This window comes from Typopeltis vanoorti, chromosome 6 (assembly GCF_054136105.1).
Source record: "Typopeltis vanoorti isolate ZY-2024b chromosome 6, IOZ_Tvanoo_1.0, whole genome shotgun sequence".
In the NCBI taxonomy this organism is placed as follows: domain Eukaryota; kingdom Metazoa; phylum Arthropoda; class Arachnida; order Uropygi; family Thelyphonidae; genus Typopeltis; species Typopeltis vanoorti.
In genome coordinates, this window is record NC_143554.1 from 3,284,797 (window position 1) to 3,356,885 (window position 72,089).

General features: G+C 34.7%; 1 protein-coding gene across 3 annotated transcripts; it reads right to left on the minus strand.

The window, feature by feature from the left end:
* Positions 1-3,159: 3,159 nt before the first annotated feature.
* On the minus strand, positions 3,160-57,153 carry SkpA (S-phase kinase associated protein 1 SKP1-related A). Of its 3 annotated transcripts, XM_090394646.1 has the most exons (4): positions 56,937-57,153; positions 29,378-29,435; positions 9,508-9,543; positions 3,160-5,160 (listed from the first exon to the last, which is right to left on the minus strand). In XM_090394646.1, exon 4 carries the CDS (start codon positions 5,091-5,093, stop codon positions 4,605-4,607), a length of 489 nt encoding a protein of 162 aa, XP_090250772.1. In that variant the 5' UTR covers positions 5,094-5,160; positions 9,508-9,543; positions 29,378-29,435; positions 56,937-57,153; the 3' UTR covers positions 3,160-4,604. The 3 variants fall into 3 exon arrangements, with proteins under 3 accessions (XP_090250772.1, XP_090250771.1, XP_090250773.1); XM_090394645.1 differs by lacking the exon at positions 9,508-9,543 and having other exon boundaries at positions 56,937-57,151; XM_090394647.1 differs by lacking the exons at positions 9,508-9,543; positions 29,378-29,435.
* Positions 57,154-72,089: the final 14,936 nt, after the last annotated feature.

Genomic DNA, 72,089 nt, shown 5'->3' on the forward strand with positions numbered 1-72,089 from the left:
CTTTTGAATATAATTTTCGAAACGTTTTCAACACCCAAGCATTGTGTGCCTTTTAATTTCATCCATGATATTTTGTTCCATTCATCTGTTGTCCTAAGTATATGTAATGATCTACTTGTTTAATTCCTCACTATTGATTTTTATTACTGGTTGGACATAGGTACTGAACATAACTTGGGTCTTCTTTAGGCCTGCTGTTCTGCTAGCAATTTAGAGCTCATGGATACAAGTCTGCAATTCATGTGCAGTTGAAGTAAAGTTAACTATGTCATCTGCGAAGTAAATGGCTTAAATATCTCCCATTTATCTTCAGACCTTTCCCTTCCCAATCGTGAAGTTTGAATATCTCTTCTAGGCACACTGAATAATTTTGGAGATATTGTGTCACCCTGTGTTATACCTTTCTATATTCCCATAGTAGAGTGTTTCCATTGAAATGAGTTCCTGCTGTGGCATTGGTGTATGCTGATTTGATGTAGGGCTCCTGCACATTGGTTTCATAATGCTTTAAGTATTACACAAGTTTTAAGTGAATCAAAGGCTTTCTCATAGTCAATGAAACCAAGAGTGGTAATAGATATTCATTACGCCGTTCAATAATCTGCTGTACAACTTGAATATGGTCCATTGTACTAAAGCCTGCCTGTTCTTTTGGTTGTGCTAGGTACAGAGTCACACAAAGCCTATGAGCTAAGACTTTTGCAAGCACTTTGTAGACCACTGATAAATCAGTAGTTCATCAAGCCTTCTCACTTTTTTTTATGTATCAGAATTAGGGTAGCCTTCTTCAATGTTGTTGGTATATAATTTTTCTTCAGGCATAAAGTAAATAGTTTTGCTAAGAGTTCATAGATTATTTCTTCACCTGTTTTTAGAAGTTCAGCTATAACTCCATCCTCACCTGCAGCTTTCCCATTTTGAAAGCTTTGCATAATTACTTGTGGCAGAATCTGCAGTATTTCAGCTGTGTCATAGTTGTCATTTAATTCATCATCCTGATATATTATTGAGTAGAATTCTTCAATTCTTTTTGCTATAGCATATCTATCTCTGGTGATGGTCCTGCCTTGTAGTTTGACTGCAACCATCTGTTTGGCTTTGAGACTATGGTTGTTTTCAATTGCTTGTATGAATTTACAGTTCAATTTTATTTCTTCTGCGATACGTTTTCCGATTGTTTTGCACAATTCCATGCATTCAATTTTATTCTGTAGGTTAATTGATTGCTTCATTTCTTCAGAGATTCTCTTGTTTCTGTTCTGTGGTACCAGCTATTTTAAGTGAGCATTGTAAAAGGTTTTGGATAATAATGTCATCACTTTGATATATCAGCATCGTCATCTATAGCAAGATGTTTAAATTTGTTTAGTTCATGTTGGAATATATTTTTTTTAATGTAGAGTTTGTGCACATCTGTTTTGCTTTGATCTCAGAAACATCTTTTTGGCAGTTTATTTGGATTTTACTGCATCCCATACGATGGTCACTTCCAATGTTGAAGGTGTTTATAACAGAGCAGTCTTGAAAGATGTTTTTCTTATTGCTGCAGATAAAGTCAATTTCACTGGTTTTTTCCATGTCCACTTTCTATGTTTTTTTTCTTGAAAAAGGGATTCATGATATACAGGTTCTTTTTCTGCAAATTCTATTAACCTTGCTCCTCTCATCTCTCATGCCATATCCAAAATTTCCCATTGAGCTGTTATCTGAATGTTGAATACCAATTCTAGCATTAAAGTTTCCCATTACAATTCTGAAATGATGTTTTCCTTTATTGTAGAGTTGGAATAAATCATGATAGAAGGCTTCAATTTCTTTACCAGTATGACTTATTGTTGGTGCATGGACTTGGACAATCTTAAGAGTGCATCTTTGAGATTTGAACAATACTTGCTATTCGACCAGATACACTGTCAAATTCTATTATGTTTAGTTTTTTGTTGATCAAGAATCCAACTCTACTGATTCTTTCCTTATCTTGGCTTCTATGTCTCCATTTTTTAATCTAAGAATTTCTTCACCATTACGCCTGGCTTTGCACAGTCAAAGTGTCCCATTTTAGTTGGTGTAGCTCTTCAGTTAGCTGTGCTTCACTGCTCAGTCCTATGGTTTAATGTTTCAAGGTCTAGTTTCCAATGGCAGCATGATCTGGTCACCCAGGGATTCTTAGCACCTTCTGCCTTCATGTTTAACTGCCTGCTGCCATAGGTAGTAACAATCTGGCCTATGTGGAATGAGGGCCATTTTATTTCTGTCCGATTCATCTTGGAAGGTTAGGCCATAAATTCACCACACTGGCTAAGTGCAGGTTAGGGAATGGCAATATTTTCATATGGGATCGCCAGTCCCAAAACCATTGGTCCATGGCTCTTTATTCAATATATTCAGAGCTGCCCTGATATACAACGGATGGTAGTCAGGGTTTTCTCCCAGCTGCCACCTAGGGGATGTGCTCAGGAGCCTGTGGAAGCCCCAAGAATATTACAGTAGATATGAGATTTCACAACTTATGGCAAGCAAAGATACAACTCAAGGGCTCATCCCCAGAAGATGATCAAGGATTGTGTGTGGTCAAGATTCTTATGGGGGGAAGGGAAAATGGGCTACTGGCAAATGAGTGCATCTTCAGTGAATACACTCGAGGAGAGATGGAGGCATTTAAGTATGAGTGACTAAAGGGATGTCTCCTTTAATGAATCCTTGGATATCTTGGGAAAGGATTCATAGTAAGGAATATTTTTATTCCCACAAAAGGCAACTGATCTTGAATAAATGCAATTAACAGATAATACATTTATGGAAGAAGTGTAGTAGCCTTATGCCATGGGTTCTGACTTGGTCAGTTTGGAGTTAACTGAAGCCATTAAGGGTACAGGTAAAGTTAGTCTTAATCATATTCTATTTAGACTAGAACACCCCATTACCTCTGTACAGAGATAACATCTTCAGTCAAAAAGCCCTTATAAAAGGTTCTTCCCATCTTAAACGAGATTGTAACAGATATTTCTGACAATGGCATCTTCACTGAACTATGGATGCTTAAATGACTAGAAGAGATATGTAGAAAGTCGTTTATTCAACACTTGCTGTATAATTGCCATTATTCATGTCAATAAAGAATAATTTCACTAGGGAAAAAAGTAGATTCACCTCATACACTAACATATGATAATCACTTTATTTTTTATATTTAAATACAGTGAAGTTGAACTCATTATGTTAAACTCCTAAATTTACATGCTTTAAAAATTGTTTACATTAAAATAAAAAGGTTAAGCATCTGTGTAAAAAGACACTAATAGGTTAAACATTCCTTGAATGGTATTCTTCTACATTAAAATCAGATATGCAAAGTATAATATACAATTATGAAAAAAAATAAAAGTAGCAGCTGCTCATTAAAAACATTTAGATTTAAAACTGGAAATGTTTATTTACATTAAACTTAAATTCAAAAAATTAAATAATTACATTAAACTTAAAAATTGACCCATTTAATATCACTTAAATGACTATCATAATATAAATTATGAGAAAAAATTTAGTTTCATTTTAGTCTTACGAATGCTGTGTCAAACATTGAATATGCACTTTTATTAAAATAAAACTGTTTTATTATATTAAATTGAATGTAATCACTTATTACATGAAACATTTCTAGAAAAACAATCAAAATACTTATATTCTGGCCAACTTTCTCAATGAGTAAAAGCAATAAAACCTTGAGCATTTAATACTATTTTCAAAAATATTATATTCATTATTACAGCCTAATCTTCAGCATCTACAGATTATGTCAAAAACAAAATGAAGTAATATTCAATCTCACTGTTAACTTTGTTTCAATAATTTTATATGGTCTTAGAATGTTACAAAGGTTTGCATGGCAATATGCTATCTGCTTGCTGACAGATTGTTTATGTATTTTTACAAGAGACAAAAATAGAATTAGAATGAGATTCTCTGAATTCAGAAAGTATTTCCTATATAATTCATTTTGGAAACTCACCATGCTATTGCTAAAAGTTACATTTTTCCCAATTTATATTTCTCATTAAAATTTTATCTTAATATCTTATTTAACTTGTATATATTTCAGGGAAACCATGCTGCCAAAAAAGAGAAAAGAAATGCAATACATGCACACATTTTAATAATGAAAAACTGCTGATGTAGAAACTATTGCTTTTAATGTACATAATTTCAGTTAAATGACATCAGAACTATCCTTTAAACAGTGAAGAACTAATTTTGGTATAGACTAATATTAAACAAGATGTCCAAGAAGTTTGGCTACATAGTGTTCTGGCAACATCATGACCTTATAGGGTATACATCTCATATGAGATATGACAATCAGTTGAAAAATAACAATGGGACAAAATTGAATTGTCTTTAAAACAGGAATGTGGTAATTACTAAGAAATCCCACAAGTAATAAATGCACATAACAATGTAATGTAATGCTAATGCTTCATTTAAATCTAAAGGATCTAAATCTAAGAGAAAACCAATTTAAATACAGTATCATCTGCACAAGATGAAATTTGCAAAAGCAAACAGCAATTAGACAAATGAATTAACAGTGACCATTGTGTAGAACACTATTTCTCTTCACACCATTCATTTTCCTTTCTCACCTGTTCTTCCTCACTTGGGGTGAAATCATTTTTGATGTTAAATGTCTTGCGTATTTCTTCTGGTGTCTTTCCTTTAATCATATTTGCAACAGTTTTGCATGTAACATCCAGAAGTCCTTTAATATCCAAATAGTTGGCAGCCAAGATAAGCTCAAAAAGAGTTCCCTGATCTACTTTTAAAAAATCTGCATCCCATGAGCTTATGTCATCTGTTCTCTTCTCTTTATTTTCATCATCTTCAGGAGGTGGAGGATCATCTTTATGGTAGGTTGCCCACTGTATTACTTTCTTGAGAATGGCAGAATTCACATTAGGCAGTGGAACAACCTCTTCTTCATCATCATCCATTCCAAGATCTTCCAACATTGTTTTGATAGTGACTGATGCTTTAGCAATTTCAACATCAACTTCAAATATTTCTCCATCTGAACTCTGAAGCTTAATATTAGGCATTTTGAAGAAACTATGGAAATTAAAATCACCCTCAGAAATTTAAGGCCAGTTCAAAGATGTTTTTCGTCTGCAAGCAAAATAAATTTGATAAATTTTTATGTTAAGACATTAAGGAATTTTAATTTATATAAGATCATGCATATAATGCATCAAAAATCCCAACCAATTTCAGCCAACTTTTCTTACTTTTAAATATAGTATTTGGGTATGTTACCTAAATTAACTTGAAGATCCTTAAACTTAATGCATTTGTTTCATTTTGATATAATCATTTCCTTCACCACATGAAAAACTTAATGACTAAAGGAATAGTTTATGAAAATTTTTTTTTTATAATGATTTTCTTTTAGAATGGCATTTATGTTGTAAGTCTGACCAAGAAACTGTCAAGCTTATTATGGTGAGAGTTGACTGACTGTTAACAAACTGACCAAAAACAATTAAGAACTTGAAGTTAGAACATGACAAAAGAAATATTAGCAAATTCTGCTGACAGCATTAATGTCAGTTCCTTATGGTGAAAATTGGATAATTTTTCCTCCTTATAAGAAAAATTTTTTTTATATCCAATTGTCAGTATAGTCTCATCACTAAAATAAAGCCCTTTAAATGAAACCTAAAAATAACAATTTTCACCTTCCATTACTACAAGTTCTTAAACCTTAAAAGCTTAAGAACTTGCAGCATAAACTGCATGTATGCAGTTCAGCTAAGAACACCAATTTCTTTTGTAGGAATTCACTGATGTATGAAAGCAGAGAGGTGCTCAAGGGTCAAAGCTGTATAATTGAGAGGAGACCTCCACATAGCCTTTAAAGGAATGCAGAGAACCAACCAGGTCTTCTGACCTGATGTCAAATCCTCATTCTCCAGGTGCACCTTGTTGAGTATCTACCTGGATACTGAACGAACAAGGATGGGCTGGCAATTTGGGATTTAGCTGACCAAATTTTATTCTTATTGGATTAAACCAAAATACAAAATGGTACAATTCCATCTAGAGGTTTCCCTGGCTAAATAAGGCCCCATTGTTTTTGCAGAAAAGCAGGGCAAACAGCAAAAAGTCGACTATTGCAACAAATCTGAAAACTCATCCTAACTCAACATAACAAGAGTTGAAGATCAGTACTATCAACATAAGAAGCCTGAATGGTTAAAAAGAAATGGAGCTAGCTCAGGAATTAGATAAGTACCAGATCGACATAATAGGGCTGACCGAAACAAAAAAAAAGACAAACTGGCGAGATCTTCTTTGGTCCTTGTTGGAGATCTAAATAGCAGAGTAGGAAATGATTGTCAGATATACAAAAATATTTTGGGAAACTTTGGAGAAAAGAGCAAAGCTAATAATAATGACAAATATCTGTTGGATTTCTGCTCAGGACATGGACTGGTTATTACTAACACTATGTTCCAACATAAAAATGTGCACAAATTCATATGGAGAGAATGAGGCAAGGAATAAGAAAAGTCTCATTGACTATGTTATTGTTTATAGTGATGTTTTCTCCCTGGTGCAGGACACCAGAGTGTACAGAGGATTTGAAATTGGAAGTGGTCACTATTTAGTCTTGAGCAGGATAAAATTGAATTTCATATCGAAAAGAATAACATGCAAGAAAGTTCTAAAGCAAATAAAAGTTGAGCAGCTCTAAGATATGAACTATAGACTAAAATACACAAAGAATATTGAAGAAAAAAATCAAAGAGTTAGAGAACAAGAACCAAACCTTTGAGATTCAGTATCAAGGTTTCAAGAAAACCCTAATTGAGTCAGTCAGAGAGGCATGTGGTAAAGTTGTCTGCAAGGATAGAAAAATCAGAACTCCATGGTGGACACAGGAAGCTAAGGAGGCAGTGAAGGCAAAGAAGAAAGCATATCAAAAGTTCCTGGCAAATAGGTCAGCTTATGCTCTTAGAGAATACAAACACAAATGTAAGAAAGCTAAACACTGTAAAACTTGCTAAACAAAAGTCATGGGAGGACTTTACAAGAACCCAGAAAATAAATATCAAGAAGGTGGAAAAATATTCTGGAGGTTGTTGAAGCTCAGAAATGGAAGCAAGAGCACTGTAAAAAGGAGTTAGAGCTGATAAAGGCAACATGAAAACGGGAGAAAAAGATATCCTCGAAGTATGAAGTAATTACTTTGAAAAATTGCTAAATGAAACGAGCAGTGATAGCACATTGATAAAAAATACTCAGGCATATAGTCATGAATACATACTTGAAGGAGAAAGGCCAAAGGCTTAAAATGGGGAAAGGCAGCAGTAGAAGATGATATTTGACCAGATATGCTGAAGTATGGTTTTATAAGTCTTACAGTGGCTGCACTGCATAGTTCAGAAGGCCTGGACAGAGGGATGAATTCCTGATGATTGGAGCTCTCATAGTACCATATATAAAAAAGGAAATAAAACTGAATGTGAGAATTACAGGAGGTATTTCTCTACTGAGTGTTCCTGGTAAGATTTATGCAAGTATACTTGAGAAAAGGTTGAGAAGAATTGTGGAAGAAAAGCTTGGTGAAGAACAAGCTGGATTCAGTAAATAGAGACTGTCAGGATCAGATCTTCACTTTATGACAAATAGTTGAGAAATCATGGGAATATAACAAAGATCTGTATTTAAGTTTTGTCGATCTGGAAAAGGCATATGACAAGGTGCCAAGAGAGAATGTATTCAATACACTACAGTTATATGGTGTCAATGGGGTATTATATGAAGCAATACTTAATCTTTATTTGAGTTAAAAGTCAGCAATTAGAATTGAAGTACAGGAAAATGGTTTAATGTTAAATCTGATGTGAGACAAGGGATGTACATTATCCCCTGTGCTATTCATTATCTATATGAATCACATTATGAAGGAAATGTGGTTTTAAACCGTATATTAGAGATGTTAAGCTCAGCTTTTTGCTTTATGTGGACGATGTTATACTTCTAAATAAATGCGCCACAAGTCTGCAAGATTCCCGACTAAATCGAATAACTGTTGTGGTAGTTATGGTATGAAGGTCATCAATAAAAAGACAGACAATGAAAATATGCAGAATCGTTGAAAAAGTCAAGTGCCTTGTGAACGGAGAACCTGTGGAACAAGTAAAACATTTCAGCTACTTAGGCACGATTTTTAGTGAAGATGGTAAATTAAATATGGAAATAGACAACAGAATCAACAATGTATGGTAGGAAGTCAATTGAATAAATTCATATGGAATAAGAGAGAAATTAGTCGGAACACTATATACAAGACAGTGTTCAAACCAGTTTTAACTTATGGATCTGAGAGCTGCATCAGAAGTAAAACACCTGACCACTAGATACTGCAGATATGAGAGTCCTGAGAAAGATTAGAAGCATGAACAGATGGTATCAATGGCAATATATTAAAAACGAGGATATTAGGAAAGAACGACAATGTCAGCATCCAGGAATGCCTTAGCAGAGCTAATCTCAGGTGGTATGGTCACTTAAACAGAATTGGCAAGGAAAGATCAGCAAAACAAGTTTTCTCTGCCAGGTTGGTAGGAAAACGACCCGGAAGAAGACCAAGATATAGGTGGATTGATATGGTACAAAGTGCCTTAAATGATAGAAATATAAGATCTGATATTGTTGGAGTCTTGACAAGTAACACTGATTTGGAGGAAAATTGTAGATAGGAAGTTAGTAATGTAAATTTTTCATATAGTACTTTCATATCCTGTACACCCCTTGAGGGTACATGGCAGGAATTTGACATGTAAGCACACTGTAACTACTAAAAAGAACAATACATACCCAAGTCTAGCTTAAGATCATATTTTCAAGTGGCGTAAATGTCGAAAGACATTGCATTCTTCTGCAGAAGAATGCAATACTAGTGCATCAGAGTTAATTTTTTCTCCATCTTTCATGAAGTCAAGAAGTTTTCAAAATCACTGTTTAATCAAGCAATGGTTTTGAATAATGAACAATCAATAACAAACTAATCAGTGCATCAATTCCTACATTGTTTTAGATTTTTAGAAGTATTTCCTTGAATTATAGATCTAAATTAGGTGTTATTATAACATTTTGGCAATGCAAGTATTCACTAGCATGAACAAGTGTTATAAGATAAAAGCTATTTGTATGATGATACCTGTGGGTTTCTTTCATGTACCTCACAAAAGTGATCACGAGTCTGAATGCCTCAGTCTGCTGTGACACTAATCAAATGAAATGGCATGCAGTTTGATCAAATTATCTACTGCTGACAAAAATAGTCAAGACATTAAAAAAGCATGTTCAATTGACTGAATTGCAAATGTTGTGCTAGTAACAACTCTCACTAGCATATACTATACAATCAAATCATAGTTGACTAATTGATTTCTTACATTATTCAAGCATGAGCAAATAAATATTTGCATGTATATAATACCTTACCAAAGCTTCTTTTGATGAAGGGAATGCTGAAAGCCACTGAAAATAAAAAATACATAAAAATGTTTCCTTTTGATCAGAAATGTGTCCAACAACAAAAAACTACCAAGATTATGTTAATTCAACAAAAGGTTGTCTGCAGCTTTTCATTAAGACTAATGTAACAACTTGGTATAATGATTTCAATAATATTCTCTGTTGATTAACTCAAACTAATGAAGATAAAATGTCCACATGGATCTATGTGGGTTATGGAATTAAGAATATAGAAAGTGCATTTTTTCTGAGCAGCAGTATACTGTAATCCTTAGGGGTTTATTCTTCCATTGAGATAATGAAAGAGCAAGCAAAAACTGAGTGTTAGTAACATGCCAATAGCCGAACTGCTTTTGGTATGTTGACAATGATATTTTAAGGATGCTTTTTGTGTGACTTAAAATGTTAGAACTAAGGTTAGTTAAGAGCCTTGAAATTTCAAGTGCACAATTAAGTGAAACTAAAAGTAGTCCCCGTCTTATGTGAGAGTTACTTTATTATTTTTTTAGAGGTACCTGTGGCATAGTATAATTATTAAAGAACTAATAAGTCCACAGTAATAACTTTTAATAAATAAGGTACAGATATTTCATACTAAAACTAATAGTACATCTCCAGTGTTAAACAGATAGGAATGGACAGGGCTGGTGGAAGCGGGCATGCAAGCACCGCCACGAAGGGGGGGCATTGCCAGGGCATGGTCAATAAGTTTATTTTTAGGAAAAAAATTTTTATCATAGAAACAAAAAATTCTTAGAATGATCAATATTAAAATAAATAAGGCCAGATACACCAAATAAGAATTAAAAAATTGTATATTGCCACCTCTTTGATCAGCCAGCTGTTTAAAATTTGCAGCTAGAGCAGGCTAAATGCTTGCCTGCAGAATGTTGTGTCTACTGCAATCTATCCAAAGTGAAACAATGAACAGTTTATGCGCAGAAACAAATTTTTGTACAAATCATTTGTTGCTAGTTAACCAATCATGAGGTACGCATCTCAGTAGGCTACTGACAGTAGTGCAGTGGCGACTATTATTTCATCTGTCATGTTGTGTAATAATTTGTGGGTATAAAATAGAAATGGAATCAAAAATTTAAAAAAAGTTATTCGGTGCAGAAAATCGTAAGTGTCATGCTGCAAAAGAAGCAGATATTAAGAAACAAACTGGGGCTCTTAATAAATTTGTTAAAATATTCTGATGCAGATTGTAACCAACTCTATACATCAGAAATCAGAGTTGAAGAACCATGCACATCATCCAGTTTTCATGAAAGTATTATTGAAACTGAACAAGATAATAATACACACGATTTAAGTGAAAAACAGAAGAAATTCAGTTGTAGTTGACCACTAAACTAATACATTGTTAGTCTGTAAATTTAGAAGATCCAGGTGAATGGGGAAATATTGATGAAAAATTACAAGTTCTTTTAATTGAAATGGGGCCTGTTCAAAAGAAAAATATAATATATCCCACAGATACATAGGTTGTAAATTTGGATATGCGTATTATAATAGAAAAACTGAAAACAGGGAGCTCGTGCCAAGAACATGGCTCATTTATTCGGAAACTTTAAGTTCTGTTTTTTGCTTTTGTTGCAAACATTTTGCACCTACTGAATCAAGTGGTCTTGTAGAAGGTTATAACAATTGGAGAAATGTAAGTACAACTTTACATAGACATGAGACTAGTTTAAGTCACATGAAAAATTTCTTAAAATGGAAGGAACTTGATAAAAATTTAATAAAACTACTATTGATTGCCAGACTAAAGCATGTATGAAATGGAAAAGAAACATTGGACGAGTGTTTTAGAACGCTTGATTGAAATAAAATTTCTTGGTAGCCAAACTTTAGTTTTTTGCAGATCATCTGATAAATTATATGAAAGGATTAATAGCAATTTTTTTAAAATCAGTCTAACTGTTTGCGAAGTTTGATTCGTTATGGAAAAATCATGTTGAAAAGGTCCTACAATGAAACAATAGAGAACACTATTCGAGTAAAGACAGACAAAAGGAAATATTGGAAACTAAGTAACGCAATCAGGGATACAATTTTATTATCAATTCGAAAATCTAATTATTCCATAATTTTAGACTGCACACTTGATGCAAGTAAAATGGAACAAATGACCATTATTCGCTTTGTTTCCTGTGACAATGGAATTGTCAAGATCAGGAAAAACTTTAGGTTTTGTAGATATCAGATTCCACAGGACATAGTTTATGTGTAACAATAATGGAACAACTGGAAATATGGAACATCCCTATTGAAGACATGCAAAGTCAAGGGTATGACAATGCAGCAAATATGAACGAGAAAAAAATATGGACTAAAATTTCCTTTTGAACAAAAATCCGAGCTTTCTACGTGCCATTTGCTGCTCATACTCTAAATTTAATCATTAACGATGCAGCCAAAGTGAATGCAGATACAATTAGTTTCTTTGCAATTATTCAAGATATATACAATTTCTTTTCATTCTCTTACAAAGGATTGGGCAATCCTTTTAAAGTTTGTAAAAAATTTAAAATTGAAACAGCCATGAAAAACATGGGAAAGTAAAATTAATGCAATCCACCTTCTATGATATCAGTTAGAAGAAATTTACTATGCACTTTTTGAAACTTTAAATAATGAAAATTTTAAGAAACTCAGTATGAAGCACAAACATTGTGCTAAAATAAAGCACTGCAAATTTATTTGCTCTCATACAACTTGGCATGATTTACTTAACAGAATAAACCTGTGAGTAAAATGCTTCAAGACAAAAATATGAACATTACACTTGCTTTACAATCTGTCAAAAACTTAAAAATATTCTTAAGAGTATCGATCAGATACAAATTTTAAAGAAGTTCTAAAAGTGGTGGATGGAGAATAAGAATTTAAAACTGGTACGGAAGTTAGACGACCAAAGAAGACACTACAATTTGACTACGAGCATCAGCTCGTGGTGAACGTTCCTTTCCTTTTCCAAGTTGAAATTGATTAAAACCTACTTAAGAGCAAGTATGTCGCATAAAAGGCTTGTTAGTTTGGAGTTAATAGCTACTGAAAATGATATACATGCAGAATTAGACATTAAGACCATTATTTCTAATTTTGTGAATGAAATCAAAAACCCTGAAATTTTAATTTAAAAAATTAAAAGTATATTTATGTAATTTAATTATTTCTTATTCTGTAAAGATGTTATTTTTTGAATACTTATAATAAATGTTCTAATTATTTCTGCATTCCTTTATTTTCCCATCTATCTTGAGTTTTTTTATTTTCCTAAAAGATAGTTCCACTTATAAAAATTTTTACAAGTTACTAAGAAGTTACTAACTTGTAAAATGAAAGAATTTTTTAAACTTTAGTTCAAATAAATTTTAACTTTAATTAAAATCCATTTTAATTTTGTTAGCGATTTGGGTTGGTGAGAAGGCCTGAATATAATCCCTGTATCATTCTATTCAATGATTAAAGTGAATTGGCTTTGTCAAAATTTGCATCAACTTTTAAGAATTTTTTGAATATTTGGGTTTTTAACGATTATCCTGTCTAGTCAACACCCCTGGTTCGTTACATTTAGCTAACCAAAGTGTGGCTGCTCTGTCAAAATTTAAGAAATTTCAAATAATTTAAATTTTTATTATTGTGAAAGAACCACACGCCCAGATCGTTACAGGGGTGCTTAGAGAGAAATTGCATGCAGGTGCCAAAGACCCTAGCACCAGTTCTGGGAATGGAATACAAGTAATGAACATTCGGTGGATCATCTATTAAAATAGACTGTCGCAAGCTAGGAAATGAAAGAAATTTCTATTTAAGATAACAGAATTGGCTATTTTAATGATTACATAAAATTAGTCTCCCAGATCTTTGAGAGAGAGAAACAATTTCTATTTACATTCGGTAAGTGTAAAATAGCTTCACAACTTTCTTTAAAGAGGCGTTCATATTTGAACCTGCATCTATGAAGGAGAATAGCTTTATCCCACTGGATATTATGGGTAGTGGTAATATTGTATTGTGCTAGACCAGACTTGAGGTTTGTTGTAATCAATATAATATTGATGGTCTTTCTTTTTTCAACAGAATGGCCAGTTTGTCCAAAATAAGAACATCTCATTCATTATTTGGTAAAGTCAGCCAAAGATAGAGATGACAATTTATCTTTTGTAGAAGGCAATAAGGAAGAAATTTTGTTGATAGGAATATGTGGGAATCAATTGGTACTTTTTTAAAGTTCTACCTATAGGTTCTGAGATTACTGGAATGTAGGGGATTGGAACTCAGACTGTTGAAGAAACCTTTAGGTATTGGAACATAAGATTCAATTATCTGTTGGATTTGATTAGGATAGTAATTATTAGATTCCATTAACTTTTTAATAATGGAAAGTTCTTGTAAGATTTCTGGAGAAGAGCAAACTATGTGCTCTATTAATTAGAGATTCAAGAATGCCAAATTTGAGATGTGTGGTGAGCAGACTTTTTATGAATATATCTGTCAGTAAATATGGGTTTTCAAAAGAGGCTTGTAGATAAGGTACCAGAACAAGTTCGAGTAAACAGGATGTCCAGAAATGGTAAAAGTACCAGAATTTTCCTTTTCCATGATGAATTAGATACGATGGTGAAGGCTATTTATCTGTTGTAGAAAGGTCATCTTCAGTATGAGACCAAATGGCAAAAACATGGCTGAGGGTGAATGGATGAAAGCATAGTCTTTTCGAATTGTTTCAAAAAAGAGTTAGCCAAATGTGGAGACAAAGGGCTGCCATGGGTAGCCCTTTGTCTCCCTCCACCTTTGGCTAACTATTTTTAATTACCCTCAACTTGTTTTTCCAACTAAAATAACCTGAATAGATAACAAATTCAAAAATCTTTGCAATATCTGGAGGGTAATTTTCATATAATAATTTGATTGTGTCGGCTAATGGAATATTGGTAAACAGAGATACAATTACAATGTCGAAACTGACTAGCAACTCACTTTGATTTTTAGATCCTCTATTTTTTTTTTTTATTTATTTATTTTTTTATGTAGGATCTGGAATGTCCAGTGAGTACTTAAAGAACGAGACAAGACTTTCTCAATTCAATAAGTAGGAGAATCAATGCAATTCATGATTGGTCGTACTGAATAGGCCTTCTGTATGGATTTTTGGGAGACCATATAGACAGGGAGTTCTTCCAAAGTAGGTTCGAAATTTATCCACAAAATTTGGGTCCCAACTGGTGATCTCATCAAGTAATTTGTTTAATTTGAAGGATTATTTGTGATCTCTTTGTAGGTAGAGCTGTCTTCTAAAAGAGTGGATACTTTTGTCTCAGTCTTATTTATGATTATAAGAGACTTTCCTTTATCGGCCTTAGAAATAGATATTTCTTCTTAAAGTTAGCCCTTTGATTTCAGCATTTGATAAACTGCATGGAGGTAATTTGCTTTTAAATAACAAAGTTGCAACTTCAAAATGAAGTTATTAGCATCGTTGCTAGAAAGTTCAAATAGATTGTGTTCTATATTATGTAAAATACAAGATAGGGAATGAGTAGGAATAACTGCAAAATCAAGGCCTTTTGCTAAAGCACTGGTTTCGGCATCAGATAAAGGGAGATTGGGAATGTTAATAATCCATTTATTAGTAGAAGTGATGTCAGAGGTTAAGTTTCTTTTGCTTGCAATATAAAGAATTATATTTTTGCATAAGCCTGAAAATTTCTTTTGTGAGAACAGGTTAGATTGTTTTGATAAAGAACAATATCTAGTAATTCATCAAGAACAGTTGAAATTTCTTCGAGATCCAAAATAGACTTAATATTAGAAACTAGTTCTTTTTTGGCAGTACGAAGTTGGTTATGAATTAAGGAGAAACTTGCACAAATGTAAATAGAATGGGCTCCAGGAGACCAAATTGTTTCTTTAAACCTAGCAAATGTAGGAATAATTTTTGTATCACATTTTTTGAGGAAAGCAATCCATGCTTGAAGTTTGCCTTGTAAAATCTATAGTTTTACAAGTGTTCCTGTTTGCTTAGTAAAGTCTTCCCTGTGAAGGATGATTCTTATTTTTTAGAGGTATCTGTGGCATAGTATAATTATTAAAGTCCACAGTAATAATTCTTAATAAATAAAGGTACAAATATTTCATACTAAAACTAATAGTACATCTTCAGCATTACAAACAGATAGGAATCTAATAATTACCACCCTAATCAAATCCAACAGATAATAGAATCTTATGTTCCAATACCTAAGGTTTCTTCAACAGTCTGCAGAGTTCCAATCCCCTACATTCCAGGAATCTCAGAACCTATAGGTAGAATTTTAAAAAAGTACCAATTGATTCCCATGTATCAACAAAATTTCTTCCTTATTGCCTTCTACAAAAGAAGGCATCTCTATATGTGGCTGGTGCTTACCAAATACCATGTGAATGCAATGTTTCTTATTTTGGACAAACTGGCCGTTCTATGGAAAAAAGAATTAAAGAACATCAATATTATATTGATTACAACAAACCTCAGAAGCCTGGTCTAGCACAACATAGTATTACCAGTACCCATAATATCCAGGGAGATAAAGCTATTCTCCTTCATAAATTGCAGGTTCAAATATGAACGCCTCTTTAAAGAAAGTTGAAGCTATTTGACACCAATCAAATTTAAATCGAAATGATTGGCTCTCTCAAAGATCTGGGAGACTTGTTTTTATGTAATCATTAAAACAATCATCTTAAATAGAAATTTTTCGTTCCCTAGCTCACAACAACTTATTTTAATAGGTGATCCACCGAATGTTCGTTACTTTTATTCCATTCCTATCTGTTTGTAACACCGAAGATGTACTGTTAGTTTTAGTATGAAATATCTGTACCTTATTTATTGATTAAAAGTTATTACTGTGGACTTGCGTGTTCTTTAATAAGAGTCATTTCATGCAACTAGGATTTAATCTCTGACCCATTAATCTCACCCTATTATGCATTTACAGTACATGTAATGTACTAACATTTTAGAAGTTATTTCTGTCAGTTTATTCATAGGATGCACATACAAATTATTCAAATCCCTGCCAATGCCCTCAAGGGGTGTACAGGATAATGTAGTACTACATGAAAAATTATTACTAAACAAGTTATTTAGTATGTAAAGTAATATACAATATACATTTTATAAAAAAATAGAAAAATTAAAAAATATATATCAGCCTTTGTAATAGTATGAAGAAATGACTGCTTTCCTCTTGAGAATTCAGTAACAGGTTAACTTATCTATTTCTCTTTGGACTTTTAACAATGAGACAAGGATCCATGATGACCATAAAAGTATGGCATAACCATATTGAAAGCAAGGTTGAGGAAAGAAAAACACTTGTAATGGGTTATCTGCTTTGCAGAAGACGGTTAGATTGCTTGCAAATAACAGAGGGTTAATTTAATTATTTTATTTTATAATTCATTAGTTTAAGCCTTTAACTATAATTTGCATAAGTCAAATGTTTGTAAGTCAGAGACTGCTGCACTAAAGTTAGTTTTCCTCCACAGAGATCAAGATATTTGCATTTGATGTTTCTTGTGCCAAGAAACAAATTCCTGATATAACCTCAAGTATATAAAGATAATGATAGAATTAAGTTTCTAAAAAAAATTTCTGAAAATTAGTCTATCAGACCTGATGTGATGCTGTTGAGGCACTTTAAATTGCATCAATCCATCCAGATCTTGTCCCTCTGGGTCTTTTTAATCTTGATATTCAAGACCTGTTTTTGCTAACCTTTTCTCTAACATTCTGTGTACATGGTTAAGATTTCTACTCACTCATTCCCGAAAGGTAATGTCAAGTTCTTTCCTAACATACTCCTTTTTAATAGGAGTACCACTGATTCCATGTGTTTGTCCCACCCCCCCAATTTTTCCCAGAACTGTGGTCACTCCTCTTTGATCAACTGCTTCATTTCTAACTCAGTCATACATTAAAACTGGTTTGAACAGCATCTTGTATACAGCAGCTGTATTTCATGTTCTGAACTATTTCATATTGTCTGGAAGGCCAAATTTGTTACTGATGTGATCCAGTTTGATACTGATACTTTTAAGAGTATAAAATGATCTGCATAAAATAGAGCAGAAATTAACATCTGATATCAGGACTAATGTCACTTTTCTTCTTGGAGATCCATATAGATAACAGTGGAGATGATGCACACTTTTGTCTTTTATCTGATTTACATTAAATCAATCTTCCTGTATTTCAGTTCAAATATTATGACCTCACAAAATTAAACAGACTATGTCTTGCTCAATATGTCCTGTTAAGTGATGGTGCTTAATTGGAGTGAAACGGCATTGAGCAAGGATTAAAAATATTTAATTCTTCCAACATTTTGTCAGTCACTTTGTAGAGAGTGCAACACACTCAGTGAAACATGGCTTTTACAGATGTAGAAAACAAATTATTACATGACACCCCAGTAGAGGTGAAGGACCTCTACTTTCAAACTGTCTCCACCATTTAATTCACTAGCTATAGAGAACTGCTATAACCATTATCTACATACAGCACCATCTACTGCCAGCAACCACTAGCATTTGTTTGCAAACTGCATGTGTTCTCAAGGTCAATTTGTATTCAGGATTAAAAACCTGAATTTCTAAGAGAAGAACCCCTGCTACCTCTGCATGAGACAAGCTAACTCATCTTTAATTGAAAATTGCCCATATAGATTCCTCTTCTCACAATGAGGATCGAACTTAGGCCTTTTTCAAATGAAGGGCACAACGTACCATTGTTCATCCAATTCCATTTTGACAAACCTTGTAGTGCTCAAGTATTAGAACCCTCAAGATCTACCATGACCAGGGACCTGAACTCAGATCTCCTAGCTATATCCCAGTGGGATAAGGACAACCTTGTGAACTTAAATTCTACCAAAACTTAGTTCTATCTGATCTCTCTCAAGAAAGAACTCAAACTTCCCCCTTGCATTCAATAATACTGTTATGTCCCTATCTTACGATTTTGTTTGTCTTACAAATTGCCTTCGTCTATATTCTTCTAACTTCTACTTTCAAGACATCACCAAAATTTCTACCAATTTGAGTTATTGTTCCCGTAGTATCCCTACTAGTATTTGTATTTTAACTGCGCCCTTTGGGATATTTAGTTTAAGATATTTTATACATAAACAGAGAAAAGGAACTCAAATATCTGAAAGTAACTATTGCAGTCATGACACTTTCTTGTTACTCAAGATTAATTCCTTAAACTTCCCGTTTCTTAACATTAATTCCCCACATGATTAGGCTCGAATGTTTCGAAGCGGTGCACTGGATTAGCAATATCAGACAACTTTTTTATTATTATTATTATTTTGCCACCTCCAGGGAGTCCAAAGACTCATCGAGGGAGAGTGTGCCGACAGCATCGAACGATTGGCCCCTTCCAACTACTAACCGCGCTCAAACTTACTTAACTGAGCCATTAGTAGCAGAGGCTCTACCAATCGACCAACCTTTGCCGGCAAGGTTGGTCGTTTATTTTGTTTATCATTAAACAAAAGGTTTATTATTTCTCTAAACATGGTACATATCAAAATACTCAACTAAATTACTTACACACTAAAATTAGCTTAATACAAGTAGTTGGGCTATGATTCGACAAAAGTTACTACGATCATGCCACCACAAAATTTCATACAAAACATGAATTCACTTAACATGGACAAATTAGATTACCACACACTATTAGATTATTCAACTTCAAGTACACTAACAAAATCATTAACTACTCTAGCACATATTTATGACAATTCCGATTCTTTACACATCACACTAGGCATTCAAATTCCTCAGGCTACTTGATTACTCAATTCACACTAATCAAACTCAATATTAACAAAACCATTTACTTCATTAACACATGTCATTAACTTTCCTTTTACAATATAGTAGGCACTCAAGATTCTTAGGACAATTAATTATTCACAAATTATCAACACTAGCTAGCTTACTTTTAACACTATCAAATTCTAAAGTCCTATTATAATTTCTCCCTAATCACTTTAACAGTTCTGTATTATAACAATGGTACCTATCACAAACAACTTCTAGTTAACATAAGACAAAATTCACAATACTTTTCTTTAGCTTCACTTACGGGCCTTTACCTTCTACTGAACGAACTTGCTTGCATAACTTCTTGCAATTCAGGGCTATATAAACATCTGCGCCGTTGGCTGTACTATCCAAAATGAGGACATCGATATTTTCACAGCTTCCTATGACTATGGTATATTTCGCTTTCTACATAGGTGAGCGGGAAAGCTATTCCCGTATTCCTTCGATTCCTTGTTGTGGCATGAGGATATATAAGCCATATCTCTCCACTCAGGAACACCGTGAAATCCACTAGGAAACCAAACTAAAACCACCGTGACTAACCAAACGTTTCTTCTCCTCTGGCAAAAGGCAAAAAGGCCTCAAGCCTCCTTGACTATCTAAATATCTTCTCCAAAAACCAAATGCCTACTCTGTGCCTCTTGGGGGGGGGTTTACCAACCCTTTTATAGCTGCTCCCCTAACGGCGCCCTTTTTTACTTCTTTTTCCCACCTTCTACTTGTTTTCCATCTGTCTACCAATTGGGTAGCATTTTGCCGCCACACATCATTTTGATTGGCAACTCGTAACAAAGTTGCCATCTGGGTATAGGCCCTAAGTGATATTCCGTTATTTCTCTTGTTAGCCTCTATCTTAACCCCCTTTCAAACCTTTTCTCAGAATTCTATTTAATGCTTAATCTGTAGCCTCTTATAGCGTATTTCATGACTCATTCTTTTATACTTATGCACTTAACTCTTTCATTCTTAATTGCATTACTATATTAATTCTTAGTTAGCTACTTATTTAATACAAATTCCTTGTTTAGTCATAATACATCTTAATACATTCTTTTCTTTTGTTATCTTAACTAAATAGACCTTTACATTTTACTCAATTTATACTGGATGCAAGAATATTTTATTAATTAAATTATTCATTTTATGCAGGGGTTTTTATTTATGTTATTTATTTTTCATGTTACACCATGAAAACTGAGAATATTATATTCTCAAGACATCAGGTGTAACAATACTGAGATTTCCAGACACAATAAGATTTCTCTACTTGGACTGACCTGCACCTCCAATCACCTTTCCTGGCACAACCATATTTCAACTTCTATAGCCACCATTTTTTTTTTTTTTTTTTTTTTTTTTACATAAGACACTGCTTCACACATTCACAACTGCTAACCCTATACAAAGTCCAAATCCATCTAGCCATGGAATACTGTTCCCGTATTTGGGATGGTGCCCTAAAATTCTAAGATTGCTTGATGCTATTCAGAAGATAATTAATGATCTTGCCCTCACAAATCCACTTCAATCCCTTTCAATGTTCAGTTTGTCTTGTGCCTCTTCTATAGATACTTTCATGAACAGTGCTCTGCTGAATTGGCACTATTATTCTTCCACTCTCCTCCAAAATCACTGAAACAAGAGCCACTGCTAACCAACACCCCTCTACAGTCCATCTTGAAGCTCACCAACACAACTTCTGTCTCCTCTTTCATCTCATCTATTTCTGATCTTTGGAATAGTCTTCTCCCACTCTGCCTTCCTCAAAGATTACACTCCTCAGCTGTTCAAGCAGAATGTGAACAGACTCCTTCTATTCCTCTTGCCCACACATGGTTTTTTGTCCCCCAGAACAGGCAAACCGGCCCCATGAACACACATGGCTACTGTCATAACAGACTCCTGGAATAAGGAGCAACCAACTTATTCCGTAGGACTTGCAGTTCTGAAATGCCCACACGGTAAAAAGTGTGGGTCTATGTGTGAGCACGAACCAGGATAGGACACCTGCATGCATGCACACAGAGGAAGTATCTTATTGCCTCCATTACCTATAAATTCTTGTTTTCTACAAGAGATTTTAAATTGAAGAGTGATTTTGACAATCACTAACTGTCCTGAAAGCCAGACTGTTAAGTTTTTCCACAATGCTTAGCTTCAACTATGCTTGCATTAATCTCACCTGGAACACTCAGGGAAATTGCCAATTCTTATTGTTTTTTTTTTTTTTTTTTTTTTTTATTAAACAGATGGGTAATATGAGAGCACTACTCCAATCATCCAGGCAACTTTCTGAATTATGCAGTGCAGCCAGACTATAAAACAATTATACCTCTAAGCATTTCTGAATGAATATCTACTCTAGGTGTCTTTTCACATTTCATGTTTACAATGACTTTCTAAATATGTACTCCTGACAAATATTTTCTATACAACTTGTTTCATTAACAGCCATTCAAGAAATTATCCTGGATATCTAAAATATCTTTATTTTTCAGTTTTTTTTTGCCATTTTTATCATTGATTCCTTTTTCAATTACTCTTCTCTATTTTTTAAAGCTTTTTAATAGCCCCCAGTGTATTTTCTCCACCTTCTTGATATCTTCTATACTCTTACCAAGTCTTCCCATGACTTCTGTTTAGATACTTTTATAGCTGTGCTTTCTTACATTTTCCTCTATATTCTCTCAAAGCACATACTGCCTTACCTGCTAAGAACTTACAATATGCTTTCTTTTCTGGCTAACTAAATTAGAGTACAATAAGAGCTCAGATTTTTCTATATTTGCAAACTATTTCCCTGGCAGAATTTATGTATTCAGAGTGTGCAAAGTTTTGGTCCTTGTTTTCAAATTTTTAGTTGCATAATTGTATATTTTAATATACAATCCACCTGTGAAGCCGCTTTACTTCATTTCTTTTAAAACCTTTGTGCATATTTTTCTTTTCAGTATGCCATGAAATACTGAAGATAGCCATTTTCTGAAAACATTGTATATAGGATAGAACATTAATGAAAGTAAACTTTTCTAGTGTGGCAAGATTGCAATTCTGGTTACACTGAAAAATTGATTAGGTAGAACTGATTACTTGCTATTCCTATTAAAGCATAATGGAATAGTATAAGCATTTAATGCAATGATCAATAAAGGTTTAGTAAGCTGAAATGTATTGGAAATATGTAAAATTATAAAGAATGAAGACTAGTCAGTTCAATAACCTCTGGATAAAATTCAATATTAGTAAGAGGTAATTGATGTATAAAAAGAGAAACCCTGATCTGCCAGGCCTCCTTCCTACAGTGGGCTGTGAACAAATACAATTTTTCTTTGTTGAAATTGCAGATGGTTTCTCAACAGCAGGGCCTTGTCATCAATTATACCAGGCTACAAGAGGTTCTCCTGAAATTTGTCATTTCAGTTTTCTAAACATTTTTTAATGAATAAATATGGTGTAGTAGAAATATTTTAAGGAGAATATTTGTGAATGTATCAAAAAAGCTCAAACCCGGAACGCCTAAATAACATTTAGGTAGGAAATGTCAGTGATGAAGTTGTGTATTTTTAAACATTGAAGTATTCATGAGTGATTGGGAATTTTCAGACATCAAAATCTTTTTCAACATTCAGAAGTTCATTGGCTGTCCTGCGGTGAAATAAGAGAAGTAATACGAACTCCGAAAAAAATTCAATCAATTCTGACTGATAAGAAAAGTGACCTGTTCCATTATTCCAGGATCTCAGTGATATATTTCTCTTACATAAACAAGTTGAAGATTTAAAACTTCAAGGTCCATATACAACAAAATTTAATGCATGGAACAAGATCGAATCATTCAAAAAGAAACTCAAACTCTGGTTTAATATGATTGCAGAAAGAAATAATGAATGTTTTAATCATACTCAGATTATATTATGGAAGCAGGTGATTTCTATTCACAGAATTCAGTTTCAGATATTATTGCAGCCCACTTGAAGATGTTTGAAAAGTTTTATCCCGAACACGAGGATCACAGAGGCAAAATATGTGAACCCCTTTGTTGAACACAAAAGAGAGCCCTTTCCCATGAAGAAACCCTTCAACTTAATGACTGATAAGTACTTTTAATTCTGAGAAATTCAAAATTCTGGATAAGAATGAAAAATAAATATCCAAATTTACACCAAATATCAATGAGATTTGTTTTTCCACCACATATCTTTGTAAAACTGCATTTTCTGTCATGACTGTGCTTATAACAAAACAGAGGAACCACCCGCAACTTTACTTCATTTGGATTTCTCTTCAATTCATCCCAGAATTAATAAGCTAACAGACAAAAAAATAACAAGTCTCACTAGAATAACTAAAACTTTTTAAAGCACAGTTGTAGTAAAAGACACCAAGTTTAACTTTCTCAACTTATAATTACCACATTTTTAAATTTAAAATATTAGTGTTGGGATTAGTGTTTAGAATTGAGATTCATACATTTTTATTTATTAAATTACATACTTTGCATATATAAATATTTGGCATGTAATAATATTTGAATAAAATTCTCACTTTTCCTCCATAATTAAAGCTAAAAATTTGTGGTGGGAGATATATGCAGGGATTTTTGGAAACCTAACAGCATCATCTATCCCATTATTCCAAGCAAAAATTACCAGTAACTTACAAGACTTGAGATATATAATGAACAATCTTCACAAATGACTAATGAAAAGGGAAAGCATAGTGCAAAATAGACAGCAATGTTAGGACAGTAGAGATAGAGCAACTATGAAGATGTGCATATGATTGGTGTAGTATTAACTAAAGATTGCATGACCCAAAGACAAAAAGGCAACTGACAATTGTTGAGTTGAAATGCTAATTCTCTTCAACCAAATTCTATAACATCTGAAACTGTCATAACAATATTCACTATATATTTATTTCTTAGTTTTAACACATTCATGACAGGGTGTCTTTTGTTCCAACGGAACTTCTCATTCCCAGCAGGCTCAACTCGCACAAAGTTTCAACCCTTTGTGCCAGTTGAAATTGCTGAATTTTATTGCTGCTTGCATTTGAGCTAGCAGGTGAACTCACATGCATTATATAGCATGTTTCAATTCATGTTAGAATTTTATTTGAAGTTAGCCATTGTGATGTCATAATGACCGTGAATTTCAAATGCAATAAAACAAACTTATTTCATTACTTAAATTAAGGGGATATTAAATCCCACATAGTTTTAAAACCGAATAAGAAACTCAAAGATTGGAATACATAATACCCCTATTAGGTCTAGCTAGTCACTGATGAAGCCTCAAAAAAGGCTGAAACTGGTCTGGGTAGTGACCTCCCTCCATAATGTAATAACATACATTTCCTAGGGAATGTGTTTTTACATTATGGAAAATACTTAAGAATAGCGATCTGAACTTTCCCCACCTTTGCAACGAGTTGTCCGGTATTGTACTGCGTACTAGGGTCACCTGCATTAGCTCACGCTAAGTGTTCGCCGATACTTTATAGTTTACTATATTCGGCAAGAAACTCTGATTCCAATCTTTGAGTTTCTTATTCTGTTTTAAAACTATGTGGGATTTAATATCCCCTTAATTTAAGGAAATTGTATTGACTTGGGAGGTTGCAAAATTTGTGGATTTCTCTCTTAAGGAGGTGTGTGTGTGTGTGTGTGTGTGTGTGTGTGTGTGTATATATATATATATATATATATATATATATATATATATATATATATATAACTAACTTGTAGTTCCATATAACAAGTTTTTTGGGGTTAGCTTACAGCCATCCCATGGCAAAACATATTGCAAGGGAAAGAGGTTAGCAGTGCATGGATATAATCAGCAGGTATCTGAGAAAGGCAATATCAGAATGTATTCCCATGGTCAGGAAGTCAAACAAGTAGGCATTAGATGGGCAAGTAGTAGTATTAGGCTTGATCTGCAAAAAAAAAAAAAAAGAAAATGTTATGGATAATTTACAAGGAGAAAGGCAATCAGTACACCCATGAGCAGTACAAGGCTCAAGCTAGGAAGGTTACCAGAATAGTAAGAAAAGCTAAATCAGATTATGATAAGACCTTAGTCATGGAGATCAAGGGTAATTCCAAAGTGTTCTGCTATGTGGAAAGTAAAAAGGAAGAATAACTTTAGAATAACCTAAGTGGATGCTGATGGTATTGAGGTGACCAATTCAGATGTCATAGTGGAGTTACTTAGTGATCACTTTTCAAAAGTATCACCCAAGTGATACTATCTCTGTACCTATAGCAATAACTAATGTGAGAATTGAAGTTAATAAATCAGATGTACTTAGTATATTGCAGAATTTAAAAGCAAATACTGCTGTAGGTTTAGATGGAATATGAGCTAGGGTGTTACATGAATGTATAAAGGAATTGTACATTCTTCTTACTTGGTTATTTAACTTTTTTGAATTAAGGAGAAGGAAAGCAAAGTGGTTCCTTTACATAAAGGTGGCTCTAAGACTGTGGTAGTTAATTACAGACCAATCACTATCTCAGGAGTAGTGGTAAAAATATTGGAAAAGTTGGTTAAGGACAGAATTCAAGAACGGTGGATCTGATCATGATAGGGACCTCATTTTTTTTTTTTTTTTTTTTTTTTTTTAATAAAGGTCTATCCTGCCTTAGCAATTTATTAACTTTTTATAACAGAATGACATCTGAGGCAAATAAGGGGAATGGCTACACAGTGATACTTCTGGATTTTGCTAAGGCTTTTGACAGAATACCCATGGAATACTGTTGCACAAATTAGAGCAGATGAGAATGGATACTAAACTGGTGACATGAATAAGAGAATGGCTCAAGGAGAAATATCAGGAAGTGTTGTACAAAGGGGCAGAGTCCAGGATGAAGCAGGTGACCAGTGGTGTGCCTCAGGGCTGTGCTGGGGCCATTGTTTAATTTGTACATAAATGATATAGGAAATGGCTTGAAGGGAGATATTCAGTTGTTTGCTGATGATGCAAAGTTTGATAATGCAATAAAAAAAATAAAAAACCAAGCTGATGTTGAGAGTTTGCAGGATGATTTAAATAAGCTGGCAAAATGGGAAAAAGGTAATGGATGTCAGTTCAATGTGGAAAAGTGCAAAGTTATGCATTTTGGGATTAAAAGATTACTAGCTATATACCACATTGATGGAACAGTACACCAAGAGATTGATGAGGCTAGGGAGTGTTGGTGGATAGGGAGATGAAGATTGCATATAGGATTACTTGGTTATTGAAGAAAACACTAACATCCAGAGATAAAGCAGTTATTATTCCCCTTTATAAGGCATTGATACTTCCACACTTGGATTACTGTGCTGAAGTCTAGTCACACGGATTCTTTGGAGATGGAGGTTGTGAAGAGGGTTCATAGGAGAGTGACTAAGTTGGTACGTGATATAAAAAATGCTCCTACATTGATAGATCGAGAGCATGTGGACTGCAAGATTGGTTGAGGCAGAAAAGAGGGGATAATAGAAACATTTAAATTACTAAAAAGGTTTTTATAAGATTGATGCAGGGGAAATATTTTAGCTATGTGATAATGATGGAACAAGAGGTCATCCCTGGAAATAAAGTATGGTTAACAAGGGTGTGAGAACCAGATTTTTTGCTTGCAGGGCAGAGAATGAATGGAATGCATTGCCTGACTCAGTCACAAGTTCATGTGTAAATGAATTCAAGAGGTATGATAGATAGTTTGGGTTTCCTGTGACGAGTCTGACTCCATGGAGATACCCGTAATATTAATAGAGAAATAAAGATACACATGGCAAGATCAACAACAAGTTAGCTGAGGTGGCTGAGACACCAACTTAGACATCCATATTCATCTATGGTTTAGTAGAATTGCTCTAACCAACTAATGGACACAGGAAAACTCCAGATTTGGCAATAAACTTTTTGAAGATGAGAGCCATGAATAATCCGACATTACCAATTGATGCATAACAGCCTCACTTAACAGATTATCTCCATGAGTTACTATATGCATGTTTCTGTGTGTCTCTGTATATTATACAGATGTATATATATATATATATATATATTACCCTATTGATACATTAATAAAAATGACTTCAGAGACTATCACAGCATTGCCTTGATGGATCATTGAGAAATATTTATATCTAACCAACACTTTTCACAGATGTATGTGAAGCAGTCCACTTTATGCAGAAGTGTTTAATGCTTTATAATAGCTGCAGGATACCTGTTATTGAAGAATATCTTAAACTCAAGATCCACCCCCCCTCAAAAAAAAAAACAATTTAATTTTCAGATCTTTTCACCCAATAATCTCAATGCAAATCACCTCATACAAAATCTGTTTCATAACTAATGAGCAAGTGGTTGACCGAGCAGTTAGCACATCTGCTCTCAAAACAAGAGGCAAAAGGTTCTAACCCTGTCACAAGCATAGATGTTTGCAATTGTCTTTAGATGGGAGGTGAATTTCACTGCCTGGTGTGAGACCACTGCCACCCCACTTAATGGAAACCTGAAGTGGCTAAGTTTCATGGCTGGTTTCCAGACCATATAAAAAATAAATTTAAAAAAATACAGAAAATTGATAAAAATAACTAAACTCTTAGCCCATTCAAGGTTATATAAGTTTGCATATAATCTTTTTATGGGTGAAGCCACAAAAAAATACTAATCAAGCACTTAAAGCTGCATACAGATTAAAATATTTTATAGTACAAGACTAAAATAAACATGAAAAATAAATACTACAGTAATATAGAGATCCAATATATAATATTTAAAATAAAGTAGAAAGAAACTACTGGAAGTTGCATGTGCTGATTTAACTAAAACAATGTCCAGACCAAAACTAGGAATGCAATGCATTGTGCTAATAATACATTTTCCATCAAAAGATATTAACTTTTTGTTCAGGTTAATTGATTTTCTTATTTCCCCATAACAATCCATGCAATAGCATGTCAAAAGCTTTTCAGGATTTCATACAAAACTGATTGAATCTATCAGCAATCTAATTATAATCCAGTTTATGTAAAGTCTCTTTTCTTGAAAAGAAACTACAGCCATTATCATAACCAGGTAATTTGTTGCCCAGCACAAGCAATTTACCATATTCTCCATACTCCACCTAAAAGTCATTTATTCAGGCACATCTTGTTGCTCCCTCAACTGTGGCATGCAATTCAATAATAATCCTGCTTTCATTTCATTCATTGCAGTATAAGATCACTGCTTACTGAAATGACTGAAAGTTCTATGTTTTGCCTCTAAAGCAAAATTTCTGGATTATCAAACCCTTAAGCCCATTCACAGTATACTGGGGTACTATATACTTAAACTTTCATAGATGATATATTAAAAAAAAAGTTTCCCAAAACATTTAGGGGGATTTATTTCCTAATGATATATACAGTCTCCAACAAAAGAATCCATTCCTTTGTCAGCTATCCACCTATTCTCCACTTTCTAGAGGAAAATGTTTCTGTACAACCATAGGACACATTGGTGTCACTGTCCAATTTCACTTTGAATTGGCCACTACAAGAAGTTTATTCTCCATTTAGCATTGAATACTACAGCCTATTACATCTTCACCTCTGATCACTGAATATAGCAACTCTCAATACAATAAACATGGAATATAGCAATAATTTATAGATAACATAAAATTTCTGATATGTGCTAATGGGAGAGGAGAAGGATATTACAGTGGTAATTCTATTATAATGAAGTCAACTCATCATAGGCAATACATTCCAACCACAAAAATCCACACATCCCTTTGTTCACATCCTCATTTCTAGGGATGGACTTTTGTGATCTCTTATGAAAAATCAGTCCCAATTGATTTAAGATTATCATCTGCCTTATAATTACATAATATTAAAATATACACAGGAAAAAAAAATAAAGATGTTTCATAAGAAACATTTACCTGTTTCAGTTGCCAGGATATGACACTGCTTCCAGTTTAAGTTATTCTTGTACTTTGTCTAAGGAATCGTGGAAAATAAATTATTCACTTCAATAACAAAATACTTTATGTATATACTATATCAAAAAAAACCTAGTTAATTAATGGAAGTGAAGTAGTGTAAAAAAAAATTTAGATTAGAAGATTCTTTTATTGTATTCTGTTGCTTATTTTTACAAAATAATAAGATTTCAGTAAAGAAACAATGTATCAATAGATTTTTGCATTTGTTTAGTCATGCTTAAACTAAGCTTCTACTATGCATTATTCCCGCTTCCATGCAGGGTCCACGTGTTACTTTAGATGTGACTTCTTATTAGTACTACTCCCAACCGACCCATCGCCTGGTCTGCCGCTGGGGGGGAATATATTTTTGACTGTAGAGGCGCATGTTCATAGGGCTGGTTTGCCTGTTTGCGGGATGAAAAAACGCCAGATAAACTGACAGAAAAAACCCTACTGACCATGCCCAAGACCGGCTAACTTGGCTATGCCTGAGGAAGATCCTCAAATTCCTCATGTCTACAACGGGAATCGAACCTGGGACACTCCTTCCCCAGGCATATGGTTGCGAAGTGCAAAGCCACTAGGCTAACCGCACGGTTTTAAACTAAGCTAAGCTACATTGGCAATTTTTATATAATCAGTTTCACAAAAAAGTTCATTAAGATTATTCTGTGTCCTCTTAAGAAAATTCATCTGTATTGTTGAAACAGTCATTTTGTTCAATTAAAAACTAGTTAATCATGGTAATAAAAGAACACTTCAGTATGAAAATACAATGGGAAATAAATTCAGCTGTTACCTTGTGTCAAAAAAAGAATTTACATTGCATTTCATGAGTTGTCAAACTTTTGCCTAAAGCTTGAAACCATAAAAGGGAATAACTGTATACAGTATCAGTTGCAAGAGTAGGCATTTTGTTATCAAAATATTAAAGCAATGCATAAAAGTGGAGGAAGCCAATTACACTGATCTGTGCCACCACTTCACCTCTTCATTTTAAGATCTTATTTCATGAAATATTTTTGACAGGGATAACCAATATATAGGGTAATCAAAATTAAAGTATTCCAGTTTAAGGCATTATGAAGTACCACCCAGGAATCCAAATACTGGGAAAGTTTGCAGGAATATACTGTGTCATGCAGAAACAATATCTAAAAAAAGTCCCAAAATTCACTACCAGGGAACAATGTAAACAGTAAATGCATGAAATTGTAATATCATGCAACTTGGCAACCTCTGAGTTGCCAGGAAGGTTTAAAAAGATGGAAACTGAATCAATTCACAACCAGTGAATGAAGTTACTACTGCTGATGTGGAGCAGGCCATGAACAACATTGGTTCCTACAGTGCATATGATGTATCAAGACATGGATGTGCCTAACAACTGTCTCAAAATTCTACAGAAGATTCTGAATTTCTATTCATTCAAGATAATCCTGACAAGTTGCACCCTTAGAACTTTGGAAGTCAACTGACATTAGCTTTAACATTGTTTGAATGGAGTTGGATGCTACATGGCCATATATGATTTTGTAGGGACATGAGCCTCAATTTCATCTGAACAAATATCTGTGAATACCCACAATTGTTGGATATGGACTATGCAAAACCCACAAATTCCTTTACATTCACACAAAGCTAATGTCTGGTACAGCTTTGTTTATTATTGCGCCATTCTTCTTTGAGGCCATTTGCCAGTTTGGTCCTGTGGCCTGCTCAGTTATTGCTGAGATGTTTCATAACATGATAAACAATTTTGTGGCACAGCTACAGCAGCACCAGTGCTTGGGTTCAGTCAATTTTGATGCAGGATTGGGCCCCTCAACATAGTTGATCGATACAGGAGGTTCTTCAAACATTTCATGGAAACCAGAGTATCAGCTATGTTTCCCACTGCATGGCTTTAAAGTTCATCTGATCTGAACTCCTGTGACTTCTGGCTCTGGTGATTTCTCAAAGGCATGGTTTACTGGGATTCTGACAACTGGCCAGTGCTGAAAGACAGCATAACACAGTCCATTATAACAAATGGATGAGGATAAGGATCTTGGAATTTAGTACATAAAGAGCTATAATATCAGAAATTGCAAATACAACTCAAGAGGATAACTGCAATGTTAAAATAAACCTTAACATGTCAGGAAAAATCATTTTGCTTCTTTCCAAGATCTTGATATGACCTCACTTGGGCTATTTTGCACAAGTCTGGTTTGCTGGTTTCTATAGTGATATGGAGAGAAGGACAATATTGGGATTGTGGAATTTATTACTGCAGATACTAGCAAACAAAAGAAAGATATGATTGACTTACAAACTTCTGAAAGGATCATAAGCAGATCAAATTTCACTTTATAGAGGGTGAGGAGCAGATGAAGGATAGGCATCCATGAAAGATGATAATGAATGTAGTCAAGGGGATGAGAGCTAAATTTTTCTCTCATAGTGAGATGCGATTTGAACAAATTGCCTTTGGAGGTTGTGAGTGTAAGTAGTGTGAATGAATTCAATAATTTATGAGTGCTAGTGCAGGTGATGTGGCATCCCTTGAGTCCCTGCAGATCTTTTAATTATTTTAACCCTAAAATGTCAAAAAAGATTCTCATTAGTTAAATGATTTCTCAAAATTATTGCTGAAAGTTTATTATCATACATTTTTTTTTATTTTCAATCTAAATACACATTTACGTTTTTTTAGACATTCCATACAAATTTGAGTTAAGTTCTTGAGATAGGACAACATCACCATTACATGTAAAACTTACAGGTTGGTCTGCAGTTAACTTGAAGCAATTTCAATGAAAGTGATGCATTTTCTAACTTGCAAAGCACTTAATATTAATTATATTAGTATCACAATGCCAGGGCTATGACTACAGACAAATCAGAATGCACACAACTTTCAAAGAATAGAACAAAAACCTTTCTTAAAAACCATAGTTCAATACCAAACAGATTTAGCTAAATGGAATTTAAATAAATATTATATATATGGAGTTTAATTTGATCCCACAAAGTATCCTAACCCTAAAGATGAGATCGAGGATAGATGTAGAAATTTAAAGATGGCATAAAAAGGCAGGAAAATGAGTCAATCCTGGATGAATGACAAGATACTGAAAATGGAAGAAAGAAACAAAAATCATCCTGAATACAAGAACTTAAACAAGGAGATCAGGAAAGAATGTAGGATTGCAAAAGAACTATGGCTCAACAAATGCAAGGAAATTGAACTTCTGGACAAAAAAAAAACACAAAACCAGAGAATTTCATGAAAAAGTTAGGGAGCTAACTAACAAATCTTGCAAAAGGTTAGGCCCTCATTGCATTGAAGATACAAGTGGAAACTCCTAATGGAGAAAGATAAAATAAGAGACAGATGGGTAGAGTATTCAAAGGAACTCAATCATGATAGAATAGATAAGCCAATGCAAGAAGATTTGGAGGGACCTACTGTTCTTACCTGGGAAGAAAGAAATGCCATTAAGAAACTGAAACCAGGAAAAGCTCCAGGAATGGATGGAGCCATGGCAGGAATCTAAAGCCTTTAGATGATAAGGCCTATAAGATCACTGACTGACATATGTAACAAAATATACGAAACTGGACACCTGCCAAAACATTTTATGCACTCAACATTCCTACCAATACCTAAAAAAATCTAAGACAAATGTGAAGAATAAAGAACAATCACTCTGATAATAAACATAAAACCAAAATGGAAATTAATGAAAAACAATCTGGTTTCCAGAAAATAAAGGAACTAGAGAAGGACTCTTCAACATTAGAAAGATATCTGGAGAAGCAGAACGAAGTCTACTTATGTTTTATTGACTACACAAAGGCCTTTGACAAAATACAACATGAACAACTAATCAAATGCATTAGAAATTTAGGAGTAGATGGTAAAGATATTATATTACTGATAATATCAATATTTAGGAGCAAACTGCCCTTGATAAAAATATCAGGAGAAATCTGAGGAATTCCCAGTCATGAAGGGTGTCAGACAAGGCTGTGTTCTTTCTTCTATATTGTTTAACCTCTATGCTGAAAATATCTTCCAGCAATTAGAAGAATTTAAAGGAGTCAGCATAGGAGGCAGGAATATAAACAACTTAAGATATACAGATGATACAATACTGGTAGCTGAAAATAAAAAAAAGATCTTCAAAATCTACTAGAAGAGACAGAAGCTAAGTGAAAAATATACTTAATTTCAACTTCAAAAAACCAAACCATGCTGGTAAGAAGAGAAAAAAGGGAAAATACCTGATATAAATAGTAAGATCAGAGAAAATACTTTAGATCAAGTAGAGAGTTATATATTTGAGTCAAATAATTACAGATAATGGAAAGTGATAAGGACATTAAGAATAGAAATTGCTAGATCAACCTTCATTAGTATGAAAAACATTGAAATTCACACAAAAACAAGAATTAGGCTGTCCAAATGCCACGTATGGTCAACACTGCTATATGGAGCAGACACCTGAACAGTATCAAAATATTGTGAAAATAAACTAGAAGCCTGAGATGTGGATCCTCAAGAAGAATTCTTCGAGTCCCATTGACTGCCAAAAAACTAATTTAGAAATATTAGAGATGATTGGAGAAGATAGGAATCTGTTGAAAACCATTAAGAAAAGGAAAACCACCTACCATGGTCATACTAAGACATGAATCCCTACAAAACATGTCTAGAAGGAATGATTAAAGAAAAAGAGGAAGACAAAGAACAGATTGGATGAGAAATATTAAGGACTGGACTTTTTTTTATCCGATGAAGAATGCAAAAGTGAAGCACAAAACCATACATGGTATAAGCTCATTGTAGTCAACCTCCTGGAAGGAGATGATATCTGACAAGACAAGAGATTGAGTTTAATATTGAAAATTCAGAATGCATACAGTGCTTATTCAAGAATTTATATTATCCCAAGACCTCATGGAGTCAAAGACTCACCTGGGAGGTCCTTTTATCACACACACATCATACCGTGTGATCTCCCACTATTCTCTGTAGAACTTCTCCACCATTGATCCTATAACAACCCCTTACCAACAACTTGTAGGTCTCTATCATATCTGCCCTCTTCCTCCTGTCCACCAGACTCTGCAAATTACAATCTTTCCTCACACTAAACATTCAAGAAGTCAGAAACTACCTTAGTCTCCTTTGGACCCTATCCAACATTTCTTCATCCGTCTGAAAACCTAGTGACCAAATCTGGGCACAATAGTCCATGTGTGGCCTAATATAAGCCTTATACAACGGAACAAGAATCTCCCTACTTCTACACGTCAGTGTCCTCCGCATCATTCCCAGAAGCCTTTGTGTTGTCTTCAAAATTTCGGCGATCTGTCCCCTAAATTTTAGATCCTTATCCACTATCACTCCCAGATCTCGTTTCCTCTACCACCAACAATATATTCTCACCAAGCATAAATTCTGCATCCCATCTTTGTTTTCCAAATTAAAACCTTAAATTTTGCAACATTGAACTCATTCCCATTTCCATGCCCAATTACTCAATTTATTCAAGTCTTCTTATATAAGGCCACAACATCTTCACTACTCTTAAATCTATATTGATATCTCCAGTCAGAAGACTCATCATGGGAGACCTTCACTAACCTTTATACACATAATCCATCTCTCTTAAATGCATTCACTGTCAGGGCACTCAACTAATTCTGGCAACTGATTAAACTCACTCTCCAAGTAAAAAACCTAGTTTGAACATTCTTACACAACTTCCAGAGGTGATCTCTATTCATGTATTGAAGTAGTTCCTTGTGTCAATCTTATAACCCCTCAATCTAATAGACTTAATAAATTTCTATCATGTCTCCTCTTTTCTGCCAATCAACTGAACTTTGTAACCCACACATGCTCACTCTATACTCATAGGTCATTCTACAGACCCATCACCAGCTTTGTCACTGGTCTGATCTTCAAGAAGCCTAGGTGACAAAACCCATGCATAGCAGTCAAGATGCAGCCGAATCATAGTATCATTAAAAAGGGATAATAACCTCTATCTTTCAACAGTCAAGTAGTTCCTTAAGCTATTTTATAGGCCCTCTGAATGTCAACTGTCCACTTTTTCATCCATTTTCTGTCCACTGCTGGACAAAGGCCTCCTCCAGTTCTTTTCATCTTTCTCTGTTCTTGGTAATGGTTGACCCATTTTTCCAAACAAATATATAACAGTTCATCACTCCACCTTCTTTTAGGACGTCCTCTGCCTAGTTTCCCTTTTGAAATCCAGTTCGTTAGTATGGTAGTCCATCGCTCATCTTCTCTTCTGGATAGATGTCCAGCCATTTCCATTTTAGTCGCTTATGATGAAGAATGATGCGAGTCTGGTTTCTTACCCAGGTGTTTTGCTTCTTATCTTTTAATGTGATGCCTAACATCAACCTCTCCATTTTCTTTCAGTTGTTAGTTTATTTGCCAGTGCTTTTGTTAGTGACCAAATTTCACAACCATATGCAATGACTGGAAATATACACTGGTTAAATGTCTTCCTTTTTAAAAAGAGTGAGACATCATTGTTTTGATGTCCACATTATTCACAAATCCCTAGTCTCAATTTGCAGCAATATAGTACCATCAACAAGATACAGTATGTAACCTTTTCAATCCAAAGTGCATAACTTTATAATATGTTTGCCATTGCAAAAACCAGCAATATAACAGCCATTTCCCTTATCTAATTCTGCTGTCACCATTATAAGTAAATTAATGTTAAAAAATGTTTAATTTTCTTGACCATATAAGCTCTTGAATGACTTCTAATGGGACTATACTGATCAAGTACATATAATAAACAACTATGTTATACCAACTAGTTTTACCAACTAAGGCTGTTGGCATCTTCAGGGTATATAACTGATGTAAGGCACTAAAAAGTAAGAAACTGTTACAAACTATAATCAACCAATTCTAATTATATTAGACAAAGAAAAAAGCGTGTACAATACATGCATAGTGTGTGCATGATCTCACTTGTTATTTAGGAACGTTCTATAGTTGGCACTAATTCAGTTCTGGTGAGTTAAGAGATCTAATAAGGGTCTTCCAGATCACGAAGAAGATTAGTCCTTGGTTCCTGTTAAGGTTTTGTATACAGCAGGCAACTGCTGTGGCTTCTTTAAACATTTAGGAGCTGAAGTCCTCCTTTATATAAAGAATTGTGCTTCTATCCCACTATGATATGGTTCGTTCTTGAGAAATGAAAAGCTAACCCCAATCTTTTTTTCTCTGTTATTGAGATCACCAATGTGTTCTTTTTGCCCAATTTCAAGGCTCCTTGAAGTCTGGCCAATATAATTCAAACTGCACGAGCAGGGTATGCTGTAAACTCCAGCATATTTGAAGAAATGATGGCTATCTTTTGGAGATCTTAATTGTCTAATCGTTTCTGTAGGTTTAAAGGCCACTCTTATTTTATGTGGTCTAAGGAGACTTGCAATCTTATTGGAAACTTTCCCTAAGTATGGAATGACGATGGTAGAAATATAACGCATGTCATCTTGTTGTCTTTGTGGGAGGGGGGGGGTCAGAGAAAAGTATCTTGTGGATGAGTCTTCAAGGATAGTAATATAGTAAGTTATAATAGTAAGTAAATTACCATTATTAACTATAAATAAATCACAAAAACATGTCTTAATTTTTTTTATAAAGCCTTGCAACCCAATTAGAGTATCATATTCTTATCCACCCAATGCTGGATTTTACCTTTACCCAACTTTCCAATATGTTAACCACTTCTGAGATGTTTGTTGGTCTAATTTGCTATTTCTTGTCTTATAACCACCTTTATGTAATGGACCTATTTCATCCTTTATCCACTCATCATTCATGAGGATTTGCAAATTGCAGAAATTCATTAAGAGAAGATGATAAAAACATTTAAGTTGCTCAGAAGGTTTTATATAATTGATGCAAGGATATTTTTGAACTTGACTGAAAGGACCAAAACAAGATTATCCCTGGAAGATGAATAATGGTATGGTTAGAAAGGGTTTAGGCGAATTTTTTTTTTTTTTTTTGCTTAGTTATGAATGGGTAGAATGGGTTGCCAGAGTCAGCTGTGAGAGCTTTGCTAATGGGTTCAAGAAGAGGTATGACAGGTATAATTATGCAGATAGTTTGGGTCTGCTGTGAAGTCTTCTGACTGCATAGAAGTGCCTCTACAACAATAAATAATAATCTACTTCAATTCTGACAGTGTTGCATCAACCAAGGGAAAATAGTTCCATTGCATAAAGGAGGCTCCAAGACCGAAAAAAAGCAAATCACCAACCAATCAGTATATATCAGAAGTTGTTGACAAAGTACTGGAGAAGTTGGTCAAGAGAAAAATACAGGAATGGATAAATGGGAAACTGTATGGGGGACAGCATTATTTGTGAAGGGTAGGTCATGTCTCAGTAACTTACTTTTTATACAGTGATAGCCAAGTTCAATAAAGGTAATTGGTTTATACAGTGATACTGCTAGACTTTGTAAAAGCCTTTGACAGGATACCACATGGAATTCTAATCAGTAAACTGCAGCATAAGCAGATGGATAAGATGTTGGAGAGAGCAATAGAGAGTGAACAGAGTAGTTTACTCAGGAGTATCCAAAAGAAAGTTGACACTAGTGTGCTGTAGGATTCTCTTCTTGGGCTGCTACTATTTAATTTGTTCATTAATAATATAGGAAAGGATCTGAGGGGAACTATTCAGTTATTTGCCAATGATGCAAAATTCAATAGAGCAACAGTTAATATGGATGTCAAATTTTGCAGGATGATTTGAATAGATTGACAGACTAGGCAAAAGAGAATAGATGTCTGTTTAATGTGGCAACACATAGTTATGCATTTTGAGGTGAAAATATTACCAGCTCTATACCACATTAGTGGAACTGTACTCAAGGAAATTGACAAAGCCAGACTCTGGTGTGTTAGTGGATATAGAGTTAAAGTTCAGGGAGCATATAGCAAAAGTGGCTGAAGCAGCTTATCAGATCACTTGGTTACTGAAGAATACTTTGACAGGCAGGTTATTGTTCCTCTTTTATCAAGCCTTGATAAGACAGTGTTGACTACTGTGTGTAGATCTGGGAACAGTGTGGAATGAACCTTACAAGAACAGGTTCAAGATTTGTGGGTTACAGAAACTGGTGATAGGTGAAAAAGAGATGATATGATTGAAACATACAAATTACTGAGGGGGTTTTAACAAGATTAATTCAGACAAAAGTTTTCAGAATAGGTGTGTGTTGGTGAGAGAACTAAGGGCCATCCATGGAAAATGAGTAGGAATATAGTTAACAAAAGTGTTACTAGGTTTTGTGCTTTGAGAGTAGTGAATGAGTTCAAAGCAAAGTATAATAGATACTGCACAAATGTTGGATAGTTCCTGACATGTTTAGGGCCTCCCTCAATGAGTCTAAAGACTCATTACAGTTGCCCATAATAACTGGCAAATGCAAAACTTGTCTGGATGATACACTTTTGCAAAGTGATCATTTAGCAACAATTATTTCTTTATCTGTTAACTTCCTACTATCAGCACTTCCATCCTATCACAACAGTTCTTACTTGCTACATAAAAAAGTAAAAACTTTTAGATTTTATAAGTGGATATTAGATCCAATATTACTTCAAAGCTGAATGTAGAAATTATGAAAGTTTCATAAAAATAAGTTGACCAGAGAGCTTACAGGAACACTCATGAGTTTTTTTTCTAAGCAGCCCATGCTAAGGCAACTTGTGAATGTAGGCAAGTATTCCCATAAGCTCTGGATCTAATATCCACTTTATCTATAAAATTTTGCATTGCCAAACTGAAGTCTTTTGGCTTTTATTTGAAAAGTAAATATGAAAGTAAAAAACTTTCATATTTACTTTATCAGGCTTGTTTAGCTAATTCTCTCTTATAATCTGATTTGGCCTTTAATATATTCTGTTAACTCTCTATTATCAGCATTCATTGAAGTCATTCTATAACCGCGCGGTTAGCCTAGTGGCTTTGCGCTTCGCAACCATATGCTTGGGGAAGGAGTGTCCCAGGTTCGATTCCCGTTGTAGACGTGAGGAATTTGAGGATCTTCCTCAGGCATAGCCAAGTTAGCCGGTCTTGGGCGCGGTCAGTAGGGTTTTTTCCGCTAGTTTATCTGGCGTTTTTCATCCCGCAAACAGGCAAACCGGCCCCGTGAACATACGCCTCTACAGTCAAAAATATATCCCCCCCCAGCGGCAGACCAGGCGACGGGTCGGTTGGGAGTAGTACTAACAAGAAGTCGCATCTAAGTAACACGCAGACCCTGCATATGAAGCGGGAATAACGCGTAGAAGAAGAAGAAGATTGAAGTCATCCTATCATAATTCTTATTTGCTACATAGCAAAAAACTAACATAGCCAAGTTAGCCAGTCTTGAGGTGGACTGCAGGGTTTTTCTCCCTAGTTTATCTGGGGTTTTTCCTCCCTAAATTCTCCATGTAACTGATGGTCAGATGTAAATATACTGATTGCAGTATGACAGACATGCTAGTGAATGGGACCATATATCAGTTCTATTACTTTGTGGATGCCTTTAGACATCACTAACCATTTCATTGCCATATCTGCAAATGCACTGCTGGTAACAAATCTGATTGTCACTTTTTATCCTGACAAGTTTTGTAATATACTTTTAATAGTTGTTTTAACTCTGTATGCCATTTAGTTTTCCTTAAATGCATTTTTTTAACCACTCAATGTTTCTGCCTTGTATATGGTTCTTTCGTGAAAGTTTGTATTATGATTTTTGCTTGCAATGACCAGTTGGTAGATAAAAAAAGTTACAAAAAAGTGAATTGATCTTTTGCAGAAGTTGTGACAAGTCTAAGATTAATATTGGTATCATTTCCAGGCCTCCGTGGAGTCAGAGGCTTGGAAACTCATCTCAGGTCACCTCAGACCAAAATATTATACCCTCCATGGAGTTGACTCATCGTGGGAGTTTCATTCAACTGACAACATTTATCATATAGAATCTTAAAGTCCTTGCATTAACACATTCTGTTAATGCATTCCATTCATAACTCCATGTAAAAAATCTACTCTTCACATCCTTTTACATAACTTTCAGGAATGCCTTCTGATTCTTCCTCTCACCTTCCACTTTTTCTAATCCCCTCTAGATTAATCTGATAAAATCCTCTCACTAACTTAAACATAACTCTTCCTCCTATCCACCAATCCACATTTTTTCAATCTCTCTCTCCATAGCCAGCATTCAAAAGTCTTGACATTGTCTTAGTCACTTGCCTCTGGATCCTCTCCAATGTTTCCACATCACATTGAAAACCAGGTGACCAGATCTGAGCAATATAGTTCAAGTGTGGTCTATCTAGCACATTATACAATGTGCACAACCACTTCCTTATCACTGCATGTTAGAGCAATTATCATAGCAGTACTATGATGTGAAATCTTTACAACCCTACCAACATGCCCTCTAAACTTTAGTCTACTGTCAAACATCACTCCCAAATCTCTAATCTTATCCACCTCCTACAATACAGCACCATCGGTATAATACACAGCCTTATGTTTCTGCCCTCCAAAATGCAAAATCTTGCACTTATTGATATTAAAACTACGAGCCCACTCTTTTGTCCAAATAAATACACAGTCTATTCAAATCTTCCTGAAGGGATTCAACATCAGCAGTGCTACTTATAATTCAACTTTGCATCATCAGCAAAAAACTGAAGATCGTCTCATATCTTCCTTTGAAAACACTCAACTTGAATTGCTGGTATCAGTGAAGTTAAATTGACTAATAGTAGAAAAATAAACAGAAAGTGTCATTCAATTATATATTCATGTGGAGACAGTCATTGCAACGGAGTAGCAATTTTACTAAAAATAAGATTGTCCAATCCTAACTTGGATTTTGGCCCATAAGTGACAGAGCAATTGCATTAAAAATTGCAGCTCAATCTTTTAATATTTTTATCATATAAATATATGCACCTACTTCTGATTACCCAGATGAATATGTAGAACACTAAGAATGACTGTTCAGAACAAATGCAATTTACAGACAAAAAATACTAGTTGTGGTGGTGGGCAGTAGATGGCATTGATTGGTAGTAGTGGTGGAGACAGCTGTATAGTGGGTGTCCTGTGATGAGTGACTCCTTGGAGGTGTCACGAATAATAATAACTATCATTATGGGAGATCTAAATGTTAAAGTAGGCTCAGAAAAGATCTCTTCCTACATGGGAAACCAAGGCCTGGGACACAGAAATCCAAGAAGAGAAAGATTAATACAATTCTGTGAAGAAAACGATCTGGTGATAAATACTTTGTTTAGCCAACCTCCTAGAAGACTTTACACATGGAAAAGCCTTTGGAGATAGCTATAGAACTAGATTGACTATATAATGATTTAAGATTCCAGAATAACATCTTATAAGCCAAAACATACCCAGGGGCTGATATTGGATCAGACCACAATCCTGTGGTCATTAAATCAGCAATAAAATTAAAGAAAACAATGAAACCTATAAACATAGAAAACAGTTACTCACTGAAACCACTAGAAATAAATGGATTATAAATCAAGTGATACAAGATAAATTTTTAAAGGAAATGGCACAATCCACTGCTGGCAACGTTCCAGATTCCACAATCCAAGTATCCTTAACCTAAAGATGAGAGTGAGAACAGATGACAAAATTTAAAGAAGGCAATAAATAGGGCAGTAAAGCAAACAATTCCCAAATTTGAGAAAATGAGCCCAGGATGAATGACAAGATACTGAAAAATGGAGGAAAGAAAGAAACACGAAAATCTTGTCGAATACAAAAACTTAAAGATCAGAAAAGAATGCAGGATTGCAAAAGAACTATGGCCCAACAAATGCAAGGAAATTTAGCTTTTGGACACAAAACCAAAGAACTTCATGAAAAAGTTGGGTGCTAACTAGCAAATCTTGGAAATGGGTAGGATCTCATTGCATTGAAGATGCAAATGGAAAAAGACAAAATAAGGGATATAAGCATTTGCAAGAAAATTTAGAGGGGCCTACTATTTTTACCTATGAAGTAAAAAATGCCATTAGGAAATTGCCAGGAAAAGCTCCAGGAATGAATGAAATTATGGCAGAATATCTGAAGGCTTTAAATGATCAGGATATAATATCACTGACTGACATATCTAATGAAATATTAAACTGGACACCTGCCAAAAGATTTTAAGCATTCAACATTCCTACCAATACCTAAAAAATCTATGACAATCAAAATGTGAAGAGTACAGAACAAGTCTGATCAGTCAGATAGCAAAAGTTATGCTATTTACACACACAAGGGTGGTCTGAAAAGTTCACTGCCTTGACCACAGATGGCAATTTTTTTCTAAATTTGTACATCTGTCATAAGCATATATGTAAAATTGCAAGTCATTCTATCAAGTAGTTTGTTTCATACAGCTGCCTGAAGTAAAAGTTTTTTCTATATCCCTTGAAAGGGATAAAAGCAAGTATTGTGCAGTTATGAAAAGAATTTCATAACTGCACGATGTAAAAGGTTCTCCAAAAGACATTCATTCGAAGCTCATGGGCATGCTTTTCCTTTGTTTGACAATTAAGAAATGGGCTGCTGAGTTTAAACTTAGCCATACCAGCCATGACGATGACCCACATGAATGACGTCCAAAAAATGTAACAGAAATCAATGATCAAGTGCATGATATGATATTGGATGACCGGCAAGTCCAAGTGCATGAAATTGCTGAGGCTATAGGCATTTCAAAAGAATATATAGGATAAATTTTGGATGAAGAATTGCATATGAAAAAGCTTTGCACAAGATGGGTGCCATGCTTGCTCATAGCAGATCAAAAACACTCACTGAAAATCTCTGAACAGTGAAGTGTTTTAACAAGAATGAAACTGATTTTGTGCATCTATTTATTATGAGACTTGGATTCACCATTACAGACCAGAATCCAAACAGTGGACAGAAGCCAGTTGTTCAGCACCAAAGAAGACAAAGTTGGTTCCATTAGCAGGAAAGGTCATGGCATTGGTGTTTTGGGATGCCAAAGGCATTTTGTTTATTAATTATCTTGAAAAGGGTAAAACAACAACTGGAGAATATTATTCTGATCTTTTAACCAGACTAGATGAAAAACTTTGTAAGAAAAACCCAATTTACAGAAGAAAAATCATCTTTCATCAGGACAATGCATCTGCCCACAAAAGTGTTTTGGCAATGGGAAAATTAAGGTATCTGCACTATGAATTGTTGGAACATCCACCCTATTCTCCAGATTTGGCTCCAACTTCTATCTCTTCCCAAAACTCTTCCTTGCTGGTCAACATTTTTCTTTGAATCAAGAGGTGATTGCAGCCTTAGAAGGATATTTTGCAGATCTCACTGAGAACCACTACAGGGAAGGGACAATGGCACTAGAGCATCTCTGGAATAAATGTATTAATCTTAAGGGAGATTATGTTGAAAAAAATAATTTTGAAATTATAATTTTGTTTTTTCATTGTTAGGCAGAGAACTTTTCAGAACACCCTTAGAACTACTATAGAAAGATATCTGGAGAAGCAGAAAGAAGTGTTTCATTGATTACACAAAGGCCTTTGACAATATAGAACATGAACTTATAAAATGCATCAAAAAATTAGCAGTAGATGATAAAGATACCAGATCACTAAAATCTATATTGAGAGCAAACTGCCTCAAAAATATCAGGAGAAATCTGAGGAATTCCCAGTATAGAAGGGTGTCAAACAAGGCTATGTTCTTTCTCTTGTATTGTTTAACCACTATACTGAAAATATCTTCCAGCAATTATTATGTGACATCTCCAGGAAGTCCAAAAACTCATCGAGGGAGAGTGTGCCAACAGCATCAAATGATTGATCCTGTCTAACTACTAATTGTGCTCAAACTTGCTTAACTTTTTGTGTAAGCCATTAGTAGCAGAGGCTCTACCAATCGACCAACCTTTGCTGGCAAAGGAATCTGCATAAGAGGCAGAAATATAAAGAACTTAAGATATACACATGATAGTACTGCTGGCTGAAAATAAAGATCCTCAAAACCTACTACAAGACGCTGAAACTAATTGAAAAATATGGACTTAAACCAAAACTATGCTGGTAACAAGAGAAAATACCCGATTTAAATATCAAGAAAAAACTAAATACTTTATTTGAAGTAGATATATTTTAAGGGATATATATTCCCTGTCTGGAATATAGCTACCTGGAATTTGAAGAGTATCCACCACAATATAGAAATAGACCAAGCATTGGACGAAAGAAATGTAAAAATAGCAGTAATTACAGAATCTAAAAAAAGCAGAGAAACAGATCAAACTGAAAATTATATACAGTGGGATAAAAGCAGAAGAGTTAAATCTGGTGTAATGATTTTATAGATAAATCTCTTAGGAACAATATAATCCATTACTTTCGGAGCAATAGAATAATAGAAATGAGAATTAAAATAGAGGCTATATGACAGTAATTGGAACTTAGACACTTGAAGGAAAAGAGACCTCAGAAAACTTTTGCACATGACTGCAAAAAATTTTAAATAAGACCAATCCTAAAAAGGTTCACATCTTGGTAATAGGCAATCTTAAACAAGAATTGGCAATAAACCAAACATAGGACCTATAGGAGAACTTAAATGTAACAGGAATGGAAATAGATCAAGATTTTACTATAAGCAATAACCTTAAAATAACAAACACCTTCAAACAGACATCCATAGATACATCTAGGAAGCAAGAGAAGCATTGATTACATAATCAGCAATATCAAAATTGTCAAAAATGATAATAGATACAAGAGTATACAGGGGATCTGAAATAGAATCAGATCATTACCTTTTAATTGGAAAAATTAAATGGGAATCAAAATGGAAAACAAAAATGTATAAGGAAAACAGAAATTTGGAATCCTTCAAAAGTTAGACTTCTAGATGACAATAGTAAAAGAGATGTACCAAAAAAGAATAAAGAACTGGATGATAAATAAACAAAAATCAGAACATAGAATGGTCAAACCTAAAAATCATAATGACAAAAGCTGCAAAAGAAAGTTAGGAACAAAGAAAAAGGCCTTAGACCGGGATGACCGAATTAAATTCATTATTGAATGAAAAGAAAAAGCATAAAAATTGGCTCAACCTGAAGTCAATAGAATTTAAAATCAAATACAGCAGAAAAAAAGCAATAGCAAAAGCAGCATGCAGGAGAATAAACAAATGGAACAATTTTGTAACAAAATTAGACTGTACACTCAAAACACCTAACACAAAATCCTTTAAGATCAAAATAATGAAACTAGAGAAAAAGCAGATACCATTAAATATAAACATGACAAAATTACTACCAAGCTCTGTGGTATGATGAACGTTCAAAACAGAAAACCACCCTTTGTAAACATCTGACAAGGAAATCATTGCTCTAGAAGAATTAACAGAAGCATTAACACAAAGCAAAACAGGAAAGGCTCCAGAAAAGACAACATAAACTTGGAACTTATCAAATATGCAGGACTTTAATTCTCACACAGGTTACTTGACTTTTGATTTGGAAAAGAAAAAATGCCCACAAAAGCAAGTTATCCTCTTCAAAAAGGAGAAAAATCTGATAGTAACAATTCTTGTGGCATCAGCTTACTTAATACCTGTTATAAAATATATGCAAAAATCTTAGCATATAAACTTAAACATAGTAGACCCAAAATTAATAGAACAAAATGGATTCAGAAAAGGCAGGTCTTGCATAGACTGCATTTATGCTAAAATTACTAATTGAAAAACAGTAATGAACAGAGAAACATGCACAGCTCTCATATTACACCACTATGGGAAATCCTGGAAGAATATGAATTACCAAACCAACTCTTTAGAGCCTTATTTAATATATCAAGATAAAATCTCTGTCAAGTACAATAATTTAACATCAAGCAGAAACCAATAAATAGAGTGCATCAGGGTTGCCCTCTCAGTTTTATTTAATTAAAAAAAAGAAAGAAATGTCCGTACGGTTAGCCTAGTGGCCATGTGCTTCACAACCATATGCCTGGGGCAGGAGTGCCCTACGTTCAATTCCCATCGACAACTTGAGGAGCTTCATGATCTTCCTCAGCCATAGCCAAGTTAGTAGGTTTGGGTGTGGACAGCAGGGTTTTTATCCCACAAGCAGGCAAACTGGCCCCATGAACACATACAGTCATGAATATTGCCCTTAGGGGATGCAGCAGAGTGGCAGCGATCTGGCTGCATTAATATGCCAGTAACCCCTCATTAGGAGGGGACTCAACCTGTCCTAGACAGATAAGGATAGGATAGATAAAATCATAAAAGAATTGAAGATAACTAAATGTAGAAGGATTCCAGATAAACCATAACAGATTAGCTACTCTACTTTTTTGCTGATGACCAAATAACCCTTGGAAACAATGAAGATAAACTACAAAAATAAATTATGCAATCTAATTAACCTGATGAAAATATATGGTATGGAAATATCAGAAAAAACTCATGGCCTTCAAAAGTGCTAATCCAATAAGAAGCAATAGTAATAAACAAAATAATAAAGCAAATAAATACATTCAAATACTTAGGATGCATAATGTCATATGAAAATGAAGCTGATATAGAACCAAAGCTATCAAACTTGAAAAGTGACAGGCAGGCATAAAATTTTTAAACCAAATTATGTACAGAAACACACAAATAAGAATCTACAATAATAGTATCTAAACCTGTCTTACTTTATGGCAGTGAGATATGTAAAAAAAGCAGATGAAAGAAGAACTGAATCATCCAAAATGAAATTTCTGCACAGAACTTAAGGAATCATAACAATGGACAAAATGAAAAGCAGCAAAATCAGAAATAAAGTTGGAATTACAAACTCCCTAAATGAAAGTTTTGCTATAGAGAAAAATGGAAAGAACACATACTGAGAATGAACAGAAACAGAATACCTAAACAAATTCTTAATTACCACCCAAAAAGGTACCCGATGCAAAGGAAGACCCTTAAAAAGATGGAATGAATCCAGAACAGGCCACTTGGCATATAAGCCTGGAAAGGAAGATTCGAGTCAACTAATTACAGGGAATTGAAGTGTGATACAGAATTATTAAGAAGGATAGAAATTACTAGATCAACCTTCATTAGCATGAAAAACATTGACCTCAAGGAAATTGACACAAAAACAAGAATTAGGCTGTCCAAATGCTATGGAGGGTCAATATTGCTATACAGAGCAGAAACCTAGACTATCAAAATATTGTGAAAATAAACTGAAAGCCTTTGAAATGTGGATGCTCAGAAGAATCCTGCCAAAAGGACTGCCAAAAAAATAGAATTAGAGATGACAGGACTGATGAAAACCATTAAGAAAACCACCTACCTTGGTCACATTCTAAAAAAGGTACGAATCTATACAAAAAGCACTTTTAGAAAGGAATGATACAAGGAAAAAGAGGAAGACAAAGAACAGATTGGGTGAAAAATATTAAGGACTGGACCTTTTATAATCTTATGAAGAATAAAAGAGAGAAGCACAAAACTGTACATGGAAGCTCATGATAGTCAATCTCCTGGAAAGAGATGACACCTGACCAGACACTGTTGTAACCCTTGCTGAAATTTTATTCATGCATAGATAATTTTGTTTAACTTTTACATTTTTATACATATTTTTCATGTGCTAATGTAATTTGACTATTTTTGTGTGCCACTGTGGCCTCTGACCTTATGTGCAGCTGTAACTTTTGCTGTCATTTTATTTATATGAAGACAGTGTAACAACTTTGTACATTTAGCATATATCTTTAGTTTATTTACTAATGTATTTTTGACTGCCTTTGTCATTGTCTGTGTAAATACTCTTTTTCCTTAATTTTTTTGTAACTTTCTGTAAATGCTGTGTACTACTGCAAACTTTTGTCTTGGTGCAGTATGATTATAATTTTTGTACCAATAAAACAAACCATTCATAATTACTCTTCTTAAGCTCCTACTATCATACTATGGTAACTCAACATTCTCACTCTTCAATGAGTAACAACATTGAAATCAGGTGCTACCTCATTCCCACTTCATTGCAAATCTTTGGTTCCTACCAGCACAATGAATTCTGCACTTCCTTTGCTCTCCACACCCTTAGTCGCTATCATCCTTCCTTAAAATGCATCTTCAACACCTGCTCTGTTTTCAGATCTTTTGGCATGGAATCCCCATACAACACTACTTATGCTTTCAAGGACAATCTATTTATACTCACCTTAATTTATTTAAACTTAAATTCATTTCTAGTATCCTAACTTGTGCTTATATCTCAAACTGCTATTACTCAGCCTTCATTTCTATATCATTCTGCATTTGTCTTCTTCCACTTCCTTACCAATCTACACTGTGCATGAAATCTGCTCATTTGCATTATCTTTCTTTACCACACAAAATGTCTCTTTCTCCATTGCATTCTCACTACTTTCACCCTCATGCCACTGATACCTTACTGAAGATTAACTCTACATTGAAGTCTGACTTCATCCGCGCCATCTGATTTAAAAATGCATAACTTATCCACATAATCAAATGAATGCATATGCATGCCATGATTACTCCGAGTCAGTGTACATAAGAGTTCAAAGCAATTAAGAGTTACATAAGTTTGAGAGAAGAAATTACTTACAGTGTGGAATGTCAAGTAAGCCTTTGGAAATTTGCAATAAGAAAGATCTATAGAAAAGCTATTAAACAAGGCTGAAGATGTACTCATAACATGGTATAGTATCCAACAATCCATGTAGATGCAAAGTTATTCCCATGATATATCCAATTAGTAAGCTTGTCTGTCCAAAAAATGGTAACATCATTAACTCAGGATCAACCATTTGTTCTTCAGAGGCCAACAAAAGGCAGAGCAAACTGACATATGCTATATAGTTTCTAATTATCAGGGCCACTTAATTACCAGTTTGGTAGTACTGGTTGTGATGAAGTAGACTAGAAATAACTAAGCTTACAAGGAACATTGTGTTACATACAAAGAGCCACAACACAACTTTTATGATATAAGGAAACCTGTTATGGCTGTAGGGATTTTGATATTGGAAAACTATTAGTATCTGGAAGTAACCTTCCTACTTAATAGTTGTTGGTCTTCCTAGCTGCCAACTAAGCAACTTGAAAGTAGACTGGAGCTATGGCTGAAGCAAGTAAGGTAAGGGTATGAGGTCAGTGTGTCTGTTTTGAAGGCAAACTGGACAAGAAATCAATTTCCAGAAAGTTCAAAAAACCCAACCACCACATGCTGGCTGACACTTGTACAGGTTGTGTGGTTGTGTGGTTGTGTGTGTGTGTGTGTGTGTGTGTGTGTGTGTGTGGTTCCCATCCACAAAAGGTCATTAGAAACCTATAGTACATTTTGCACAGTGGGTAGCCTAAGGATTTTTGCCATTTTTTATCAATTTCATATCTTTTGTAATTTATTTGTTTTTATATAGTCTAGCCACCCTGTTCTAAAGACCAATCATGGAACTTTAAGCCACTTCTGGTCTCCAATAAGCAAAACAGTGGTCTCACACCAGGCAATGAAATTCATCTTCCACATAAAGGCAATCAAAAACATCTGCCCCCAGTGGAATTTGAACCTACAACCTGTTGGTTGCAGAGTGGGCATGCTAACCACTCAGTCAACAAGACCAGTTTTTTCCTAACCTGCCATCAAATCCTAGATTTGATTCGAGTTTTTTTTCCATCCAAAGGATCACTATTGCAAAATGATAAATGCTCTCTTAAGGAAGAGAGCAAGTGAGACTTCAATGTTTCTAAACAGGTTTATTAAAATAAACATAACCTGACGAGTTACATAAATCAGACTTGCATCATAAAGCATACAAGACTTGTATAAAAAAGGCAAAAAATTAATTACAAAAAGCAGATGTTATTTATATAAACTTGTTATTTATTGTAATATGTAAATATAAATATGTTATTTATTTATATTTATATAAACTAGTATATATAAATATAAACAAAGTGACCAGAAAAATGTATTAATTTGTAAGTGATGGAACAATACTAGTTGTTAGGCCACAGAACATGAATGCAACATGTCATATCCCAGTTCTTTGGTTTAGATTTTTGATTAATATTTCTTTTGGTGTAGGATCAAACTTTGGTCTGTGTGTGGGAAGAGAGAGAGAGAGAGAGAGATATGTTTAGACTATGGCTATCTCTCCAGACTATCCTGTCTTGCTTACATAATGAATACCACAAAAGATACAATGAATTTTATATACTTTTTTTTTGTTATAGGAGGATATGGACGCTTAGGTGGATTGAGAACCTTTATATCTTATACATTCGCAGCAGCAAAAAGCCACTTTGACATTGTAATCATGAAGCAATGTTGCAACTTTGTAACAATCTTGATGTAAAATAATATAAATGCATTTAACTAACAAAATTCTAAGATTACTTGATTCTATCCAGAAGAGGGCAACCTGGTTGATTACTGATCTCTCTCACAGAGACTCAGTTTTTGCCTTGTGCCTCTTCTACAGTTACTTTCATGAACAGTGATCTGCCCACTATTGTACCTTTACTTTCCTCTAAAATTATTAGAACAAGAGCCACTGACAGCCAATATCTTTGTACAGTCCTCAAAACTCAAAAACAAACTTCACTACCTCCTTTCATTCCATCGACTTCTGTTCTTTGGAAGTCTCTCACTCTACCTTCTCCAAAGAAAACATTCAGGTGTGTGCATGTGTATATACACACCGTATTTTCTGGTGTATAAGACGCACTTTTTTACCTTAAAAATTCATCTTAAAAATGGGGTGCATCTTATATAATGAAGGTAAAGATTGTTTCCTCTTTTCAAAGTCATACGCACTCCCTTTTATGTTCCAAGATCTTTGTAGGCGGTTAATGGTGCAATGAAAATCTATGCGTGACCTCCATGTGACTTCTGGCACGTCATTGGCCAAGAACTTGGTGTGGTCAGGAGATTTTGTACAATTTGTGTAAAGAAAAGCGCGTGGAATGTGGAAAAATTGCGAAGTGGCCAGAACTAGAGACCAAAGTTTTGAAATGGGTGCAAGAAAATCAGCAAAATGGCATTGCCATTTCAACAAAAATGATTTGTACACACGCAGTCAAAGTAGCCTATGAGCGTAACATTGAAGATTTTAAAGGTGAATGGGGTGCATCATGGTGTTACCGTTTCATGAAACGCAGTGGACTTTGTATGTGTACAAAAACCAGTCAAAAAATGCCAAAAAAAATGAAGACAAAATTATTTCTATATTATAAGAAATTAATGATAATAGAGAAGAGTCAGATGACAGTGACATGGGTTTTGCAGGTTTCTGAAAGGTTTTCAGAAAGGTCAGTTTACAATTAAAAATTACCTATTATTTTATCCATTTTTTTTTTTAAATCATAAAGTTTAGGTTTTTTTTCAGAAAAATTGTATTAAATTTCTTGGGCGTGTCTTATACACCAGAAAAAAGGTATATATATAGTCAGACCACAGATACAAGAACCTTGGCTGGCACAGTGCCAAGAAGTCAATTCATGTTGAAGGGGAGAAAGGAATAAAGTGATGTATGAATTAGTCATCAACACATGAAATCTTATATACATAAAATTTTCCAACTGTTATACAAGCAAAATAGTTACCACTTTAAAAACTAGAATTGTAACAGTTTTTATTATTCACCTCATGTATACAAATTATACTATTCAACAACTTTTATAATTATGACAATATTTCACAATACAATTCGATGTACAGTACAATGTTACAAAATAAAATTCAAGTATTACTATCATATTCTGTTGGTACTAACTTATTTTGGCTATTATTTTATTATGGTTAATAAAATGTTCTCATATGCAAGTAGAATTATATATTTCGAATGGTTTCATAGTTATAAGTAACTGGTTTAGAGTAATGCAAGTTAGTTAATGCAAATATGTGTAACCAAGGGCTGTATGATTAAAGAGTAAATTACAAATTCATCAAATCAATTATTGAAAAATGCAGAGAAAGAAAAAATTGGATAACAGGTGAAATACTTGGCCTTATGGATGAAAGAAGAAAATATAAAAATGCTGTTAAAGAAGATGTGGCCAAATACAAATATCTTAAAAATCAAATTATAAGAAAATGCAGACAAGCCAAAAAATAATACCTAGAAGAACAGTGTAATAACATAGATGAATTATTTAAAAAAGAAAACAGAAAGCCTATAATGAAATTAACAAACTGACTTTCAAATTTGATAAGAACAGCAAAAACAATGCCATCAGATTAAAATGGAAAATTACTAATAGAATCTGAGGAGGATATATTAATGGAATGGAAGAATTATCTTGAAAATCTCTATAATGGCAACAAACCTGATGTTGATATCAGCATAGAAAATCAAAATGAAGATAATCTAGGACCCCCAATAATGTAAGAAGAATTTGATAAAGCACTGTCCAAGATGAGTAAGGGAAAAAATCCAAGTGTAGACAATATTCTTATAGAACTGCTACAAAATCTAGGTGATGAGACAAAAACCTTATTCTATCAATTAATAGCCCAAATCTATGATAGAGGAGAAATACCAAAAAGGAGTTTATGAAATCAACCATAATACCAAAAAAGAATAATTCACACAAATGCAGCCAATTTAGAACAATAGGCTTTAATCTCATATGTTAGCAAAATTCTGCTAACAGCAATTCAAAATAGAATTTATTCAAAAATAGATTGTCTATTGGATGAAGACAGATTTGAATTCAGAAAAAGTAAAGGAACAAGAGAGGCAATACTTTGTTTAAGAACAATAGAAAGAAAATTAGATCTTAGTCAAAATACTTACATTTGCTTCCTTGATTTAGAGAAAACATTTGATAAAGTAAACCAGCAAATACTCCTATAATGTCTAATATCAGCATAGATTTGAGGGATAGGAAAAAAAATTTATCAAATTTACAAAAATCAAAAGATAAGGAGAAAATAAATATCAAGAGTGGAGTAAGACAAGGATATATACTTCCACAACTTTCATTTAATTTATATTGAAAGGCCATTCAGGAAACTAAAGATAAAATAAATAGTGGCATAAAGATAAATGGTGAGCAAGTCATGTGTATAGATTTGCTGATGACATAGCTCTTGTAGCAGAAAGCAGAAGAACGTTAAAAACAATGCTAAAATTACTAAATAACCTTGAAAAATATAAAATGAAAATCAACACAGATAAGACTAAAATCATTGTTACAGGCAAAATCCCTATCAATACAGAGCATATAGACATCAGCAGGAAACAAACAAACCAAGTGAAAAGCTTTAAATATTTAGGAAGCCTAATAACAGAAGATGGCAGAACAAGAGAAGACATAAGATCAAGAATAAACACAAAAGCCCAATTCTCTAAGATAAAAAGCATTTTAACAAGAAACCTCAACCTACAATTGAAAAAAAAAAAAAAAATTAGTAAAGACATTGACATGGAGCATTGCACTGTATGGATGTGAAACCTGGATTCAAAGCAGAGAAGATTAGAGGCTTTTGAAATGTGGTGCTGGCGTCGCATGAACAAAAAAGTCCTGAGAGAGATGAACAAAACAAGAACTAATAAAACTGATCAAAATTAGAATGGATAGGTGGTTTGGACATATACTTTGACATGATAGATGTGTGAAAAGAATAACTGAAGGCAAAATAGAGGGGAAAAGAAGAAGAGGCAGACCAAGGAAAAACTTACTTGACCAAGTCAAAGACTGCAAGGGTTTGAGGAGTTACCAGGAGGTTAAGAAGAAAGCCAATGACAGAGCAGAATGGAAGAAATTGCTGCTGAGCTACCAGTCCCAAGAATGATGCAATTGATGAAGGGCCATAGCCATACTGGTTACTAGAAAAGTAATTGGCTCAAAACAGACAAAGAGTCCAGGGACCACTTCTAAGAGGGCTGGCTCCCTTACCAGTTATAATAGTGTGCATGTTGATATTTTAATACCTAATTGAATGAACCAATTTGTAAATCAATATCTTAATTGGTTATGATATATGAATTATAATGATCTCATACTACACATTTAAAATAATTGTCAACATTCTTTAATCTCATAAGGTAGTTTCTCAATCTTTTTCTGAATACATATTCTGAGGCTATAGATTTAATTTCATTCAGAAGTTTATTATAGCTACTCGTTGCAATATACTCTAAAGATTTATGAAAAATTTCTTTGTTAGCCTTAGGCACTTCCAGTGTGTTTCGACCACAGCACAATCCATAGTCTACATTATATACCAAGAAACTTTCGGTGTTTCTTTTTACATAACAGACAATCAGAGAGTTTCTGAAATGGTAGAATATTATGAACGATATACAGATCATTGGTTGAGTGTGCAAAGTTGGTAGTAATTATGGCTCTAATTATTCTGGTTTGTATTCTTATTAATGGAAGCAGATTGTTATAATAGTCTCTGCCCCAACAGGTAATGCCATACTACAGTGAACAATTTACCCATATTGCAGTGAAGAATTTACCCAAACACTGCTGCCATATGCAGAAGTGTTGGAGTCTCGCATCTGTAGTCAGACAATATATATTATTAAACAGATTCATTTCTTAATCTTCTCACCAACACATGGCATTGATTTGCTATAGGTCTTGTGATGTGTGCGAGTGAGATAAAAAATACATTAAAAATTTGTTGAAATTCTATTTCAAATAGTTGTTGGGTACATCAAGAATTTTATTAATCTTCAATTCACACCCATAGAGGGCAGGATTATGCCTCTAGTAACAGGAGTCTCCTTTCTTCTGACATACTGGAAATGTAAGCTCTGTCCTGTAATGCTTTTATAAAACAAAATTCACCCAAACATAAAATTCACTCCTGAACTAGATCACAGAAAAATTATTGTTCTGTGACATCCTTCTGGAAGTAGAAGGAAGATTTTTTTTGGCATACAGAAACCCAACAACTGGACTAGTTTTGAAGTTCTGATGACATCTACTGTGCGTAATTTTTTTCCCTAAGGTTTCTATGTTCTTAAAAAGCTGTATGTTTTCTTATGTTCTTAAAAAGATGGTAGAGGAAGAATGATGGTGGCCCTTTAGGTAGAACATTATCCATTTAAGGACAGATGGAAACCAAATATCAATGAGAAGGTGGGTGTAGTTTAGAGGTGTGAACTAATCCCACTTCCTCTAGCAATTTTTTTCCCCTTCCATACCGACTACAAAAGTGAAAAATTGCAATTTCATGCTAATTTCATCACCTTTCTGCATCAAAACTATCACACCATTAAGCAATAGTCATACTAATATATTACCTTGCCCTGCTATTGTGATTTCTTTCTTTGTATTCATTATAAACAGCCTTCAAAGTAGTAATACCACACTATATTTTTTGAAATCATGAGAATATAGCTGATGATAAACTAGAAGCAGTGAAACAGCATATCATTTGAAAGGCTGACTACTCAGTTATTCTGAAATATGATTATGATTCAGCAAGTTGCAAAAATCTTATATATTAACAGGGATATATGCAATAAACATACACTCATGAAAGACTGCACACCTATCAAATGTAACACGAGTGGGCTAATTAGTAGAGACAATACAGAAATACTGCTCAGTGCTTTTTCAAGCCACTTGAGATCAAAGCTGAAATACTGAAGGAAATTTATCTACTACCTAAAATTAGGGTTACAAAAATCCGACCAATAATCAAATCCGTAACTACTGCATGACAGCTGGAGAGAAGAGATGCAATACAACCTGCGAACTAGGAGAACAAATATAACAGAAGTTATACACAACGCCCCTCGCCCCCCCTCCTAAATCCACAAACACATTTGATCTTATGTGCGCAACAGTACACAATTAGAGAGTCGAAGCCATTTAATCCCCTTTAAGAGTAATGGGGTTTCTTTCTACCTGTAGTCAATACAAAAAAAAAAAAAAAGACAGCATTTTGGAAGGGTGTTAAGACTACACATACGTGCTAGCAAGAGGACTAATTTACCATCAGAATGCAATATAATCTTAACTGGTCTTGAAATGATTTTGGTTCAAAACTTCTAAAAAAACGAGAATTCAAGATTACGATCATCGCTGATGATAGTAATCACAATTCTAATATCAAAACAGCGATATTTGTAATAGTCGCAAACAAAATACAAACAACACATGAGAAGCGTCATATTAAAGGGACCAGTTAACATTCTTTACTTAATAGCATATTTGCTAACATGAATAAATAAATAAAAGCCATTCAATCATAGCACGTCTAAATAATTAAATCGTAGTTATGTAGGAGAAAAACGCTTCAAATTCAAAGCGAGTTAAAGTTAGATGCTAATTTTATTTTGTTGATCAGTAACCATCACAAAATCTTTTCATCTTCTAATATTTCTAGAAAATGAAAGAAAACGAAATGACTTACGAAATATAAAATAAAATTACGTAGTCCTCTGCTTTCGTTGCTGAACACCAAGCGATAACAAAATCCAAAATCCACAGTTGCAATTTATAAAACTCTTTTCCCAAATGGAAATATTGTGAAGCAGCGCCACTATGCAAAATAAAACTCTAACATATCGTAAAAATCGTGTTTCGTACTGTTTTTGGTACGTTCTGGAGATTGTCCAGGCATAGCTAATACGGCATGTTGATAAAATTAATAGACTTTCCGCTATAATATCACCAATTAATTGTAACTAGTTTGCAGATTAACTGTTTCTCCTAACATTAAGACATTCTTGTCATGCGAACGTCACCCATAAAACGTGGCAAACTTACACAACATTAAATGCGTTGTCAGACAAAGCATTACATAATCCAAAAAGAGGCCAAAATCATAGAACTTCAAAGCAATTTAAATATCAGTCAATAATAATAATAATAATAATAATAATTATTATTATTTTAAAAGTCGTACTATAGTCGCTAACGGAAAGGAAGTCTAAAGGTCACCGCGACAGCGCAGGTCAAGCACAATGAGCTTTAACAAGTGTAATATGCCATTAAGCGACGAATGGGACGGGCCGCGTTGTTCTGGATGTAACAAACAACAACATTTCCACTGTTCAGCGATCGCAGAAAGAAAAGGAGCCGCAAAATGGACCGAATGGCGATGTCTACAATGCAGTGAGAAAACGAAGAACAAAGAACAGACACCAAAGAAAAGCAACGACGGACATCAAGGTAAGCCGCTTCCTGATCCTAAAATTACACATAACTTTGATTCATTTAAACGCATGGTGAAACGCTTGCAAAATACACACATGGAACAAATCAACAAAAAATTTGAGGAGTATGAACGTTACATACAGTTCAATAACGAGACCTCTGAAGAAATGTTAGGAACCGTGCGAGAAATAAAGACAAAATTAACGATTGCGATTGAAACACTCAAGCGCGAGAATGAAGAACTACGGAAAGAGGTAAACACACTTAAGTGTCAAATGGAGCACATGCTACAAAAAGAAAGGAAAAAAGAACTTCAAATTGAGGGAATAACAAAAGGAAATACAGAAGACTTAAGCAACATAATGCAACTGATCGGCAGCAAAATCGGGATTCAAATCGCAATCACAGACATCACCTCTATTCACCGAGGCCCACAAAAAAAAAGAAAGAGAGACCGCCACCGATCATCGCTCGTTTTACCAACAGAAGTCTGAGAGACTCCATTCTTGCAGCAAGCAAGAAAACAAGCCCGACAACAGCGATCCTAACTGAAAAGAAACTCCCAACACCAATCTATACAACGGAACACTGGACTCCATACTTCAAAAATCTTTTATACCAAGCAAGAAAGGCAAAAACAGAGAAAAACTACAAGTTTCTGTGGACTACAGATTCACAGTAATGCAATAACTCTTCACATCCTTAAGAACAAGATTAGAAATCACTTAAAAACTATTTGATGCAGATCTCAAACACAGGCGAACATATCCAGTCAGAAAATATAAACTTCAAGGTTTTTGATTCTTTGAAGAAATGGTCACACAACATTTCCACCAATACCAACGTCACTATCACACTAACACACAAATGTAAGAAGTATAGAAAAAACACTGCCTTACATTGATAACACAGCTCAACTACACCATAATAAATATAGATGCGCTAATACTGACCGAAGTTGCAATAAAAGGCACAGAAACTTATGCATACAACATAAATAATTACCAAACCTATAACTTATGTAGACCAAACAAAAGAGGAGGTGGCACTGTGGCAATTATCAAAGAAATATACAATGTGACTGAAAAACAAACTGATTTCGAACGTGCTGAAACACTAATTTTGGAAATCACAAATAGCCACAATAATATCAAATACACAATAAGAACCATATACAGACCCCCAGATAATAATCCACTCAGCTTTCTTCACGAGTTAGAAACATGACTAAGTGCCATCGAACCCCGTACAACACACAGGTTCATCCTAATAGGAGATATTAACATAAATACTCTTGACCACGCTTCTTCAACCACTAACACATATCTTGATATACTAAGTCAGTATAACATAAACCCTACCATTAACTTCCCAACAAGAGAAGAAATACTCAATAACTCACTAACACACAATCATGCATTGATCATATCAACATATGGGTTCTCATCCATACATATACATCATTAGTAATTAATGTCAAAATTGCCGATCACTACTTTGTCTCAACTTCGTTTTCTTACGTTACCTACCCCCCCTCCCACCTCCACAAAAGTCGACAAAACTCGATCATACTAAAGAGCGTTGTCAATAACCAAGTAAAAAATACAGACTGGAATTGCCTACTTAAAATAAACGATCCTGTAACATTATACGAGAATTTTCAACTAAAGTTCACAAAAATATACAAAAAATCAACAAAGCCTACACAAACGAGGCGACAAACAAACAACAATCCATGGATAAAGGACGACATAATAAATAGTATTACTGTAAAAGAAAATCTATGGAAAAAACTCAAAAAGTCACCCAGTAACACACATTTACAAACCTTATACAAAAACACAAGAAATCAACCAACATAAAAAATTCGTAGAGCAAAAAGACACTACTACTTCCAAAAATTCATGGAATACAAACACAACATAAAGCAAACATGGGCTACACTGAACGAATTAGTAACTCGAAAAAAGAAAACTTCAGCACAAGATTTTATTACCAAAAGCTTCGGTCAGGACACAAACCAAGAGGAACTAGCAAAATCATTCAACCATACCTTCACAAACAATATCACACAACTCAAAAAAGACAAACTACTAACGATCAACAAAAAACAACCGACGCAAAGTAAACAACAAACAAAGTGAAACAGATTTATCTGTCTGGCCAAAATAAGGTCGACCACAGTCGCACAAAACTTTATAAACACCAGGAAAATGCAGTTGGTTGTGTTTTGGTTTTGGTCGACTCAGAAAAGAACAAAGTTTTGGCAGAGTAGTATAATCGGTCTGTTGAATTTCTTCAAAATCTTAGCTAGTTTTGGGGTAAGAGAGCTGATAAATGGTAACTGTATATGAGTGATAGGGTTGGAATCAATTAGTCTTGAGGAACATAGAAGTGACATCTCTTACAGTAGAACATGAGCAAGCGCCCATTCCAGTCATGTCCTCTTCTCGGCAAACTCTATCCTTGAAGAACAGCCACATCAAGTTGACTGGGAACGCACTACTAATTTATATATATGCAAGGATGAATTCGAAAGAAGAATTATCGAATCAAAAGAAATAGTTCTGGACCCTTCACATTTGAACAACAATCTAAGCTACAATTTGCCTGATCCCCATAGCGCAGTAATCCAGTACTGGCGCTCTAAAATTAGTTATCGCACACATTCAACTCATGCCAACGGTAGCACGTGGTCACCTATTCAAATATGACTGTTACTATTCTACTTTTTATTAGGCTGGAAAGGCTACGTTTTTTACCTTGTTATTTTTATATCTTATGTTCTTTATTTCTCACCTGAAGAAGTCGGAGCACCGATGAAACTAGTCGTGATGTATTAAAGGTTTTTGTTATACTTTCTCGGGTTCTAGTTAGTTAAATTTATTTATGAAGAGGAAGTACATCTGTTTATCAGAGATTATCAGAAAAATTTCAGGTCCATTGGATTATTCATTAACAGGCTAGTATTTCTCAAAAGATGTAAGTTCCATTCTGTTATTCCCCGATTTCTTAATTTTAAAGAATACATTACAACCGCCAGAGTTCAAAGATTTCTCCACAGAGCTAAACTAGAGCTTTTATCGGAATGGATTTTTGATACAAAACGTAGTCTAGCTGCTTATTTTTCTAAGAAGAACGCTCTTGAAGTCCGTTTATCTACTTCTCTAGACTCTTCATCTTGGAACAATTTAAAAGATTTCTGCTCTCTAAAAGCTTCTAATATCCAGAACTCTAACAAAATTATTCTCATCAGAAAATTCAATTCTCTAAAATGTATGCAGGATCGTCACACTTCCAATCTTAATTCTGCCTATTTAAAAAAAGTTGTAATTAATAATTCTTCCCATCCACTTTCAACGGCAGAAAAAAGTGTACTTGCTAAAGGTCTCAATTTTGTTATAGCTCCTACTTCAATACCTAAAGAACTATTCTTAACAAGGATAGAAAAAGCAGCATCCCTATTACCAATTAAAGAGAGGCAAACCTTCTTCGTATGGAAGCTATTTTCACCATAAATCATGCAAGACCACCTTCTGATAACATTTCTCATTCTGAGAGATCAGCTATTAAAAGTTTGAGATACAATAATGATATCATTATTCTCCCTGCAGAAAAAGGGAATGCTACTGTGATCTTAAATAGATCAGATTATCATAACAAAATTTTAGAACTACTAAACACTGACACTTACTCTGAACGAAATAGTTATCCTACTAAAGAACTCTACAATGGGACCAACAATTTACTGAAAACCACTTCAGATTTACCAAGAAACATCCGTCTTTCCCATAGGTCGTTTCATCCTCTAATCCCTAGGTTATATGGATTCCCTAAGATCCATAAATTAAACTCTCCTCTTAGACCTATCGTTGAAGGCATAAACTCCCCTACTTACAACCTCTCAAAATACCTCGCATCGTTTTTAAAAAACCTTTGTGGTACTTTCTTTTCTCATGTAAAAAATTCAGCTGATTTTGTCTCAAAAATTAAAGACATCAAACTCAACACATCAGATTTAATGGCAAGTTTCGATATTGTTTTCCTCTTCACGAATGTCCCTACTCAAGAAGTTCTATACCTTCTCCAGAGGAAACTATCCAAGAAATTTTTCTGCTTACTTTCTCACTGTGTGAACTCAGGATACTTCAAATACGATAACAAGATTTATAAACAAAACTCAGGTTTAGCTATGGGCAGCCCGCTCTCTCCGATTCTTGCTGACATATTTCTTAAAGATTTTGAAGAAAAAGCTATTAATTCCTCACCTCTTAAACCTAAAGTTTGGTATCGTTACATTGACGATCTATTTCTCATCTGGGAACAGGGTATCAACAACCTCAACCTTTTTTTCTGGAACACCTCAACAAGTTTCATCAGAAAATCAACTTCACCTGTGAACTAGAATTCGACGAATGTCTTCCCTTTCTGGACTTAAAACTTACGAGATGCGCTGAGAACATCAAAATCTCCATTTTAGAAAACCCACTCACACAGACAGATACCGTCATGTTTCTTCCCATCACTACCCTCCACAAAAGTTTGGTATTATTTCAACCCTGGCACATCGTGCCAGATCTTTATTAACAGATGAAACAGAAATTGAATATGAACTCAATTTTCTTAAAAAGTCTTTCGTTAACAATGGATTCTCTCTTAAAAAGATTAATAAATTTCTCTCTGTCCACCACTCAACTGCTCTTGAAGATTCTTCTCCATCAAGAGGTTTTATTTCGTTAGCATACATCAGCTCTCTCTCCCCGAAACTGGTAAAAATGCTTCAGAAATTCACTACGTTCCCTAAACTTCGCTCCATACTAAGTAGACCTAAAATGAAACATCTTCCTGCTCAGTATCCAGGAGTCTATAAGATTTTGTGTGATTGTGGCAAACCATATTACAGCCAAACTGCTAAATCCATCCTTTTACGCATGGAAGAACATTAAAGAGACATTTCGTGCAACAGAACCAGAGCCAGCGCTCTCTCTAGCCAAGTTCTCTTCTCCATCAACGCAGATGATGGCTGCCAACACATCGTTGAATCGCAAAAAACCTCTAATATCCATGTGTGCTATGATGAACTGGAAAGAACAATAACTGAATCAAAAGAAATATCGCTTGATTCGCCTCATATTAATAACACCCTTAGCTATAATATTTCTTATGCCCACATTGCCACTGTCCAGTACTGGCGCGATAATACCAGCTCACGCACGTAGTCAACTTCAGTTGGAACTCTAGCATGCATTCTTTTTTAAATGTACTTGTTTTATACTAGATTTGTTAATGTATTTTTTCGTGTGTCTGTTATTTTTAATTTTATTTTTTGCCCATTATACCTGAAGAAGTTGTATTTCAACGAAACTAGTTGTATCTTAACAATAAATTTGTCATTCTCGGTATAAAGTCATTTAATTTCCTTTTTCATATACAGTTCTACCGAGTAAATAATGAACATTAATTGGTTTCGAGTCTAGTCGGTGAATAGAGGAAATTTTTCTAAGCCTTTTTTCAACCGGTTCCCGAGTTAGTCGATCTCTGGCACGGGCAAGCGGTTTTTCGTCCCGTAAACTCAAGAAAATCGACCATAAAACCCAGATTATTTCAGACATTAAATATATTGTGTTAGGGTTAGGGACCACGAGATGGCGGCACATTTGACCCGTCTCTCTTCACTGTGTACCGCTTAATTTGTGATAGCCTTGGGCCATCTATCTCTGATTGGCAGCAGTGGAGATTGAACTGCCCACTCAGTCTCCAAAGTTAGATAGGGCTAAATGGCCTCGCCTACTCCCCGTATACGGGAATAAAAAGGCGTTAGCTGATTTTATATATATATATATAATATATATATATATTTATTTATTTATATAATGTATACAGAAAAAAAGAAAAAAAAGAAAAAATCGGTAAGAATTTCATTGTTACAAACAAACAAACAAACAAAAACAAAACAGAACTAAACCTGTTGTAAATGTGTAATAATGTCTTGTAAATATGCAATCAGAATAAGCAATCATAATTTTATAATTTTAATAATAATAAAAAGGATTTTTAATAATAAAAAATGTAATCAATGTATGAATCATATGTAATTTAAATATGTAATCATAAATTTTAATTAAAAAATAATTATTATTATTATTATTAACTTGCAAGTATCTGTTACTCACAACTGCAATGTATTATAAATAAATAAATAAATAAATATATATATATATATATATATATAATTATTTTACATCTGTGTATGTAATTTATCTGAGACATAATCATCATCATCATCATCTTCAAATTCCTGACATGTACCCTCAAGGATTGTACAGATATGATAGTACTACATGAAAAATTTACGTCATTACTAACTTCCTATCTACAATTTTCCTCCAAATCAGTCTGTTACTTGTCAAGACTCCAACATTATCAGATCTTATATTTCTATCGTCTAAGGCACTTTGGACCGTATCAATCCACCTGTATCTTGGTCTTCCTCTGGGTCGTTTTCCTGCCAACCTGGCAGAGAACACTTGTTTTGCTAATCTTTCCTCGCCTATTCTGTTTAAGTGACCATACCACCTGAGATTAGCAGAGACAATCTCAGGTGGTATGGACACTTAACGCATTCCTAGATGCTGACAATGTTAAGATTCTTTTCTAATATCTAGAAAAGATATTAGAAAAGAATTCTTTTCTAGTTTTTAATATGATATTGCCATTGATGCCATCTGTTTACGCTTCCAATCTTTCTCAGGACTCTCATATCTGCAGTCTCTAGTCTTTGGTCAAGTGTTTTACTTCTGACCCAGCTCTCAGATTCATAAGTTAAAACTGGTTTGAAAACTGTCTTGTATCCAAACTTGTATCTTGTATACAGCTAATGTAGTGTTCCGACTAATTTCTCTATTATTCCAAATAAAGTTATTCAATTGACTTCCTACCATACCAGCTTTGTTCATTCTGTTATCTATTTCCATATTTAATTCACGATCTTCACTAAAAATCCTGCCTAAGTAGCTAAAATGTTTTACTTGTTCCACAGGTTCGCCGATCACAACACAGTTGACATTTTCAACAATTTTACCCATTTTCATTGTCTTTGTCTTTTTAATGCTGACCTTCATACCATATCTATTACAACAGCTATTCAATTTATTCAGGGAATCTTGCAAGCTTGCAGCGGATTTATTCAGAAGTATAACATCGTCCACATAAAGCAAAGAGTTGACATTAACATCTACAATTCTGATATGTTTAATACCACTTTCCTTCATAATGTGATCCATATAGATAATGAATAACAGAGGGGATAATGTACATCCTTGTCTCACACCAGATTTAACATTAAACCACCTTCCTGTACATCCTTCAATTCTAACTGCCGACTTACAACTCAAATACAGACTAAGTATTACTTGATATAATGCCCCATTGACACCATATAACTGTAGCGTATTGAATACCTTCTCTCTCTTGGCACCTGGTCATATGCCTTTTCCAGATCGACAAAACTTAAATAGAGATCTTTGTTATATTCACATGATTTCTCCACTACTTGTCGTAAAGTGAAGATATGATCCTGTCAGCCTCAATTTGGCCTGAATCCAGCTTGTTCTTCACCCAACTTTTCTTCCACAATTCTTCACAACCTTTTCTCAAGTATACTTGCATAGATCTTACCCAGTAGGGAAATACCTCTGTAATTCTCACATTCAGTTTTATTTCCCTCTTTATATATGGGTACCATGAGAGCTCTACTCTAATCATCCGGAATTCATCCCTCTTTCCAGGCTTTCTGAACTATGCAGTGCACTGTAAGACTTTTATAAAACCATACTTCAGCATTTCTAGTCGAATATCATCTACTCCTGCTGCCTTTTCACATTTTAAGCCTTTGATGGCATTTTCTACTTCGAATATGGATATGTATTCCTCAATGTATGCCTGTTGAGTGTTTTGTACCACTGTGCTATCACTGCTTGTTTCAATTAGCAGTTTTTCGAAGTAATTACTCCATACTTCAAGGATATCTTTTTCTCCTGTTTTCATGTCAACCTTATGATCTCTAACTTCTTTTACAACACTCTTTCCTCCATTTCTAAGCTTCTTCAACAACCTGCAGAATATCTTACCACCTTCTTGATATTTATTTTCTATGTTCTTGCCAAAGGCCTCCCATGACGTTTATTTAGCTAGTTTTACATAGTGTTTCACTTTCTTACCTTTGTCTTTGTATTCTGAACGAGCAAACAGCTGACTTATTTGCCAGGAACTTTTGATATGCTTTCTTCTTTTCCTTCACTGCCTCCTTAATTTCCTATGTCCACATGGAGTTCCTATTTTTCTATCCTTGCTGACAACTTTACCACATGCCTGTCTGGCTGAATTAATCAGGATTTTCTTCAATGGTTACCACTGAATCTCCAAGGTTTGGTTCCTATTCCCAAACTCTCTTTTTTCTTCAATAATATTTGTATATGTTAGTCTACAGTTCACATCTGAGAGCTGCTCAACTTATATTCGCTTTAAAACTTTCTTACATTTTATTCTTTTCAATATAAAATTCAATTTTATCCTGCTCAAGACTAAATAGTGATCACTTCCAATTTCAAAATCCTCTGTACACTCTGTTGTCCTGCACCAGGGAAAAAACATCACTGTCAACAATAACATAGTCAATGAGACTTTTCTTATTCCTAGCCTCTTCTCTCCATGTGAATTTGTGCACATTTTTATGTTGAAACATGGTGTTAGTAATAATCAGTCCATCACCTACTGAGCAGAAATCCAACAGGTATTTGCCATTATTATTAGCTTTGTTCTTTTCTCCAAATTTTACCAAAATATTTTTGTATGTCTGACAATCATATCCTACTCTGCTATTTAGATCTCCAACAAGGACCAACTTTTCCTTTTTCATTGTGTCAGTTGCTTTCTCTAAAGTCTCAAAAAAAATTTTTCCACTTCTACCTCAGTAGAACCTTCTGTGGGACCATAGGCACAAATATGTCTCATTCTGCAGTTCCCAATTCTCATATTTGCCCACATTACTCTACTTGAGACTGCCTGCCATTCAAGAAGATTAGCCTCGTATTTTGTGTTGAATAGTATGGCTACTCCTTCTTTACTTGATTGTCATTGCCTGAATATAGCATTTTGTATTTATTGCTCAGAAAGATCTCATCAGTTTTTGTCTTTTTTGTTTCAGTCACCCCTATTATGTCGATCTGTTACTTATCTAATCCCTCAGCTAAGTCCATATCTTTGCCTTTCAGGCTTCTTATGTTGATGGTACCGATCGTTAACTCTGGTGACGTTGAGTTGGGGTGTGCTTTCAGATTTGTTCCAGTAGCTGGCTTTTCGCTGTTCGACCTGGATCCCTGGCGAAAACAACGAGGGTCTCGTTTGACCGGGCGATGTCCCAACCCGCATGAAATTTTGTCATGTTGTACCATCATTTTTTATTTTGGTTTAACCAATAAGAATACAATTTGGTCGGCTAAATCCCAAATTGCCAGCCCATCCTCGTTCGGTCAGTATCCAGTAGATACCCAACAGGGTGCACCACGAGAAGGTGAGGATTGGACATAATCTGAGTGTCGAGGCTAGCTGGTGAACGGTCGTGCTATCGGAGAACTCCTGAGAGATTTGTGTTTTTTGTTGATTTATTGGTGTTTTGGATTCAATTTAATGGATTTAAGTGTTTAATTTTGGTATATTATTAGAGCTTTATTAACGTGGTTAGTGTACTAAAGTGTTTTATAACATAATCTATGTCGGAAGTCGCCGCTAGATGAATTCGTAATGAGTAGTGTTCGTGCAAGCTCCAGATAAGATAAGTATCATTTTCAGTTATCGATACAAATTACTTAATATTGTGTAGTTTTGTTTTGTTTGCCTTGCGTATTTTAGTGCGTCTATTTTTGATGTGTTATAACGTTTAATTTGACAAAACACGTTACAGATAAATATGGCATCTGTGCGTAGGAAAATGGTGGCCAGTAATGAAGGTTCGCCATCGTTATCAAAGAACGGTAGCATAAAAGAAATGAGTCAGTGTACTAGCTGTGAAATGTACGCCTAGCGGAGTGCGGTCGGAGTGTGGTTAGATGATGATAAAGGATTGAATGTGTGTAGAAAATGTAGGGAGAATGCGGAATTGAAGTGTATTTCGGATCGTGAGTGTGATATTTTTGTCAACCTTCAAAATGAAGGAAATAGGGATATGACAAGAAACGGCAAGGTTGTACATGAAAATTGTGAGAGTGTGAATGTAGAAAGTGTGAATGATAGTATAAATGGTTTCTCAGAGAACAAAAAAGATGAGATAGATGCATTGAGTGAGATCGCGTTGTTGAATAGTGCGATAGAAAGAGCAAAACAGCAGCTAGAGTGCATGAACAAAAGTAGACTGAATGAACCAACCAATAATAAAAGGTATGACAGGAAAAATAGACGTATGAATGTGAACATGAACAAAATGAAGGATAGAGTGCTGTATGGAGACTCGTTAGTACGAGGTGTGTTAGTAGAGGATTTGACAAAATCGTACCAACCTGGTGCGACCATAAAGGACGTAACTGCGTCTATTAGAGAGCAAAAGGAAAGGGTGAAAGAAATGATTGTTGTGGCAGGTACGAATGATTTGAAAGGAGATAAAATGGAAATGATAGAAGACCTGAATGAATTGTTTGAGGTAGCAAAAGAAAAGAGTGAGAGAGTTAGAATGATTAGTCTTTTGCCACGGTATGACAGTGAAATGTTTAAAAGGAGGACTATAATTGCAAATGACTTTATGCGTGGGTTATGTATGACGAGTGGTGTGGAATTTGTGGATGTGTGGAGTGAGTTTGATGGGCGAAAGGATCTACATAAGATGGATGGCTTGCATTTGAATGGTTACGGTGTAAGAAGACTTGAGAAAGTGTTGCTGAATGTAGTGGATGTGCAAATTCAGGGAAACTAGATTTGTTAGGGTGGGAGGGTAGAGATACAGTCCTTATGGAGGCAGTTGAATATAAGAATGAATATAATATGCCAGAGCAAATAAGGACAACAAATCCGAGTGGGATAGTTAATATAAGGCATCAAGGTAGGGTTGGGGCTAATGGGGGTCTTAAATTCATGTACACTAATACTAGGAGTATTAGGAACAAGAAGGAAGAGTGTTTGGCCATAGTTGGCACTTCCAGACCACAGGTTATAGGTATTAGTGAAACATGGCTGACTGTAGATGATATAACTAGTGGGATTGAATGTGATGGGTATAGTGTGTTCAGGAATGACAGAGAGAATAAAATGGGGGAGGAGTATTGTTGATGATAGCTGATGAGCTCCAGCCAAGGAGAATAGAAGTTGAATTGCAGGATAGAGAAAAGAGCACATTTGAGGCCATTTGGTGTGAGATTGTGGCTAGCAGAACTAAATATACAATTGGGTGCTGCTATAGACCAGGTGATGGAAAAGATGGTGGTGACAGTATGCACAAGCAAATAGAAGAAATGGGTGGAAGGAGGGTGATTATTATGGGAGATTTCAACTATGGTCGCATTGATTGGAGTGAGGAGAGGACACACGGGAGGAAGGAACTGGATTTTATGCGGTTATTAAGGGATAACTATCTGCGACAGCATGTAATGGAAAATACTAGGGGTCAGAGAGTGCTTGACCTAGTAATTACATCTGAGGATTTGGCTGTAACAAATATGACCACATTGCCACCAATCGGTGAGAGTGATCATAGGGTCTTGACTTGGGAGGTGGCTAAAGGTGTAGAATTTTCAATTAAGACAGGGTACATGTGGAATTATCGGGCGGGAAAGTATGACAAGCTTAGGAGTTTGATTGGTTCAGTGCAATGGCATGTACAACTGCAAGGACTAGAAGTTGATAGTGCATGGGAGGTAGTTAAGAAGTGCTTGCATGAAGCCATGGCTGACTGTATACCTTGAGTCCGAATAATAAATCAAGTAGGGGTTAAATGGATGAATAACACCATTAAGCTTGAGTTGCAAAAAAAGAAACAACTATGGAGGGAATTTAAGGAGAAGGGTGACCGGCAGGCACATGAACGGTATAAAGCGCAGGCCAGAAGGGTGACGAGTGTGGTAAGAAAAGCAAAAAAGGATTACGAAAGAACATTGGCCATGCAGGCTAAAGAGAATCCTAAACAGTTTTTTAGATATGTAGCAAGTAAAAGGAAAAATGTACATGGCAGATTGATTTTAAAGAATGCCGATGGTAAGGAGGTAACTGAATCAGATGAGATAGTTGAGTTACTGAGTGAGCACTTTGCAAAAGTATATCATCCAGGTGGTGACATTGCAGAAACGAATAAACCAGTAGATTATACGGGAATTGTGGTTAATGAAGTGGAGGTGAGTAGTCTATTGCATAACCTCAATGTCAATACATCTGTGGGATTGGATGGTATACCAGCTCGTGTTGTACGAGAAGCAGCTAAAGAATTGTCAGTACCCTTGACCATTTTGTTTAATTTGAGTCTCGGGTCTGGGTTAGTCCCGAGCGGGTGGAAAGAGGGGAAAATAGTTCCACTGCATAAAGGTGGTTCCAAGACTGCTGTTGTAAATTACCGACCGATTAGCATATCAGGAATCATTGTCAAGGTCTTAGAGAAAATAGTCAAGAGGAAAATACAAGATTGGATAGAAGAAAATGGGATACTGTATCGGGGACAGCATGGTTTTGTGAAGGGTAGGTCATGCCTCAGTAACTTGCTCACGTATTATAACACAGTGACGGCTGAACTGGATAAGGGTAATGGGTTTACGGTGATTCTACTGGACCTTGCCAAGGCCTTTGACAGGATTCTACATGGAATTCTAATCAGTAAATTGCAGCATATGGGAATGGACATAGGGTTGGTGAGATGGATAGGAGGGTGGTTGACGGAGAGATATCAGAGAGTGGTTTACTCGGGAGTAGAGTCCACAAGACGGCCTGTGACTAGTGGTGTGCCACAAGGATCTGTTCTTGGACCACTGCTGTTTAATTTGTTCATAAATGATATAGGAAATGATCTGAGAGGAACAGTTCATTTGTTTGCGGATGATGCGAAGTTGGGTAGGGCAATAGTGAATGCAGATGACGTCAAAATTTTGCAGATGATTTGGATAGATTGGAGGTCTGGGCTAAGGAGAATGGATGTCAGTTTAATGTGGCAAAATGTAAGGTTATGCATTTTGGGGTGAAAAGATTGGCGGCAGTTTACTGCATTGGTGGAACCCTGCTCCAGGAAATTGATGAGGCACAAGATTTAGGAGTGTTGGTGGATAAGGAATTGAAATTTAGGGGACACATTGCAAAAGTGACCAAAACAGCTCATCAAATCACTTGGTTGCTGAAGAATACGTTGACAAGCAGAGACAAGCAGGTTATTGTTCCTCTCTATCGAGCCTTGACAAGACCCCATCTAGACTACTGTGCTCAGATTTGGTCACCTAGGTTTCTTCTTGATGGGGAGGAGGTGGAGAGGATCCAGAGGCGAGTGACCAAGATGATAGCAGGTCTGTGGAATGAACCGTATGAGAACAGGTTGAGGATTTGTGGGTTGCAAAAATTGGTTGATAGGCGGAAGAGGGGAGATATGATTGAGACATTCAAATTACTGAAGGGTTTCTATAAAATTAATTCAGAAGATATTTTTGAGAACAGGGCTGGTTGTGGGAGGACTAGGGGACATCCATGGAAACTGGGCAAAAGTGTGGTTAGTAAAGGTGTTAGAGCTGGGTTCTTTACTTTTAGAGTAGTGAATGAGTGGAATGCGCTCCCTGAGTCTGTAGTGGATGCTGTGACAGTGAATGAGTTTAAGGCGAGGTATGATAGATACTGTATGAATGTCAGATAGTTGTGATGAATATGATTTGGGGCCTCCCTCGATGAGTCTAATGACTCCCTGGAGTTGCCCGTAATAATAATAGTAATAGTAATAATAAAATGTTAGATGTTAAAAAAAACAGTTATTATTATTATTATTATTATTATTATTATTATTATTATTATTATTACACTCTCCATGGAGTCGACATACTCATCGTGGGAGGTTCATTCAATAAGGATATAAAAAAATAATAAATAATTCACAAAATTATTAATGGAAGGGCTGTTCACCATCATCATTTGTTCGACAGCGCTCTGTAGGCCCTGGTCTTTTTCAGAAACTTCTTCCAATCTTCCCATCTCGAATTAGGTCTTTAAATTTTCCTTCTTTCTTCTGGCCTAGCACAAATAGCCTAGCAGTCTTTCATCATCCATTAATAATGTCCAATTTTCAGAGGAATAAGTTAATACTGGTTTTACCAGCAATTTGTACATTGCATTATTTCTTTGTCATGAGATCAAAGCTGAATTTAAGTGTTTAATAAGTATATGTAGACATTTATGCGCTGAA

What these genes read in the sequence shown, in the direction of transcription:
- SkpA (XM_090394647.1), bottom strand. Translation starts at nt 5,093, where the DNA reads ATGCCTAATATTAAGCTTCAGAGTTCAGATGGAGAAATATTTGAAGTT.